The following is a 72,089-nucleotide window of genomic DNA, read 5'->3' on the forward strand; positions in this document are numbered from 1 at the left end:
ACAAGAAAGCACTAGTGCACATAGGAGATTGACGAGGCGCATAGTGAGCGACATATGCAAAGAAGAAGAGTAAGTAAAGCATAGAGGCAATTCTTAGAGAGTAGCAAGGCACATGCCATGACCAAAGAGAAGCTATCGCAATGCATGATAATGAGCAAAGCACAAGGCAAAGAGCATAAGACGTGAAGAAAGGAAAAGCGCAAAGAAAAAGAGAAGGAGAGGAAACAGAAACAGAAAAGAAAGATGTGAGATAAGGAAAGGGAATAAGAAGAAGAGGAGAGAAGGAGAAAGAAAAAGAAAGAGAGGGGAGGGAAGAAGCGAAGGATAAGAAGAAGGAGAGGAAACAGAGAAGAAAGATGTGAGATAAGGAAAGGGAATAATAAGAAGAGGAGAGAAGGAGAAAGAAAAAGAAAGAGAGGGGAGGGAAGAAGCGAAGGATAAGAAGAAGGAAGGAGTGCAATGAAAGAGACATGAGGAAATCAGAGAAAGAGAAGTGAAGGAGGAAAAAGTGCAATGTTCTCATATGCCTACCCTTGTTGGATTCTTCACTTGAATGATCACAATCACCATTGGGCAAGAACAAGGGAATTTCAGGTTCAGGATGGAAAGAGAGAGAGAGAGAGAGTGTATAAAAAAAAGAGAAGGAGAAGAGGGAAAAGGACAAGGGAAAAAAAGGAGAAGGAGAAAGAGAAAGGAGAATACAATCAAAATTAACAAGATCAAACAGTGAAGCCTTATCTTAAAACCACTCCACCACAAACATACACAATATCGTAACAAGAAGGAGAGGGGGAAGAAGAAGAAGAAGAAGAAGGGGAAAGAGGGGGGGGGGAAGAAGAATAAGAAGAAGGAGAAAGAGAAGGGGGGGGGGAAAGAAAAAGAAAGAAACACCTGAGATGATGATGACAACAACAAAGATGAAAACACCACAAAGAAAAAGAAAAAGTGTGTAAGCAAAAGAAAGGCACACAAACAAACACAGAAGATAAAAACATGAAAGGCGCAAAAAAAAGGAAAGAGAGAAGGGTGGGAACCATAAATAAAGAAAGAAGCCAAAGCATGGTCATCACACTGACATTGGGCGCCCATCCCCAAAGCAAAAGAAGAAGAACCATGTCGTTGCCAACTAGGCAACCATCAAGAGCACGATGTCAAACTCCTACATTTTTGCGTGAGGAGACCTACCTTGCATCTCACCACCTAAAAACAAAAGAAGAGTTTTTGGCTAGTGTGTGACATTGTCATCATCTCTCCCCAAGCAATCAAAATCAAGAAGAAACCAAGCAAGAAACCATTTTAAAGCACATCAAAATGCAGGTTTGTATGCATGTTCTTTATGCCTGCCAACTCCTACATATTCTTGCCAACAACAACACCAAGCCCAAAATAAATGATGAACCCAATGTTTTATTCTTCCTTGCATCATCATCATTTGGTTTTTTGTTCTTAAAACATAATCCACTCTCACGTGCCCTCCACAATTGGTTCTAAAGCGACAAAAAGCTTCTAACTCCAAAAGCTTGCTTCTCTTCACTTTGTTTTAACTTGCGTCGCTTCATACAATCCTTGTTTTTGCTTAAGTTAGCAACAATTGAGAACTTCACATAAAACATATATGCATATGTGCACTTGCCTAAACCTAAGGACAAACCCCCCCGCACAAGGAACGCAGGTATATCGAAGATGTTAAAAGCAAATCAGCCAACACGCTTCAAAGAATGGCTCAAGGGGTTGGCTCATGGTTCTTCTCAAACATGGTCAGTTGTTACATGCTAAAGTATGACAAGGTGTGCATGCACTATACCCTTGCCACATATCTTTGGATCGGGGGGCCATGGTGGGCAAAATCTTGGTCAATGGTATGACTCATCAACTAGATTAATGTTATTATTTCCATTCTATGCAATAACCCATGCTCACTGGAAAAACAAACCCCTTAACATCAGCCTCCTCTCATGAGTAGACCCCTTAATCTTCTCTCAAGAAAAGTTATCTAATGCCAAAGAAAGCTAGGCCCATGGTATGACCCACCATCACTTGGATTCCCTTGATAGGTGCATGCATAAGCATTGTTTCAATGACGTGATTTCTTTTCTATGTGACATCTCATCTTTGACGACAACTAACCCCTTTTTTTAATTTCAAATAACATCATTATTTCAATGATGTTATTTCCATTCTATATGTGAAAACTCATCCTTTGACAATAATCAACCCCTTTAACATCAACCTCCTCACAAATAGACCCCTCGATCTTCTCAAAAGAAAAGTGAACAAATGTTGACATAGGCGTATGCCCATGACTTGTAATGTCCTTCATCTTTTTGGAATTCTTTGATATTATATGTCTATTGTGCTTATGCTCCCAAGTGTTAATGCTACCAACCTACATTAGCAATCATCACTGATGAAGCAAGGTGTGGTCTTGACAAGGATGATGCTTTCAAGATGACCACTCCTCCTTTTTTCATTGTGGCATTCACCTAAGAAATGGAAAGCATATATTCTTCATGTTCTATACAAAAAATCTACACTTCATCCTTTTTTTAGAAACTTGAGCTCGTCTCTCTCCCTTTGCATTGGTAATAGTTAGTGCATTGTTGCTTGTATGTAATAGTAGTGGCAATGATTTTAACACCTAGATTAATATATAATCCCACGTTGTATAATATCATGTGAGCTAAATGGTAGGATATTATAAAATCATGTAATATACAATGTACACAAAGGGTGTATTTATAGGCCTCTTTTAGAGTATATATACAAGGGCTATGTGCATAGGCCTCATTTAGAGTACATATACAAGGGGTGTATTTATATGCTTTCGTTAAGAGTACATATACAAGGGGTGTATTTATAGTCATCCTTTTGGAGTACATATACAAAAATGGGGTATCAATAACATAAAAGATGATGTATAGATACATTAAACCCTCTAGTAAATGATATTTTTTTATACATTAGTGGTTTCTAAAATGTATAAAAGGGGTTTATATATAAAGGCTTAAATGTATGTGATAAGATCATTTCTTAAAGAGCTACCACCTGGGTATAAAATGCACTTGGCTAGAAATACAAAAACACTTATAAAAAATATGAAACCAAAAGGTCAAAATATTAAGTCTTTTGTAGTAGAAGAAAAGATATGAAGATTAAAAATATATAGTGCTTGACCATTATGTTGGCCCATCATGACATCTAGACTATTTGTTGCATCTTGACACCTTAAGCACCATGGTAAAGTACGTATGAAATTATGGAACAAAATGGTTAAAATTATGGCAAAAGTGATTCATGTTGTGAACTCTTTGACGTTCTTAGGGCATATCTCGAGTTCCATCCCAACAAGAAAAAATATTAAGCTTTCCCATGCACGTGCTTGAGTGTGTTTTCTATTCGACGGCCTCTTAAAAAATTTATAGCTAAGGATTGTGGTCCCTACCTTTCCAACACTTTGTTCCCTAGAGAAGAATAGGAAAAGCACACATCTTTGTTGATACAAACTCTTAAACATTTCTATAGTAGATGGATTTGTTGACAAAAATTGTAGAGTTAATCTTTGAAGTTTACACATCATGCGTTAGCTTGTTTAAAGAGTAGATTAGAGACTTGAGAAAAATAATAAAGTTCATATTCAATGCTAAGTTATAAACCACTTGATTATTAAGATAACCACCAAAAAGTTATATAGCCACAAAAAATCACTTAGGCACATATAAAGTTTCAAAGAAGCTATTTTTTTCAACACTAAAGAGAACCATCTTTGCAGCTTTATGGCACTACATACACATACTCTTGTCAATAAATAGACGTCACTAGTGACGTAAGTAGTGAAGGAAACGATGACTAATGTGAAGAATCCTTATGTTGATGGAACATTAAGGGGAAAGTCTTGTATGTGAAAAGGAAATCACATTAATCTATGAACATGGAATAATGTGACACTTGTGAAAACAAAGATTCAATTAAAACTTAAAGATTGTAATATGTCTAGCATAACTCAAACTGTTTTCTTAAATATTAAATAAAGTCGAACGTATTTTCCTACAAATTTTCAGACAGTTCTAGCTAAGGTTATGATCACAGTAACATATTCCATTTACACTTAAAATAAAACAAAGGCTTAATTAGGCCAACTAGATATGCTACCTCTTTTGTTAGAAGGTAGAAGGATGCTTGATTTTCTACATGAGAGTTAAGAAGTAATGGGGATATCCTACCATTTTTTCTACTTGGATGGCTAATCAAATTTCTTTAGTGTTATAAATAATTAAGGAAACTAGATAGAGTGCCTTTAAAAAGGGGGGGGTGGTGTGCAGAAGATGTGTAAAAGCTTTAGTAGTTCATAAGTAGACAATGTTAGACAATTATATGAAAAATAGAACGTAATAGTTCAAATTCTAGGCCTACCATGTGTGATATGTTGCAAAGATAGTAGACTTAGAGAAGACCCAAGTAATGTCTATTTGAATTAGGTTCCTTCATTATGCAGTCATTATTTAGTCATGATCCAAGTTTGAATTACTATGTAAGTTAGATCATGCATTTGAGAACGAGTAAGGAAACTCTTACATGAAGCACAAGAGTTAGCATAATACCCTCCCCAAACAGAGGGTGGTGTGATGGTTGCATAAGTAGACTTAGAGAAGACCCAGGCAATGTCTATTTGAATTAGGTTCCTTCGTTATGTAGTTGTTAATTTAGTCATGATCCAAGTTTTAATCACTATGTAAATTAGACATTAAGTCCACCATGCATCCTAGGAGAGCACAAGCGTAAGGAAACTCTTACATGAAGCACAAGAGTTAGCATAATACCCTCCCCAAACATAGGGTGGTGTGATGGTTGCATAAGTGTAATGTCAAAGCTATTTAATTGGGCAAGTATATGTAAGGTATTGTAAGTAGCCTCAAGGAAAGCCAGAGGAGGAGGAGGGGGGGGGTGATTTTACCACATTAAAAGTAAGGTAAGGGAAGAACTAGACTTAAGATGCGTGCATTATATATAAGGGTACTGGCACCTAAGATATTGAATGCTTGTCCATAATCACACTTTGATTTTTGAGCTAGTGGGTAAGAACAACATAAATAATATTAGGGTGCATGCTAGAATCAGCTCATTCACATATACATTGAAATGCTTGGGGGGATGCCAAGATGGTTCCCTTCACAAGGTCACATGGAAGAAGAAACATTTGCATGCTAAAATAGGCACCCAGCATCGTTTTTTGGGATTAATTTTACTGGGATATGCCTTGTTTGAGTAAGGTCTGATGTTGTCTAAGGTCTACAATATGCTCCAAAGGCTATATGCTTGTTGGTGGAGGTATGCACAAATGAACTATATATATAGGTATATATGAAGACTGACATTATTAATTAGGATGTTTTGGGCATGTTCCAAGGTTGGGGGGAGGAGGAGATTTTATAAAAATCTATAATAAAATGGTATCCGATCTGGCAGTCATGGTAGCGAGGCAGACGTCTTAGCAGCAGTCATGGGGGAATTTCAATGGGTTGGAGAGAGAGAGAGAGAGAGTTTTCACTGACAAAGGGTCGAATTGTTGTAAGCTACTAGCATGGCGGAGCTCCTTGAGAGGCGAGTGACCAGGAGCCTCTCAAGCGAGCTTCAGAGCAGAGCCCAACAAGCCCAACAAGCTCAACCCCCTCACAGTAAGCCCCTCTTGGCCCCTGTTGCCAGCAGTGGCCACCCCATCAACAGAGCTGACTCGGATGGCTTCACCTTCGACCCCCTGCCCTACTGCCGTACAACCAGCGAGGAGATCTTCATCCATAATGGCGCCGCGGCTGCGGCCATTCCACAGACCCCTGGCATGGACTGCCTAGGGCTCCCCTCCTTCCCCTTGGCCTCCAGAAGGAATAGTGAGGAGCTCTTCAGCACTTGGCTCTCCAATCAAGAAGTAAGCTGTGCTTTGCTTCCCTTTGCCTTTCCAAAAGTTTTCAAGTTCACAAAAGTAAAATAAAATTTTGTAGGCCTGCATTCTTCTAAGAAACCTATCAATTTCAGTCTCTTGCATGATACAAAGCAGCCTTTTGTAAGGACCCTCACACACCATTGCTGATTTCCGTGAACCTTGTCTGCTGTTATGATTCAAGCAGTTAGAAGTAAAAGTCCCATTGTGCACATTCGATTGCTTTCGCTCACGAAGAGTGGCCTTATGCTATGAAATCTGTCATATCTAAATGTTTGAGAGAAGCTAGAAGTAATGCATAGAGCTACTTGCTAACAGCCAGAAGTTTCCTTGTGCACGTTCAATTGCTTTGGGCTCATGTTACACCACGTGGCACAAAGTCTGCCATATGTAAGCATTTTAGAGTATATGTAAGCGTTTTAGAGTAACTGGAAGTAATGCATAGAGCTACAGTCTACTTGCTGATCAACTGGTGGGTAGTGCTCCTCGTTGATCATTATGACTGAAAATGATTCATAATGGTTGGAAGAGACTCCTTACACATATTGGACAGCTTTGTAATGCTGTGGCTAGCCAGCCGCTACTTACATGTGGGTCATTGCTCATTGGTCATGTGTGTAAGACTAACTGTAAATAGATGTAAGGTGATCTATTAGTATTGCATCCAGTGGCTGTAGCCAACGAGGGGACACATACCTAGACATTCAGAGCCCTTACTAACTGGGGCAGAACAACCTATCTAGTACATGTAGGATTCAAAGTAGTTCAAAGGTCTCTCAGTCAGAAGGACTTGCTTTCAAGATTCTCGTCTTGTGTGTTATGGTCCATTGATCACATATGTTATGGTACTTCAAAGTAATTTGAAGTAAGGTCCTGAACCACTTATAGCACATGGACTGTTTAGTTTGTTTCCTACATTAGTTAAGCCATCAAAAGGCCTATGGCTGCTCAATTTGGCAAAGTGGGTGGCATGACGTCAAATGCAAGGCAGTGCAGAGATGTTGCAACCTGCAATGACAATGTCCACCCTGGACATGCCAATGCATCTCAGGAATGCATGTACCAATGATAAATCCAACAAAAGAAGTGGTAGAGGTTGATGAGCAAGAATTATCACACCACTGTTTGGTGAGTTTCTTTGATCCTAATCCAGCATGACCCCCTCACAGATCGAGCCATTCGAGAAGTGGTAGAAGTTGATGAGCAAGAATTATCACACCACTGTTTGGTGAGTTTCTTTGATCCTAATCCAGCATGACCCCCTCACAGATCTAGCCATTCAAGAAGCCCAATATGCATATTTATGAATGAGAGTATCATTGATAAATTCAGCACAAGAAGCAGTCATTCTGAGCAAGGGTTTATTATGCCTCTTATTGTGAACCTTGTAGAACTCAACACAGCATGCCCCTCAGAGGCCTATTCATTTTAAAAAGCTCAAATGAGGCTGTTTTAGATACACCTTATGAATTTTGAGACATTTGGAACATCCCACACCCAATCTCTTCCTCATCCATGGTACTTTTGAAATATCAGCCCTCTATACTCTTAAAAATGGTAAGGCCAAGGATCAGTAGGAGGATTCTGTGGTCCATTGAAGAGCATTGACTGAGGCAATTTTGTGGAAGTGGATCTTCGTAAGCAAAAATAGAGCTATGATGCTGTGATGCCTTATCTGTTGTAACCTTCTATCCTTTATTTTATATTATATCTGGCCTCTAGAAATCAGCAATTCAAAATAGCTTTCTTTGAAGCTGTGCTATGCAACAGGCTCCACATGTTCAGTGCTGGTAGAGCCCCATTTTGTAGAGTATGTCGCAATTTCCCGGTTACAGAGTGCATGATTAGTAACCTCATGCACTATTTAATCAGAACATCTTATACTTTCATTCACTTTCACTCTCATTGAGCAAAGAAAATACCTCGAAATGAGGGGTGGGAGGGGGAGGCATGGGGGTACAACTGGTCTTCAGGACCCAAGGCGGGTGTCTTACGTATGAATCTCTCTTATCCTACACTCTTCTATTTGATTTATTGCCTAGGAAATGACAATTACAACTTCACAGAAACCAAATGTAAGTTGCACATGGGATACTTAATATAGGAGTTTTCTGTTGTGTGTCCAAAGTATTGGTCTAAATATGCACACTTTAATATTGTTGGTCAGATTTTTGGTCATCCTTTAAAGACATGCTTTGATTGATGCAGGAACACGATGCAACCACCTCTCCACATCAGACGCGGGAAGCTTCTGGCAGGTGATGGATGCTCTTCTCAGGCATAGGTGATAATAATAGCTCTTGTCAGGCATATGTGATAATAATAGCTCTAATCCTCTCTAAGATAAAGACATGGAAGCAAGAAACCGTTTGCATGTCTGCAAAAAGTTCAAAAAGCTGTGACCCAAAATCATGGCTTTTTTTGTCTCAGGTTTTGAAAGATTTTAATGCATTGCTTTTATACATGTTAAAATATGCACTATGCTTATTTAGGGTTCTCCAAGCCCCTGCCTGTCTGTTCCTACTATATGGTCTCCTAATCAACATTTCTACTCGTAACACATCAGATGCACATCAACATCAAAGACCATAGCTAGAAGAGCCGTCTAGCTCACAACCCAGCCATGGCTTGTCCTGGAGCTCCTGGAGCCTGAGGCTAGACCAACACTAGGCCAAACAGTTTATCCAAACTTAGATTTTCCATACAAAGAGAGCCCACTAGCCGCATATATGGCTAGAGCTTGACCAAGCCATGATCTGGATCCTTGTCCCTTGGATATCCACCTGGTGGAAACCTTGATTATTAGCAGTCTTCCCACTTATAGAAGTGTTGAGTTGTTTCCAATTAGGAACTTATTTTGGTCAGAGGGTGTAATTAGAACTGTCTTTCATGAACCAAAAGTAGCGTTGGCCTTTCTTGAAAGACCTTTCAGGAACAAGAATGGTCAAGTGGAGAGTGCAGAAGGTTTTGAGAAATTTTGATTAAGAACTTCTCTGTTTGATGGGGGCTCTAGTTTGTTTGTTGGGAGGGAATATGTTTTGTGCCCAACAATAATTGGGCTGGCGTTAATGTTGAGGCTAGGCTATCACTCAATAATTATGGGACCGGTGTGAAGTGACCTTAGGATTAAGGACATGTTTTCAGTAATAACTATGAGAAAACTGAAAGGTGATGGGAAGATTGTCAGCCAAGGTCATCAAAGAGTTGGGGTTTCTCTTTTCTCACACGCATATATATGTAGGCTGACAAAAACAGGAAAAAGAACTGGTTCCTAGCAGACAAACTGAGTGTACTGTTAAAATGCAAGATGAGGCATCCTAACCAATGAGAGTCCACTGTGATTGAATGATAACTGGATTGTCTAAGTAATTATGTCAATAATGTTAAAATATTGCATCTCTCCTTATGCTGTCGTGGAGTCCTGTCGGCCTGTTTTCTACAGCCGATTGCATCATGCGCAAGTATATAAGAGTTGCTCTCTTTTATTCATTCTATCATCAGTCATTGCCCTATTTGCTGGCTCTTGTACTCTGTAACCTCAAGCTGATAAAGCTCTAGTTCTTGCTTGCAATCTTTCTCTCTCTCGTGTTTATTTGCTTCCGCTTGTGCACATTCTTTCATGGTATCATACGCCTAGGCTCTGGCTGCTGCACAATCTACTTCTCTCCGTTTTCTGCTTCCCTAGATTCTCCAGGCTATAGATCCTTCATATATTGGCTGCGTTTCTTCTTCTTAGCTGCGTTTTTTGCTCTACAAGCTCTCCAACTGCTGTCGGCCAGCCCCCAGGCTGCACTTTCTTCTATAGAGGCAAGTGGAGGAGTTCTAGCTGCAGATTCAGTAAGTGCATCAGACAAATGGCACATCAGCTCTTCTCCCCTCCAAGATCCCCTCCCTCTTCCGGTAGAAGGTTCCCGGTGGTGTGCTTTTTGGGTTTCTTTTGCTGCTGTCCAGCCTGCATCTTCAGAGGGGGCTATTAGTCCCTAGTTGGATCCTGTGGACAGGTGCTTGAGAGAGCACGTGGATTGCTTAGCTACTGAGGAACAAGGAGGAAAAGCTGAGTGGTTCAAACTATGATCACTGGAAGCTACAGATGAAGGTCTAGTTCACACACAAGGGACTCTGTGAGATTGTTCAAGGCCACAAACGAAAGCCCGAACGCCCTACCAACTCTAGGAAGCGGACTCAGGACCAAGAGGATGCCTTTCTCACAGAACTTTCAGCTTGGGAGAATCAAAACTCAAAAGCTCACTCTGCACTAGTATGAGCCATCTCACCAGAGGTCTCCCCCGCCGTGCAAACATTGGATTGTGCTACCTCTGTTTGGAGAAAGCTGACAGATCTATAAGCACGGGACTCTACAATGCGGTCTATAACCTATTGGGTCAGCTCTTTTCCCTGAGTTTTCAGCAGGGACTTCCATGCAGTCATTTGTGATGAAGGTTAAGGTAATTCGTGACCAATTAGTGGGTTTTCAGCAAGGACTTCCAATTAGTGGCAATGGGTATTGCCCTGACCTCTTCTCAGTTAGCTGCTCTCCTCCTCATCAGGCTTCCTGCAGATTATGACATGGTTTCCCGAGCTTTGTGGGTTCAGATCACAACACGTTCCCTCGAGTTTGATGATCTGTGTACTCTCCTCTTGGAAGAGGAATCCATCCTAGTTTCACAGGGAAAATTGAAAGTTTCATCATCTATTGGACCTGATCAGGCACTCGATGGTGCAGAAGAAAGTTCAGAGTTGGTGTTACAAGTGTGGGAAGAAAGGCCACCTGTCAAAGGATTGTCAATCCAAGGACAAAGGCAAAGCCAGGGACAAGGGCAAGTCTTCAAAGTAGGGCAAAGACAAGTCACATGACACTGACACAGACTCGTCTAGTGATAACCCCAGCTCTCCCAAGGCCTTATAGTCTAGAGAGAACATGATTGGTGTCCTGCTCTGATCCTAAGGGCATCCCCTCGCGTGCTGTCTTCCAGAAACGGCTTGTGGACGGGAGAGGGGGCTTTCAAAAAGCTCGCTTATATTAAATCCGGAGCATGGGACCCGTGTGTCGGAGTTCCAAGTATGAAGATAGGCAAGTTTACTTGATGGTCCGGATGAGTTCCAGGATCAACCAAGTTTCCTTCATGGTTCGGATGAGTTCCAGAACTATTGGTCAGCACAGACTATGGACAGGATGTGTTCCATGTTCATTTGTTCGAGGTTATTGGATGTGATGTGTTCATAGTTCTACTTTGAGTTTGGAGCCAAGCAGATTTTCTTTTGCTCTTTATAGTGGCATTATGTTTTCTGAAGACAACAAGCTGACATGTGCATTTTCCGAGGTGTACTCAGTACTGGCCATGGTGTCCATGGTCGCACCTTCGTCATCAGTTTTCTTCGGACTTTTTTTGCACACTTCAAGATGTAGAGGGGGTGTTAAAATATTGCATCTCTCCTTATGCTGTCGTGGAGTCTTGTCGGCCTGTTTTCTACAATCGACTGCTTCATGCACAAGTATATAAGAGTTGCTCTCTTTTATTCATTCTATCATCATTCATTGCCCTATTTGCTGGCTCTTTTACTCTGTAACCTCAAGCTAATAAAGCTCTAGTTCTTGCTTGCAATCTTTCTCTCTCTCTCATGTTTATTTGCTTCCGCTTGTGCACATTCTTTCAAATAATTGTAAGAAATTATAGATTGCTCCAATTTGATGCATAAGGCTTAATTTTGGAAAGGCCCCAAAATTTTGTGGTTGCAAGAGCTTCAATTTGATGTTTTTCACCATATTTCAAAAGAGCCCCTTTTTTTATAACATTGCAAGAGCTCCAATTGAAGCAAAGGGCTGAATTGTTGCAAAAGCCCCAAAAATCTGGCATGCATAACCTCTAATTTGGTGAATTTTCCCAAATTTTGTCCCCAAATTTTTATGATTGCAGACTCTACAATTTGGCCAATCTTGAATTTTGTCCCCAAATTTTTATGGCTGTCACACAGCCTGTAAAACATTGGCAGCATGTCACCCACAATCTCACCAACCATGCCAGTGGCATAAGTGCGGAGTTGTTATCTTGGTGTGTAACCTATAATAGTGCAGGTAGATTAGTGATTAATGAGGGGTTACTCATGAAGTCATTCTAAGCCGTGTCGCATCCCTAGCCATCTGGCTTCCGCAACACACACCCGGACTGCCCTTGCTTCCGCAGTACTGGTGTCCCCACCATCGCCAACCTGGAGAACTATCCCTCCCACCTCCCAACAAGTGAGAGTAGTTGGCTTCCCTAGATCGAAAATGGTGCACTAATCCCTTCTACCAAGGAGAAGCATCCCCTTGCCCGTCTCCAGTGGAACCCAAGGAGGTGGTATAGGCATGACCGCACCATCTAGTTGGAGGCTCCCAGCATTCCCTTCCTTCAGTGTTTGGCCAAGTTGGGCCACCGCATTTTGTTATAGAGATAGATGGCATCCCAATGACCTTCAAAGATTACTCTCTTCCTTTGGTTGCTTGCACATTGCAGGCTTGCAGTGGGCATACAGCTAGCTGTTGCAAGATATCGAGCTTCATGCAGTCGTTGTGGCGGCCATGAGGAGTCACAACAACATTACCATTGGAATTGCTTGAAGGCATAGCAGGTTTGGTGGAGGATTCTATGCTTGTTCACTTCCAATCCTAGTACACTCAGCTTCATCACCCGAGGCACGATTGCTTGGGCCATGAAGGTGGGTGCAGTTCTACCATACAAGGTGGATGGCATAGGCCTCGCCCTTCCAACTCACAATTTTGGATTTCGGATTATCACATAATCATGAATGTATGTGTTGTGTGAGTCGTGACACAAGATAAGGCACATAGAAAGTGGGATCTTATCGTGCAATATGCTCTATTAGGGGTACTTGAAGCTAAAGGCAGTTTATTTCAAATGTGGTGAAAAAGAGTAAGCGCACAGTGCTACATTGCTTACTTCATGTCTTTGGACACAATTTAATAGAAAGTATGCAACTCATAGCCTATGCAAATATATTTGAAGTTGAAAACATATTTTGAATCTTGTTAGAGAATCCTAAGCTAGGATGACCTACATGCGGCCGTTCTCCAAGTGGTTTAAGTGACACATACCGACACGTATGGGGTCATGGCATACGACAAGAAAAGGTTCTATTGATGTACAAATGTAGCACTGATGAGCCAATGAGGTGATAGCCCAAGTGGTGAAGGTGTTTGCCTAGGACCAGGAGGTCATGGGTTCAAAACTCCACAAGGTGCGTCCTTGGCGGCATCATCTACGGGCAGATAAAATGCATCTATGGGTGGTGAAAAATGGTAACTACGGGAGGATCTTGGACCTAAGACTAGTTAGAAAAAAAATAAAAAATAAAAAATAAAAAATGTAGCATTGATGATGATGAGCTAGTGCCACATAGCACCTCTGTGCATGGGTGCATGTGACCATAGTTGTCAGGTATGAAAAGTTCGATTCGGTACGGAACGTTCAAATACTATCTCGAAACGAACCGCTAAATTTCGAAAATAAAAATATGTGGAGATACGGTCAATTTAAAAAATACTTAAAAATATAAACATATATTGTTGTACACACATACACATAGATGCAAAACTTAGAGAAGTTACAACTTACCCAAAACATTAGAAATTTAGAATGTTGCATAGAAATGAAAGTAGACAAATGTACATGTGAAAGAGTCATGAATATATATAAAGCTGCAAAAGTTGGCATGGGCAAGTACAAAAATGTGAGTAAAAAAATGCAAAAAGGCTAAAAGCCTAGCTACTAGATACTGGAGGTGAGAAGGACTCGTCTCCTATCAATCTCCTCTAGCTCTTTGTAGAGCTCCATATATATGGCCTCCTTCTCTGCATTACGCTCCTTGTGGACACTTTTAAGAGTGTCCACCATCAACTTGAATTCGTCAACGTTTACCTACAAGTTTTGTAATTGATTACAGGTCCCAGGCTTATTAGTCAAATCCACAAGTTACAATATATTTCAATTGTAAATAATAAAATATTAAAAGTTATGTATGTCTAACGTAACAATATACCTGTCTAGCTTGAGTCATATCGTGCATTGCACGCACCATGCGCAAGTTATTGTGGCAATAGACTAGCCGCTCTAATTGTTGTCTCGTGCTCAACCGATTGCGTAACCTCGTGTGTATAAGTGAGTAGGAACTCCAGTTGCTCTCACATGCACCCAAAGAGCAATCCTAATCCATAATAAAAATAAACAATGTTCAGGATTCTAGTATCTACACATAACTATAATTTTAGCTCAAGTCTTAAGAGTTAGAATCTCTTAACAAGTTAGTAACTTAGTGGTTAGTGGTTACCTATGTTAGAATCCTCAAAGATACTTTTTGTACGTTGTGTGGGAGAAGGAATTAGGGTTAGGTTATGTGGGAGACATACACAGAGAAGCAAGGGAGAGAGAGAGAGAGAGAGAGTTGTGGGGATAAGTCAACTCATGAGGCATGAGTGTGTGACTCCCCTATCACACATGTATATTGCACTAGTACACATAGTGCACTTAGTACATTAAAAGTACTAAGTGTACTATGTACTATAACTTATGGGCTTGTACACACTATAAGGGTGGGCATAACGCCTTTACCCCAACAACCTCCCACTTAAAGGCAAAGTGCCCTTAAGTAAAGGAAAAGAAAAAAAATCAGCATGTACATGATAATATACAAGGCCATATCAAGGCTGAAACTGGCCTCATCCAATGCCCATCAAGTGTCTGCAATGAGCAAACCGCTCCGGAGGCAAACTCTTTGTCAACAGATCAGCCGGGTTGTCATCCGTGTGAATCTTAACAAGCTGAATTTGCTTGTTCTCTATCACCTCTCTGATGAAGTGATACTTCACATCCACATGCTTCGTCTTTGCATGAAAGACAGGGTTCTTGGCCAACTGGATGGCACTCTGACTGTCACAATGCAACAATGGAATATCCCCTGTATAGCCCAAATCAACCACTAATCGAGATAGCCATAATGCCTCCTTGCAAGCCTCTGTGGCTGCAATGTACTCGGCCTCTGTAGTAGATAAGGCAGTGCACTTCTGCATCCTGGATATCCATGACACAGCACCTCCTGTGAATGTAAACACATAACCGGTAGTAGACTTCCGGTTATCTGGATGACCGGCATAATCCGAATCCGTGTAACCATGCACTAATGCATCCTGTTTGCCAAAGCAAATGCACATATCCTGTGTGCCCTTCAGGTATCTCATGACACCTTTCACTGCTTCCCAATGCTTCTTGCCAGGGTTGGCCATGTATCTAGAAACCACTCCCACTGCAAATGCAATGTCCGGCCTAGTAGCAACCTTGGCATACATGAGACTGCCACAAGCTGAAGCATACGGAATCTTGGCCATATCAGCCCTGTCTCTATCTGACTGTGGGCTGTCCATAGCACTGAGTTTCACATATGGAGGCAAAGGAGTACTAGTCTTCTTCCCCCCGTCCATATTGAACCTCTGCAAGACTTTGCCAATGTATTCCTTCTGAGACAAATACAACACACGCTGATTTCTGTCCCGAAGTATCCGCATACCCAAGATGTGATTTGCATCACCCAAATCCTTCATATCAAAGGTTTGATGCAGCCTCTGCTTCAAGGTATCCATCTCCTTACGAGATTTCCCGGCAATCAACATATCATCAACATACAAGATGAGGATCAATAGACTGCCATCCAAAGCTTTTTTGGTGTACAAGCAGTGATCTATGTCACTTCTCCTGAATTTCTGGGATTTCATGAATGTATCAAATTTGTGATACCATTCCCTTGGTGCCTGTTTGAGCCCATAAAGACTCTTTTTCAGCTTGCATACAAGCTTCTCCTTTCCACTCACTGCATAACCCTCTGGCTGCTGCATATATATCTCCTCATGGAGATCACCGTGAAGAAAAGCAGTCTTCACATCCATCTGAATCAAGTCCAGATCATCATGAGCAACCAAAGCCAATACAGCTCTAAGTGTGGTCATTTTGACCACTGGAGAGAAGATCTCATCAAAGTCCACACCATATTCCTGCTTGAAGCCCTTAGCCACTAACCTGGCTTTGTATCTTGGCTTTGCATCTGGTGCAACTTTGAGCCTGTATACCCACTTGCATGGCAAAACCTTCTTGCCTGCAGGTAAATGCACCAACTTCCATGTCCCATTTTTATGCAGAGAATCCATCTCTGACTTCATGGCACGCTCCCATAGAGCCTTGTCTGCCCTCTGTAAAGCCTCCTTGTAACATGAGGGCTCCCCACAGTCAGTGAGCATCAAGTAGTCAACCCCTGGAACAAACCTGTCAGGGGCTCTGGAGGGTCTTGTGGACCTCCGTACCCAATGACCATCATTTGCAGGTTGCTGTCCAGCCTGCATATCACCCATTGGTGGCTCCTGTTCCATGCCATAAGGCTGAAATATCATGCCCGGTATCTCCTCTAACTGTGGTATATCCATAGGGATATCTTCTGCCATCTCTGGCTGTCCATTTGGACCATTTTCAGCACCATTTAAGGGCTGGTTTTCCTGCTGTAATGGCTGATTTACAGCCCTTTGTTGTTGTCCATGATGTCCATCATCATCAAAGATGACTCTGCCAGGCTCCTGTTGCCTTGCAGGCTTCTTATACATGCATGTTTCATCAAAAATGACATCATTGCTGCGTATGATCTTTCTATTCATGGGATCCCAAAGTCTATACCCCATTTCACCTCTGTCACCATATCCTAGGAATATGCATTTGTGAGACTTAGGATCAAGTTTGGTGCGCATTTCCCTGCGTATGTGCACGTACGCAACGCAACCAAACACTCTCAAGTGCTTGTATGACGGAGGCTTCCCTGTCCATACTTCTTCTGGCACTTTCCCACCAAGCCTCGTGTTAGGTGACCTGTTTATAAGGTGAACGGCTGTCATAACAGCTTCAGCCCAAAAACCATGAGGTAATGCAGCATGTGACAACATAGAACGGACCTTCTCTTGAATGGTCCTGTTCATCCTCTCTGCTGTCCCGTTTTGTGGAGGATCATAAGGAGTAGAGAGCTCCCTCTTGATGCCTTTAGCATCACAAAAGTCCTGAAACTGTTTGGACATATACTCTCCACCATTGTCGGAACGCAAAGCCTTCAGTGTTTTGCCAGTTTGATTCTCAACATGAGCAACAAACTTTTGAAACACTGAGAATGTATCACTCTTCAAACGAAGAGGATAGACCCACACCTTGCGTGTGGCATCATCAATAAAAGACACAAAATATTTTGCCCCTCCCAAAGAAAGCTGAGGCATCTCACATACATCTGTATGCACAAGCTCTAACTGAGCATCTTTCTGTCCAAGAGCTTTCTTGTGGGGGCACTGTAGTTGCCTACCATATATACAATGCTCACAAAACTGAAAACTTGAAAACTTTCGAGAAGGCAAGTAACCCAAACGAGACAATTGCTCCATTCCTTTGACACTCATGTGTCCCAACCGGCTATGCCACATAGAGATTTCCGGCAGCTCGGTTGCATTTACATTAGCATGGTGACAAACACCTGCATGCATAAAGTAAAGAGTGTCCACCTTAGAGCCTCTGGCAACAACCAGTGAGCCCTTACTAATTTTCCACTTTCCACTACCAAATGTGGTAACATAATCAGCATCATCAAGCTGTCCAGTAGAAAGCAGATTCTTCTTGATCTCAGGCACATGCCTGACATCATGGAGCATAAGCTGTGAGCCATCTGAAAACACAAGCCTCACATCACCTCTGCCAAGAATCTTGCATGCATGGTTATCACCCAAATAAACCACTCCTTCATTGCCAGGCAGTATACCTGACAAACAAGTCTCTGCAACCTGTGACATGAAAGGAGGCACCTGAATCAATGATCCATGAGTGCATACCATGACCACCTGTAAGAAGTGAATGGGCATCAAGTGAAGACGTAAATAGGACCTCATCCTCACTGCCACCTGCATGTGACACATTGATTTCTTCAATCTTGACTCCACTTTTGCCCTTTGGCTTTACATCTTTGGCTTCATCTTTCTCTTTGTCTTTGCCTTTTCCCTTTTCCTTTTGATCATTTTTCCATTTGTAGCATTGCTTTTTAATGTGTCCCTTCTTGCCACAATAATGGCATTCCAAATCCTTTTTGGAGCGAGACTTGCTCCTTCCCCTTTCTTGGCTTTTCCCCCTTTGCTGGGATCTCCCACGTGCATTCATTGCATTGGACTTTCCAACAGAGTTGTTTTTCCTGTTCATCTCTTCTTGAAGAAGAGCACCCTCAACATCTGCATATGACAGCATAGCATGCGAATTGCTAGTGGCTGTCCTGAATGTGTCCCAACTCTCTGGCAAAGTGCATAACAGAAAAGTGGCTTTGAACTCATCGTCCATTGCCAACTTTTGATTAATGACCTGGCTGACAATACCATTAAACTTATTGAGATGGGCTGTCATAGATGCCCCTTCCTTCATCTGAAGACCTATGAGTTTCTTCAACCAATACACTTTGCTTGAGGCACTTTGCTGGGCATACAAGTCCTGCAATCTCTGCCACATTCCCCAAGCTGTCTTCTCTTCACGAATGCTGAAAAGTAATGAGTCTGACACAGACAACATGATAGTAGATCTTGCCAGCTCATCCATATCTTCCCACTCTTCAACAGTAAGAGAAGCGGGCATCACACCCCTTTCTTTGATAGGCTTGTGCTGCTTTTTCTGGAGCAACACATTGTAGCACTGGGTTTGCCAAATATCATAATTATGCGAGCCTTCAAGCTTCTTGATATGAAGCAATGAAGAGCTCTCACCTGTGGTTGCCATAGCAAAATGCAACCTGTCAATGCCTGACTCCCTGCAAAAATGTGCAAACACTGCACCAAAAGCACACAAAGTGCTCACAGTTGTTCTCCCAAGCTTTATCTCCCACTGCGGAAGCACAAATGCAACTTTTCTCCCACTTTATGTGATGAAAACACCAAAATCTGGTTGCTGCAGATTTTGGACAGCACCTCAAATGTGCTCTGTTGCCCTTCCAAAGTACTGTACAGCAGTACCAAGTGCTCACCAATGATGTACCAAAGCTGTACCGGCAAGTACAGTAGCTGAAATTGAACCTTTTGGTCACTCAAAACAGTGTGCAGCCATGCCAAAACTTGCACAAAGCTGTGCCAAATCTGTACCAGCAGGTACAATAGCAATAAATGCTCTCCTGGCTGTCCAAATGAGTGAAAATCAGACTTTTACAGTCCTGTATACTGCATACAACAGTCCCGAACAGAAATTGGGCAAAAGCCCCTTGACTGCAAGCTGATTTTTGAGGATTCAAGGCATAAATGTCTTGCCTGCTGCTTTGCCAAGCTCAACAAGCATACGAACTTGAAAAGCCCCTTGATTTAAGATCAATTTCTGATCATACATGGTACATTGACGCACATGAAGGCATCCAGAGTGTTCACGATGCTTCCCCCTGGCAACATATACATCAAATACATGAAAGCCCCTTGATTTACAGGCACATTGAGTGCTTGTAAGGCATCAACACATTATCCACAGCATCAAATGCGATTGCCTGCATGCAAATCAACCAAATCGGCACAAAAGTGTCAGAATATGCAGCGGAAATGATATCCAAACTTGGGTAGACAAGAGCAAGTAGACTGCAGAAAATAATCAGCACAAGAAACACAGAGAGATGTGTGTACTCCCCAATCTGAGTCACTCCAACCTTGGAGCTTGACTCCATTCCCTCCTGTGTAAAAGAGTCCCAGATCCTTCGTACTCTGCAGATACCGCAAGATCCGCAATCCTGCGTCCCAATGAGTCTTCAATGGCGTCTGCATAAAAGAGCTCAACAGCCCCACGGAGAAGCTCAAGTCCAATCTGGTGTTCAGCAACCAGATCAATGAACCAACCAACTTCCGGTACTGCGAGGCATCAACTGGCTCACAAGGATCTGTAACGGTTGACTTTGTGTTCGGGTCCATCGGCGAAGTAATAGGCTTGCAGTTCTCCATCCCAAAGGCCTCAAGCAACTCATGAACATACCGCTGCTGAGAGATGAAAAACCCCCTCTGGGTCTGCCAGATCTCCAATCCCAAGAAGAAGTGGAGTAAGCCTAAGTCGGTCATCTCAAACTCCTTTGACAAGGCAGCCTTCGTCACTCCAATGTGCTCCACATGACCGCCGGTGAGAATGAGATCATCCACATAAAGGATGATGAGTGTGACCATGCCGCGTTCCCGAAAGAGATACAGGTTTGGATCTGCAACCGATCTCTGAAATCCAGTCCGAATAAAGAAGGAATCAATCTTCTGATTCCAAGCCCGCGGAGCCTGCTTAAGACCATACAAGGCCTTACGTAACCTGTAAACCATCCCTTCCGATCCTGGAACAATGAAGCCTGGAGGCTGCTCAACGTACACCTCCTCCTGCAGGTCACCATTAAGGAACGCCGATTTTACATCCATCTGGTACACGGGCCACCTCTGAGAAGAAGCAAGGGCAAGAACGGTCCGAATCGTGGTCATCCGCGCTGTCGGTGCAAAGGTATCCTCGTAGTCGATGCCTGGCCGCTGAGCATAACCCTTAGCCACGAGCCTGGCTTTGTGTTTGTCCACCGACCCATCAGCCGCGTACTTGGTCTTAAAGACCCATTTGACACCAATGACTGACCGCTTCGACGGCCTCGGTACCAACTCCCAAGTGTTGTTCTTCTCGATGGCGTCAAGTTCCACCTGCATGGCTTCCCTCCAAGTATCCTGTGAAAGGGCTTCCTTTACGGAAGTGGGCTCTTTATCTCGCATGATACGAGACATAAGAGCATAGTTCACCTGAAGAAGCTCCGCCATGTTGCTTTTATCTCGAACTCGATGTGATCTTCGAGGGCCGTCCTCTGTGGTCCACTCGGAGGGTAGCTCCGTGACACCTGACTCCCGAAGGGTGTCCATCAACCACCTAGGTACTCGAACAGATCGTGGAGCCTCCTGTGTTCGCGGGGGCTCAACTCCAGCTGCGGGCTCAACCTCCTGTGATGATGACTGAGGTGGATCAACTGGAGTGGTAGACTGGGAATCATCATCAGACTCTGGATCTCCAAGAAGTGGCGGCTCCTCGATAGTGGATGCTGGAACATGTTCGTCAAAGACCACATCCCGGCTGACAACAATCTCGTTCCTCTCTGGATCATACAACCTGTATCCTTTGGAAAGAGAGTTATACCCCACAAATACCAGCTTGCGGGACTTGGAGTCAAGCTTCCCCCTCTGCTTCTTCGGAATATGTACATACGCGTCACTCCCAAAGACACGGAAGTGCGAGACATCGGGTTTCCTGCCAAAATATGCCTCAAATGGAGTCATATGGGGTACAGAAGTCGTCGGAGAGCGGTTAATGGTATGGACAGCTGTCGCCACAGCCTCACCCCAAAGTGGACGAGGAAGATCTCGATGCTCCAGCATGGTCCTCGCCATCTCCACCACAGTCCTGTTCTTACGTTCAACAACTCCATTCTCCGAAGGCGATCCGGTATTGGCCAATTCCCTCTTGATGCCATGATCTGCACAAAACCGAAAGAATACAGTCGAGGAGAATTCCCCTCCTTTGTCAGCCCTGAGAGTCTTGACCTGAAATCCAGACTCTTTCTCCACCATCACGTGCCAATCCTTGAACCGAGCAAAAGCCTGGTCCTTCTGTGAAAGAAAGTAGACCCACGTGAATCTGGTACAATCATCAACAAGCAGCATGAAGTAGAGAGATCCTCCCAAGAATGGTATCTGCTGTGGTCCACACAAGTCAGTGTGAATCAACTCCAAAGGTTTCGAAGCCCGCCTGGAAGCCTGCTTCGGAAAGGATTCCCTGTGCTGCTTACCACGTATGCAAGAACTGCAGCGTCCTTGCCTACTACCAACATCTGGCAAGCCAACCACCATCTGGTCCCGGAAGGCGCGCCGCAAAGCATCCACATTTAAGTGGCCAAAACGAAAGTGCCACAAATCTCCGACCTGAGAGCCTGTCAGTGAGGAGAGTGCAGAGAGTTTGTAGATACCGTTCTCCACACCGCCTTCCCAAACAACTTGGCCTGTCTCACGGTCCCTTAGAGCAACTGAATGCTCCTCAAATTCCACCCGAAAGCCAGTCTTGCATACCTCATGCACTGACAAAAGATGAAAGCCCAGAGCAGGGACATACAGAACACGGGAAGCATGCTTGCCCCCCTTGCCGTCGGGAATGATCTCCATCCGGCCCTCACTATGAATCGGAATAGTGGAGTTATCACCAATAAAGATACGACCTGACTGCCGCTTCAGATCCAGGAAGAAGTCACGGGATGGAGTCATGTGCTTGGAAGCACCACTGTCGAGAATCCATTCCCGAGTATCCTTTGCGGTGAAGCCAACTGCCTCCTCGCTCGAAGACGATGAATCATCGGAGTCCACCATCTCCAAGTGCACAAATGCCGGAGTCTTCGCAGCTGAGGCTGAGGACTCAGCACTCTTCCCTGTCCGCTTAGGGCACTTCCTCCAGCAGTGGCCTTTCTCGCCACAATCATTACAAGATCTTTCGGCCTTCAGCTTCTCTCGTTCTGGATCAGGCTTCTTCTCGGAAGACTTATCTGGTGAAGCCTTCCCTTTGCTCTTGTTGGTATTACGGCCTTTCGACCGTTGGCCAGTTAAGGCCTCCGAACCTCCGCCGTGAGGAGGGTTCGTGAAACGTTCCTCCTGGTCCAAGACCATTGGCACAAGCTCCTCCCAAGTAATGGTGCTGAGCCTGCCACTCGTGATCAACGAGGAATAGAAAGCGGAATACTGACCAGGCAAGTGGGAAAGCAACGTGATGGCCATATCTTCGGACGATATCTCTTTCCCAGCTTGAAGGACTTCCTGCTGAAGGGCCTGCAGCTTGTTAATGTGTTCCCGCATCGTCGAAGACTTTGCAGGGTTCATAACCCGCATCTGCACTTCCAAGGATATCCGCTTCATGGGTGACACCCTGTTGTACAAAGAAGCCAAGTGCTCCCATATGCCTCTCGCCAGCGTCATGTGCTTCACATGGTTGATCACCTGTGGTGTGCAATTGAGGAATATAAATGACCGGACCCTGGCGTTGACACGGTCCCACATTTGTGCCTGTGCCTCTCGGTCCTTCCTCGCTGATAAGACCTCCCCTTCCTCAGCTTCCGGCCTTGGCACCCCTTTGATAATAAAATCAGCAAGATCATATGACTCCAGAACTGACTCCATCATGACCTTCCAGATGCCATAATTGGACCCGTCCAACTGCCGATCCACTGGGAACGTGGGGAGAGTCGGAATCTTCACGTGCTTCTCAGCCATCTCGAGTAAATCCGCCATCTCGGATAGTAACCTGAAAGGGTGGGTGGGTGGGAAAAATCTGAAAATCAGGAAATATGCAAGTGGCTGTCCAGCCCCTCTGCCCGCCTTCCTCTTGCACCTTCACTTCCCGTTCAGCCCGAAACAGTCCACCGATCAGCAACCTGTTGCTCCCCCTCTCGCTTAGAAAAACGCCCAAGATCTCCTAGAGCCTAGGGCTCTGATACCATGTCAGAATATGCAGCGGAAATGATATCCAAACTTGGGTAGACAAGAGCAAGTAGACTGCAGAAAATAATCAGCACAAGAAACACAGAGAGATGTGTGTAAACTCTTCTCTATACACAAGATCCCGGAGATAACTGAATGAGAAAGTGGAGGAGGATGGGGGGCAATATATACAAGCCCATGAGGGCAGTCGGCCAGCTCTAAAAGAGGTCCACGACTGAATAAATGTCCACGACTGCTGATGTTAGCAGTCGGCCAGCATCTGATGCCCCATGCCTGCACAGAACAAGTCGGCCAGCACTCAGACAGCCCACGACTGATACAGATGCAGTCGGCCAGCTTCAGAGTGCTCCTGGCATCACCTGGCAGCCCTCCAGCCACTAGAAAAAAATGGGAAAAATAGGGAAAAAATACGGGGAGTGTGGAAAAATGATATACGGGCGGGCACACCCACAACAGAGGCCCTGGTGTATACAAATAGACAGGAGATGACTTCTAACAAAAAGCCCCTTGATTTGCACTGCAATTTGCTGCAATTTTGCCCAAATGTGCGATTTTTCACATCATACAGCATGTATGAGTGCTTAATTGCACAATTACATCAAAAGCCCCAAATTTCGACATCCAATTTCCTGCAAATTGATCTTGATTGTGACCAATGTCCTGCAAATTGATCCTGATTGTGACCAATGTCACCCAATTTTGCCAATTTCGCTCAAAATTGAGCAATTCGGCACCTGTATCTGCTCAATTGCTCATTGTACTTGCTCAATTGCAAATCCCAAAAAAAAATTGAGGAAAATACCTTGTAATTTCTGATTTTTCTTCAATTTGCAGGCTGAATTTTGATTGCAGATGCTGTTGCAGGAGAGGGGGGCAATTCTTGCTGATGTTGCTGCAGAAAGAGTGCTGCTATTGATACTGATGCTGATGCTTCTGCAGCTGTAGCTGATGCACGGCACGGGCTTATGAATGAATGTGCTGTTGAGGTTGATGCTGCGCTGAGAGTCATAGATCCCTTCAGGCTACTGTGAGCTTCTTCAAGAAAGCGAGCTTGGCCTTCCTCAATCACAAGGGGTTGCTCGAGTCGTCATGCCCGCCTGTGCGCTTGACTCATAGACCCATTCACACGTAGACGCCTGGCTGCGAATGATTCAACGCCCGGTGGTTTTACACCGTCGACTTTGTTTCCGCTTGGTAGCAACACGTCGCCAGTCCATGCTCACCGCACCAAGGTTTGTGTTTTCGCCGCCTTCGCCCAACCTCCGTCTACGTGTGATTCAACGCCCGCCTTCGCTCATGTTTCGCCTAGCGCTTCTTCGCTCCACGCTGAAGGGCCAGCGCTGCCTTCGCCGTGTAGAGCTACCACACTCGCCTATCAATGGCCAGCGTTTTTGCACGCCTTGTCTGCCTGCGATTGCTGCGAGCAAGCTTCACTGTTCTATGCTGGCCGAAGGAGGTGTGAAACGAAAGCTATTTGTAAGCACCTGTTCCACAGCCTGAGATGCTATCAAGAGGGAGGGGAGAGAATGAAGAGGCTCTGATACCAGTTGTGTGGGAGAAGGAATTAGGGTTAGGTTATGTGGGAGACATACATAGAGAAGCAAGGGAGAGAGAGAGAGAGAGAGTTGTGGGGATAAGTCAACTCATGAGGCATGAGTGTGTGACTCCCCTATCACACATGTATATTGCACTAGTACACATAGTGCACTTAGTACATTAAAAGTACTAAGTGTACTATGTACTATAACTTATGGGCTTGTACACACTATAAGGGTGGGCATAACGCCTTTATCCCAACATACGTGAGGCTGTTGGTAAGCAAATGACACATATCAAAAGAGAGGCTTCACCACAAAATCCCTCCTCCAAAATATGACATTAGCGAATGCAGGGTTCCTCTGATCGTTATAGTTGATGAGCTCTTGTAAGAACTGAAATTGTCCATTCACATCATTGGGTAATGCTTTCGGTAAGAAAGTATTCTTAGCTGAAAGCAACTCTTGATCTGTGAAAAGTGAGAGTGCTTTGTAGGTAGGATGCAACAAAGTAGCAAGGCCATGGATAGGCCTCTTCATCCACTTCCATCTCTTCTTCGCGAGTACCAAGAGGGCATCGCGTCGAGGAGTAGCCTCAAGGGGATCATTGAATTTTAAAATAAAGAAGAATATATTATATGAGAAAAAAGAAAGAATAAGTATTTAGATTCATCATTCTATTTTACTTTATTGAAATATTCTTATTTACCTTCTTAGCATATACTCTAGATCAAGCTCATCTAGGATTGTGGTGCGATGAATCTCGCCAATGGCCTCTCTTATAAAGTGATTGAGCAGCCCCATAGTAGTAATCGCAATGACTGTGGTGCGGACCTGGCGCCAGAACTCCTCTCTCAAGCATAGCCGTTGAATGGCTCTTGCCTCATCGACATGTGAAGGTATCTCACTTTGTATCCATTTCTGCCACTTCATTGAAACCACTGTTACCCGGAGCTTAGGCATCACATCATAAAGGGGCTCTAGAAGAAGCCACATGTAGGTAAAGTGCGTCGAGAAGGGCTTCTTCATCTCCAGGTCACGGTGATGGCGGAAGATAGTGAGGGCCTTGACTTTCTGACTGAAAAAAGTGACAATATGATTGGCTTGTGCCACCACAGTCTTCACCTACTCTAACTTGCCTATGGCCTCCATAAGCAAGTCAAGGTAGTGAGAGGCACAAGGAGTCCACACTATGGACTTGAAATCTATCTCAAGCAAGTCGCCCATCTTGCGGCAATTGGATGCATTGTTTGTAATCACTTGAACCACATTTTCGGGGCCAATCTACAAGGATGATGGATGCATGAAATTTGAATGAGAATATGAAAAATAAACGAGACTTGAAGTTGAAACTTGAGTAAAAGGCACAGACGAAAGCTTCAAACTCAAAATTGTATCTCATCTCGATTATGGCTTGTCGAATGTGGCGATAGATGAAATCGTCTGAGGTTTTCTTCCCTACCTTTCCGGCATCCACGACCTGCAAGAAGTAAGTGCGAAGAGGGTAAAATACTAGAATCTTGAGGATGCCTCTCTTCTTTCTATTGGTCCATCCGTTAGAGAAGATGGAACACTCATACTTCACCCATCCCGCTGTAACATGCAGCGGAAGTATTCGTATTGGAGGATCATGTCACACAAATGCTCACACCGTCTTCTGTATCCTGAGTTTCGCGAGTTTAGCAATCCACTTTAAGACTTCAAACTTTTAAGAGAGATGAGAGAGAGAGAGATGAGAACTGTACACCGTATGGGGTCCCGAATTACCCACTGAAGGGCCCCCTATCCTGTTACCGAGATAGTATTTGCTTTATTATCTTTAAAGAGACTGAAGGTGTGTCTGACGATAAGCCAAACACAAGACCTCTGAAGACCAAGCGTGGGCTGAACTGTACACTGCTGAAGAAGCACCAAAGATGTCCAATCTCGAGCCTATGCACTCTTCCCAATGGAATGAGAAGGGGATGCAAAGCTGAGGCTGAGAGAGGGGCTGTTTGGGACTGTTCTAGACTGAGTATGAATGCTGTAAATGCTTATGAATGCTGCGTTTTACCTTCACCAAGTGGCTGGAGCAAAACGAGGAGATGATGAATGCTGAAAACTGTATGGATGCAGAAAACGCAAGGTGAACTGCTGGCTGAATGCTGAACTGATGCGTTTTGCTGATGTAGAAGTGCTGAATGCTCATGCGTTTGAGGCGCCTAGGGCTGTAGGAGACAAACGCTGAGGGATGGTGGTTGAAACTGCAATCGCTTATACTCCTTGTGTTGAAGATGCCAAGCGCTTGAATGCTTATGTTGAAATATGATTGAATGAATGGCTGAATATGCTAGGGCTTTATTTATATGGACCACAAGAGCCAGTCAGCTGGCTACAGAGCTGGCCAACTACTCATGTCCACATTAAATGCATAAAATATGTATAAAATGCTGAAAATGATGGGAAAATTACCAGAAAATTCCATCGCAAGAGATTTCTAGCATTGTTGGGGTGAAACAAGGCTGCCCTCTATCACCCACTCTTTTTGGCTCCTACATTGATGAGATCTCAAGCTTCATTGTCAGATTAGGCAGGGCAGGTCCCACACTGGCAGGCGTATTGATCCCCATACAACTTTATGCAGATGACATCGTCCTCTTCTTAGATTCAGCCAAGGGGCTTAAGAGATAGTTGGATACCTTATGGGACTTCTGCACTCAACGGGACCTCTCTGTTAACCTTGGCAAAACCAAGGTAATGGTCTTCAATACTTCCCACCCCTTCACATCCAGATTGAGCTTCACATACAAGGGGATCCTGTGGAGATGCCTCATCCTGTCTACCTTGGTGTCACTTTCAGTGGCCCACGCTTCACCATGATTCCTGAAGCACATGCCAAAGTGACACGGGGATACCCAGCCTTGAGCTTACTTGAGCGGAAGTGCTTCCAGGCACATTTCCAGGACCCTAGGATGAAGGGTTGGCTTTTTGACACCCTCGTCATACCAGCCTTGATGTATGGAGCAGCCTTCTGGGGACCAGATTTATCCAATGAGGATTGGTAGTGAGTTGAGAGGTCCTAGGTCATGATGTTCTCTTGTATGATCCGTAGCAAACCATCATTCCCACACCAGATTATCCAGACAGAGTTTGCTGCAGCCCTAATTAAAAGAATGTGCACAAGTGGAAGCAAATAAACATGAGAGAGCATGACTGCAAGCAAGAACTAGAGCTTTATTAGCTTGAGGTTACAGAGTACAAGAGCCAACAAATAGGGTTATGAATGATGATAGAATGAATAAAAGAGAGCAACTCTTATATACTTGTGCATGAAGCAGTCGGTTGTAGAAAACAGGCCGATAGGACTCCACGACAGCGTAAGGAGAGAGGCAATATTTTAACACCCCCTTTGCATCTTGAAGTGTGCAAAAAAAGTCAGAAGAAAACTGATGACGAAGGTGCGACCATGGACACCTCAGCATGGCCAGTACTGAGTACACCTCGGAAAATGCACATGTCAGCTTGTTGTCTTCAGAGAACATAATGCCACTATAAAGAGCAAAAGAAAATCTGCTTGGCTCCAAACTCAAAGTAGAACTGTGAACACATCACATCCAATAACCTTGAACAAATGAACATGGAGCACATCCTGTCCATAGTATGTGCTGACCAATAGTTCTGGAACTCATCCGAACCATGAAGGAAACTTGGTTGATCCTGGAACTCATCCGGACCATCAAGTGAACTTGCCTATCTTCATACTTGGAACTCCGACACACGGGTCCCATGCTCCGGATTTAATATAAGCGAGCTTTTTGAAAGCCCCCTCTCCCGCCCACAAGCCGTTTTTGGAAGACAGCACGCGGGGGGATGCCCTTAAAATCAAAGCAGGACACCAGTCATGTTCTCTCCAGACTGTAAGGCCTTGGGATAGCTAGGGTTATCACTACACGAGTCTGTGTCAGTGTCATGTGACTTGTCTTTGCCCTTCTTTGAAGACTTGCCCTTGTCCTTGGCTTTGCCTTTGTCCTTGGACTGACAATCCTTTGACAGGTGGCCTTTCTTCCCACACTTGTAACACTGACTCCGAACTTTCTTCTGCACCGTCGAGAGTGCTTGATCATTCCAATAGACGATGAAACTTTCAATTTCCCCTGTGAAACTAGGATGGATTCCTCTTCCAAGAGGAGAGTACATAGATCATCAAACTCGAGGGAACGTGTTGTGATCTGAACCCGCAAAGCTCGGGAAACCATGTCATAATCTGCAGGAAGCTTGATGAGGAGGAGAGCAGCTAACTGAGAAGAGGTTAGGGCAGTACCCATTGCCACTAATTGGTCACGAATTACCTTAACCTTCATCACAAATGACTGCATGGAAGTCCCTGTTGAAAACTCAGGGAAAAGAGCTGACCCAATAGGTTGATGGACCGCATTGTAGAGTCTAGTGCTTATAGATCTGTCAGCTTTCTCCAAACAAAGGCAACACAATCCAATGTTTGCACGGCGGGGGAGACCTCTGGTGAGATGGCTCGTACAAGTGCAGAGTGAGCTTTGGAGTCTTGATTCTCCCAAGCTGAAAGTTCTATGAGAAAGGCATCCTCGTGGTCCTGAGTCCGCTTCCTAGAGTTGGTAGGGTGTTCGGGCTTTCGTTTGTGGGCTTGAACAATCTCCCAGAGTCCCTTGTGTGCGAACTAGACCTTCATCTGTAGCTTCCAGTGATCATAGTTTGAACCATTGAGCTTTTCCTCCTTGTTCCTCAGTAGCTAACAATCCACGTGCTCTCTCAAGCACCTGTCCACAGGATCCAACTAGGGACTAATAGCCCCCTCTTAAGATGCAGGCTGGACAGCAGCAAAAGAAACCCAAAAAACACACCACCGGGAACCTTCTACCGGAAGAGGGAGGGGATCTTGGATGGAGAAGAGCTGATGTGCCACTTGTCTGATGCACTTATTGAATCTGTAGCTAGAACTCCTCCACTTGCCTCTGTAGAAGAAAGTGCAGCCAAGGGGCTGGCCGACAGCAGTTGGAGAGCTTGTAGAGCAAAAAAACGCAGCTAAGAAGAAGAAACGCAGCCAATATATGAAGGATCTATAGCCTGGAGAATCGAGGGAAGCAGAAAACGGAGAGAAGCAGATTGTGCAGCAACCAGAGCCTAGGCGTATGATACCATGAAAGAATGTGCACAAGCGGAAGCAAATAAACATGAGAGAGAAAGATTGCAAGCAAGAACTAGAGCTTTATTAGCTTGAGGTTACAGAGTACAAGAGCCAGCAAATAGGGCAATGAATGATGATAGAATGAATAAAAGAGAGCAACTCTTATATACTTGTGCATGAAGCAGTCAGCTGTAGAAAACAGGCCGACAGGACTCCACGACAGCATAAGGAGAGATGCAATATTTTAACACTAATGGTAGTGGATGCACTCTTCTAGACAGTCACATAGCTCCATCCCATCAGTCACATGGATCCCCACAAGTACTCGAGGCTTGCCATGTAGTCCTTGAGACAGCTAGCACTGGACGGCCACTTCGGAGTACGGTATGCCTTAGTTTCCACTTGGTTCTCAGTGTATGGGTTCCTCATGGACCGCCTACCACCCCTTTAGTGTAGTTTGGACTCCCCTTTTCTCCATCTCTCTCATGAGGATACCAACCGGGTTATCTAGTTAGATCTTTTCAGCCTCTACACCCATTGCACATGGATCACACCTCCGGAGCTCCCAACGAAGATGCACTTTTACAGAGATCACTTCCTCACGCTCGTTGAGGATGGATTCATCCAGCAGCAGCTGGGCTACCTGAGTGTTCACATGTCCCGTGCCATGCAGATTGTGATTGGACAGATATGGGTTTCACCCCACCGCCTCTGAGCTGAGAGTGTCTTCAGAGGTGGGAAACTCATACGAAGACCTAGAGAGGAGAGAATCTGCCGATTATGCCACACAGTTTGAGACGGAGGAGCATTACATATGCTGTTGCCCAGTATACTATGAGATCTATGGGAGGTTTCATTGTCTGTTTCGTGAGGGATTTGGTCCACTCTCCAGGATCATTGACTTCTCGGACCAGCATTGCCTAGGCCTCTTCCTGCTTGAGCTCCGCAGACATAGGGACACCTTCTTGAGAGAGCTTCGGCCCCAACCACTTTGCCCCCTTCCTCACCAGCCAACCATCACCAGTTTCTTTCGGAACCAAGAGGTGGAGGACACCGATACAGTGGATCTTGTGGACCCACCTCGAGCTGCTCCGGATCCACCTCGCCCAAGAGGAGTTACCTAGGACCATGCCTCCCGTGCCCAATGCCCCCGGCCCCCCGGATGTCGGCCACGATCCCCTCATCAGCTCCATATCTAGGACATGCTTCACCGCCATCAAGCTACCTTTCCATGTGACGTAAATGAGGGAGACCTCTTGGCCATACTCATTAGTCCCATGCTTGATATTTTGGAGAGTGGTATACCATCTACTGGGAGCTGATGCTCCTCTCCGTTCCTAGTATTCCATGATGAGTTTTCATGGACAGTTTTGTATCACCGCAATGAGATAGCTATGTTCATGTTTTGTTCCTGTTTTATTTTCCATTCCATGGTGAGATATGTCATGGACATTATTGTATTACTTTGGTCTAATAGGTCCATTGGGTCGTTAGTAGACGCTTAATTTATCTTTCTTTCTTTCTTCTTTCTCTCTCTCTCCCCTGTTTTTTTTTCATAGAATAGCCTTGATTTAGATTATGACTTTGTAATTCTTTTGTTTTAGTATTTCTATCACTTGGACTTCAAACTTTCAGAAATTTGTAATTTTCTTAATGTCCTCGTATTCTTTGAAAAAAACTGCTAGTGTTTTCCTTTCTTGTGTTTGTTAAAAAAAAATAAAAATCAGTGCAATTATTTTCTCAATTTGCCATTTTTTGACAGTTTTTCTGAATTATGCATTTACCTTTAAAAACTACAGGATATCAAAGGATACAGGCATTGCTATATCTCAACAAGTCCAGGGATCTCAACATTCTGTGAGCGATCATAAGCAACACAGCTTGCATCCAAATTCATTGTCTTCCAATAAAATATTTGGAGATTATTTAAGACCAAGGTTGTGTGCCTGCCATTATTATGCAAATACAAATATATAGGAATTGTTCCAAAAGTTAAAAACCTAATTTTTCCATCTTTACACATCAAGTCAAGTTAACATCTGAACGGTAACATATGATGTGGGTTTTAACCTCTTTTTTCAGGTTTGAAGGTGGAGAAAATGTTTCAACAGCTTCGGACCTAAACACTTTACAGGTCCTCTCTCTCTCTCTCTCTCTCTCTCTCTCTCTCTCTGTCTGTCTTTTCAGATTATCATGCTTACATTATACTACCTTTTTGGTCTCATAGATCCTACGTTAATATATCTGCACGCATGCTCGTGTGCATCCATCCATCCCCCTCCCTTGTATATTATGTCTGTTTTGGGAGGAGTGTGAATGTGTAAACTGTGAGTGACTTCTTCCTGAACTCGTCAGCATTTTATGCTTTCTTTGGATACTGCATGTTTTTGAACACTTCATTAGGCTCTTCCATGGTTCCAACACACTCAACGAATGACACGGAGCCGGTCGGCGGAATTGAGGTAATAAAAACCTTAGATATTGGAGTTTTTGTGGACTGAACATATTTTCCTTATGTTATTAGTGCATTCCTGCCTTTCTTGGAATGGAGGTGCTTCACATGCTAATTGATCATTTTTAGTGGATGCAGACGAATACATGCAGCAATGCAGGGGCTGACATCCCTCCCATCACCTGACAGACTTCAGCAGCTTGCTACGCAGGATACTCATGGGCTGAACCTGGCAGTAGCATCTGTAGGCTCTTTTGCTCAACGACTAGCAAATGAAGGGGTTTCAGCCAATCCGGAAGCTGTGATTAACCCACAGTCGTTTGATGTAGTTCCAGCTGTTAGATCTGGAAATGCTATCTCAAACATGGTGAGCTTGCTTAAAGGCAGCTTAGAAAGCAAGAAATTCAATGAGATAGTGGATCAGCAAAATCATCACCAAAGGTTTCTTGGGGTTTCCTCATGTAGGAAGGTTCCAGGACCAGTATATCCTGCCATGTCAGGGCACAATTCTATTGATGCGGGGACTCAAAATGGAGGTCAAGTAAACATGGAGGCAATTACTACCAGTGGACATTTGCATTCAGTTGCCTTTACAAGAGCAGTATCTCCATGTGAATCTTCTGGTGGGGCTCCAGGTCTTTCTACAGGAGTGGCATTGAGTGATGGACCATCAAAATCCAGGACCATCTCAGCCCATCATAATACACTGAAACACGCCATGCTTTTAGGAGGGGCAGTCGATCAGGCTTCCCAGCCTTTCAAAAAGTTGAACAATGGAGGGAGTTTCCGTAGTTCAAGCTCACAGAGATCTGGTATGTTTACATGCACATGCACCCATTCATGCACAATTTTGATTTGTGTTCAGGTGTTTGATGCAGTTGAAAGTGTAGTATTTTTTTTTTGGATATGCTGAATGCTTTCCTTTATTTTTAAGGTGATGGTTCCTACGAGAATATTTCAAAGGCTTCTTTAGGCAAGGTATTTTTACATAGATTAATAGGTTACAGAAATAAAGCTTTATTTCAAGTTTTAGTCCCATAGTAGTTGCCCAGAGGTACTTGTATTTAAAGCATGTCGCTTGGTTATAATTTAAAGGGATGAAGTTTACGTATGTCTTTTCTACTTCTCTTCAAGATTCAGAGCTAAGATGCGTAATAATGTTTTTGTCATGCAGAAGCCAGAACAACTTACACGTACGGGATCTCTCATCTCGTCGGGAGGCTCAGGTCCGCTTTTTTGGCATGTTTCTCGATTGCATGAATGTTTAGGTTTGTCTTGATATGTAGAGAAGTTTATTGTGATATTTTGGATTGATATATGTGCACGCTTGTGCGCAGTGTGTGCATGTGCGGGTGCGTGCGTACATGCGAGCATGTGTGTGTGTGTGTGTGCGCGCGCGTGTAGAAGTGTCATAGATGTTGTAGTTGTCATGGCAATGGATGAAGAAGCATTGAGAGTGTGAAAAACCTATGCAGGACTTGGATTGAGGACTAATCCAACTAGGATGCGGAGAGTGGAACGGCGTGAGAAGTGAGTGTGCTATGATGATATGTTTTGTGCTAGCAGGGTCTCTTTCATCCAAGTTATATTGCTTCTTCCCTTATTATTTAGGCATAGGGCTTTTCTCTCCAGGTAGTTTTGAGAATTCTTTCTTGTGAGTTGCAGAATGCTAGAAGCAAAAGGAAGGTCGGTCTTACCATCAGATATGCAAGTTGCAATCAAACGCTGTGATGCTCTTGAGAAGGAAGTTCGATCCCTGAAACTTACATTGTCTTTCATGAATAGGTAAGCCATTTTTCCAAAGACCTTCCATGGGGTGGGGAGTTGAATGGCAAGGTTGCCTGCCCATCCTTGATGGGAGGCCCCATCCAAGGCGCCTGCTGATCTAGCCTTAGTTTTCTTCCAAGTAGCTAGAGAATTCCATGGATGCTTTTGTTGCTTTGTTGATTGATGCTCTTTTCTTTTGAATTGTAACAGGAAAGACTCTGAACAAACCAAGCAAATAGAAGAGTTGGAAAAAGAAAACCGGGAGTTGCAACATGAGAAGCATAGGCTATTGCAAGAGGTTGAGCGCCTTGCATCTGCCCTCAATTATTGACAGAAGAAGCTATTCTTGTCAAGAAAAGTCCAGTTGCAATCTTCCAGAATCTTTATGTACCAATCGTTATTAGTTTGACCAATTATTTTTCATGTACATATATTTTTGTCCCAGGATGTGTATAATGTGAGATATCTATCTTTACCTTAGTTTGTCACCATGTCCATCACCCCGGGCCATTTCCATCACCTTGCTCAGCAGCTCATTGGTCAGTGCAGCTCATCACCTTTCTCCATACTACCTGTCCTGAAGCAAAAACTGTCACCTGCTCTGCCCTGAATTGTCTGGGTCTGCTGCCCTGTCTTCCAGTGCTACCCTTACACACCACCTGCAACAAGGTGCCCATCTGAGACGTCTCTTTCCCATTGCTAAGAGTGACCCTTGCAAGCGAATGTAGCTTGGCTCTAGCTTGGCCCTAGGACCAAGCTACCATGAACAAATCTACACCATGTTTGTTGGTATATTGGTCAAGCTATCATCAACAAAGAACCACCATGTTTGCTGGTAGATTGGCCCTAGGGCCAAGCCACTTTGCATGTGTTGGTATCTGTCTCCTTGCTTTCAGCCTTGGCTTCAGTTCCTCCTTTGTATGCAGCTTGTTGGCCGCTGGTTATAGTACCGGTGGTTGCTTTGGAGGGTGTAGATTCTCAATACAACAGCCTCAGGACCTTTTAAATGATGCAGCTTTTCTAAGGTGCATTCCATGGAGGGTTTGAGCATGGCTTTATCACAGACAGCTTGCATGCTGGCTGAATTGTCAAGCAGGGGCACAGTACTAGGAAACTGCTGAATTGAGTTAGATTTACAGAAAGTCCAACATGCACTCCTAGGGACGATCCTTAATGCTATGAGGATCACTTGTTTATGTTTGGGGTTGGTTTCACTTGGAGCTTTTATTGATAAATTTTACAATTGTTTCCTGCTTTTCGGGCCTCCTGAAGGTGTGCCATGACCTCCTGAAGGTTATTATGGATTCCCCTCGCATGACAGCAGCAGCCTGAATGTGTGCTGTGGTTCCTCACTACTTTTCCTCATTGTTGGGCCAATGAACTGGCTTTGTCAAGCGTGGTTGGTTCAAAACCCGACATGACATTTAAGATCCGGCCTCAATCTAAAACGTCTCATGGTGATTTTCAGCCCATTGAACTGATGTGCAGCCCTTTTGGCACATGGTGTGATGTTCACACTTTGAGCTTGAATTTTGCTACATGGAGGTATTTGTAAACCTTTAATAGCTTTATTAACATGATTAAGACTTAATTAATAAACATAAGACAAATGTTGCAGGAAAGACTGAGTTGTTTGCATTGAGATAGGGCCTTTCTTAAATAGAGGCCGACAGAGTACAAGTGAAGAGACACATCCCTGGGAAGGGGTGTGGCTCTTGAATCAACGGTTATGTCCTTTGGACTTAGGGGTGTGTCTTTTAATGAGGACTTAGGGGTGTGGCTCTTGAATCAACGGTTATGTCCTTTGGACTTAGTGGTTGTCTTTGAAAGAACTCCCGAAGAAGTTTTGGATATTCTTGTAAGTCTTCATCACTTTGCCAAGTAGAGTCAGAATCATCAAGATCTCTCCATTTAACCAAAAATTATGTAATAAGTTTATGTCGTGTTTCTTTTTGTCTGACATCAAGAATTGTCTTTGAAATTAAGAGTATGTGTTCATCTTCGATTTCTGGAACATAATCCAAAATATCTAAAACTGAAAAATCACCGTCCACAAACTTGAGCCAAGAAATATGAAAAGTTGGATGAATTCTACCCCAAGAAGTTGGTAACTATAACTGAGAGATGAGTTTCTCTTAATAATACGAAAGGGTCCATAATATCTTGGGCGAAGCTTTGGAAAAACTGATTTCATTGTCTTGTATCGATGAGGGACAATATATAATAATACCATGTCTCCTTGAAATTCAATGTGACGACGACGCTTATTAGCTGTGCGTTGATATTGCTCTTGGATGTTGACCATCTTATCCTTAATCTGTAATAGAATATCTTGCATTTCTTGAATGAGGTGGTTTGCTAAAGCCACTTTATGTTGAAGAACAAAGTTGGCATTAATAAGGAGAGTATGGTCATAAGTTACTTATAAAGGTGTCATTCCAATAGTTGAATGATAAGAATTATTATAAGTAAATTTCACCAAAGGTAAATATTCTTCCCATGAAGCTAATCGAGACTGAACACGATGTCGCAGCATTTCTTCCAGAATATGATTAACTCGTTCTGTTTGTCCATCTGTCTGTGGATGATAAGCAGAGCTAAAGAATAAATTTGTACCAAGAGACTTGAATATCGAAGTCCAAAAATGTCTTGTAAACTTTGGATCTCGATCAGAAACTATAGATTTTGGTAATCCATGAAGTTGGAAGATATACTGCATGAACAGTACTGCAATATCTGAAGCTTAGGCTGCTTTCTTGCACGGAATGAAATGTGCCATTTTAAACAACCACCACAAGAATCTGTGTATTGCCTTTAGAAGAACGTGGCAATGAAGTGATAAAATCCACGTTGGCACGAGAGACATGCTGTAACAAACTTAATAACATCTTGCTTCATTAGAGACCAATAGTATGTAGCTATCAAAAGACAATATGTCTTGTTGATGCCTGGGTGTGCAGCATAAGTGACCTCGTGATGTGCTTTCACCAATACTCTTCGAACATGAGTATCATGAGGTACACAAATACGGTCCTGATAATATAATAAACCATCCACTATTGTATATGCTCCATAAATCTTCAAGTCGGAAGAAGTCGCATTCTGAGAATTGAGAATTCGAAATGCATTTCCAAAATCATGATCTTTTGAATAACGGTCCTTGAAACTTTGAGGTATATCCATTTCAACTGTAGAAATAGCCAAGACCGAAGCTGGCAGTATACGACTGGGGGCATCCGCAACCACATTGGTAACACCAGGAACATACTCAATTGTCATATGAAAATTGACTAAGAATTCGACCCAACGCGCTTGCCTAGCATTCATAACTGGCTGCGTGAAGATATATTTCAAAGAATGATGATCTGTTTCCACCACTGAATCCGCACCAAGGAGATAATGTTTCCATGCACGATAGGCATGAACAATAGCCAAAAATTCCTTGTTATATATCGGGTATCTTCCTTGAATTGTAGAGTGCTTATATGACTATTAAACACGATAGCACGTCCTTGTTGCATTAAGACGGCACCAGTGGCAATATCAGAAGCATCCGTGTAAACATCAAAGGGGAGAGTAGGGTCTAGAATAGCCATGACAGGAGTTGTTGTCAAAGCTGTCTTTAAATTTCCAAAAGCTTATGTTACGGCTTCAGTCCATTGGAATGCAGGAGTGGACTTTAGAAGTTCTGTGAGAGGAGCAGCTATTTCGGAAAATCGATGAACCTTTGTGTGATAGAAGTTGGCAAGTCCCAAAAAAGAACGAACATCATGGATGTTTGTGGGAGTTGGCCAATTAATAATAACCTGTATTTTCTTTGGATCCACGAAAATACCGTTTATTGAAACAGCATGTCCAAGGTATTCCAAGGATGTCTTGAAGAATTCACTTTTGGCTGGATTAATATAAAGAGCATTGTCTCCCTTTTCTTCCATATTACGACTGAACACCAGGATGTCATTAAGAAAAATAATGACGAACTGTCCAAAAAAGGACGAAAAAGATCATTCATCAGACTCATAAATGTTGCAGGGGCATTGGTTAACCCGAATGGCATGACCATGTACTCGTAATGACCATATTTTGTGCGAAAAGCTGTCTTATATTCATCACCTTCGCGAATGCAAATTTGATGATATCCAGACTTAAGATCAATTTTGGAGAAGATCTTTGCATGGAGCAATTGATCAAACAATTCATCAATGCATGGAAGAGGATACTTATTCTTGATAGTCAACTTATTAAGGGCATGATAGTTTATGCAAAGGTGCATAGACTTATCCTTCTTTTTCACCAAAAGCATTGGAGCTCCAAAAGGGCTTTTACTTGGTCGAATATGTCCTTTCTCCAAAAGTTCAGTAAGTTGTCGCTGTATCTCCTGAGATTCCGTAAAAGAAACTCGATATGGAGCACGAGTAGATGGAGCACTACCAGGAAGGATATCAATAGCATGGTCGATTGCTCGACGAGGTGGGAGAACCGCAGGAAGCTCCTGAGGAAAAAGATCCAAGTATGGAGCAAAGAAAGGTTGCCTGAGGTACATCACCTTTGTATCTATGTCCTCGGGAAGATCGTTGGCTGAATAGACCATTAAAAGTGCTGAAACAACCACTCTTGCGGACCCACCGTTTCACTTGAAGAGCTGAAAGGGTTGGTGTAGAAGGTTGGTCTATACTCCTTCGAGTGCCACAAGCATATCATTTTGAGCAAATTGTATAGAATGGTTCCGAAAACTGATCAGGGGATCATATTGATAGAACCATTCTTGACCAAGGATCATATCATAATGTGCCAAGTTCATGACTTGGAAATCCAATTTGTCACGATAGTGCTGAATTCGAAAGGAGAGGTGTTTGGCAATGGTGTTATACGAGGATGTGGAACCATTGGCAAGCTCTACTTCATAAACAACAGTACTTGGAGAAGTCCGAATCTTCAATCTCTGAGTCAAGGTGGTTCCCACAAAGTTATGAGAACACCCACTGTCAATGAGCACCTGAATAGGGTGACTGGAAATAGAGCCTTGAAGAACCAAAACCTGAGTAGACCGCTGGGGCAACAGTGAAGAGGCAGCTTGTGATGTAGTAGTAGCGGTAATCACTGAAGCATGTGCAATAGCATGGTGATTAACTGCACGCTTTCCTTTGTCAGCAACTAGGGGTTTCTCCTCAGAAGTGGAGGGTTCAACATTGGAATTCTGTCGATGGGTTGGTCTTTTGGGGGCACTCAAACCAACGATGAGGTCCATTACAAATTGTGCACAATCCCATCTTTGGTTGATCCCATCCAGAAGGAACAGTAGAAGGACGAGGATTGCGAGATTGGTCACGTCTTTGGTCCCGTCCACGATCCGAACTGCGTGGTTGGAAGGATTGAGAACGTCGGAACCGAAAAGAGGACGATCCTTCTGATCGGCGAGGGTGTTGATAATTATTCCATTGGGGATTAGGCCGGGAGGTAGAAGTGCCAGATGACTCTTTGCGACTATCTCGGCTCATACGAGATCCATTGGCTTTCTGAAAGTCATTAGCTTGACCGGAAGAGGTCGAATTTCAAGAATTAATGTCTGCAACGCGTTCGGCGTATCGTATGGCATCGGCAAGATCGACAGGGTTATATTTCTGAACATCGGCACGTAGTGTGGGGTTAATAAGCCCTTCAACGAAGGCATGAAGTTCGTCCGCTCGGGACAAAGAGTCAATCTCCAGTATCAAGTTGGTGAACTGGGAGATATAAGAGGCCAACGAACCAGTTTGGTCTAAATGGTGTAAATGATTACGGGCTTGGAAATCCGCATTGGCAAGTATGAACTGCTTACGGAGGACCCGCTCAAATTTTTCCCACGTTGTAACCATTTTTCCGACGTGCTGTCGTCGTTGCCACCACAATAAAGCAGTGTCTTTGAGGAGGGATACTGCAAAAATCACCTTTTTGGAGTCAAAAAGGGTCATGGTTTCAAAGTATAACCGCAGTTTATAGAGCCATTGGTCTAAGATGCGCTTATTGCACTGACCACCATAAGAGTCACGGGGTTTAATTTCCAATTTCTTTGTTTTACTGGCTTGTAAAAGACGATAAAGAGTTTTAAGGTTGTCGCCTTCTACCTCGGAAGGAATGACGTCTCCGTCTACTGGTACTAGTGCTATAACATCTGCTACTGGTATGGAACTCATGTAGGAGTGGCGATCCGTGTGGAGCTGCTGGATCTGAGAAGCCAAGGATGCCATAGACTCCTAGAGTTGCTGTTGGAATTGTTGTTGAAGTTGCTTCAAAGCTGGTTGCCATTCCGGAGGGGTTGGTATTGTTAAAACCCTAAGATCTCTCTAGATAATTGTTATGCATAAAACATGCATAAATCAGGCATAAACTCAACAACCCAACCACCCCCGAGCCCAAGGGATGCACACATGAATAATGAATGAAATACATCATACCTCTACCTTGATGTCCCATACCATCAAGAGGTATAACACAATCCAATAGCATATAGCTATAGTGTGAAATGGTAGGTGAGTAGATATGAACCTCTACAAAGAGAGCATAACATAGCCTTGGCCTCATGGAGCCCAAACCTCCAAGCCCCCAAGCTCCCTTGAGTGTGCCCCATGCCCCTATTATATAGGAGGGCCCTCAAGTGACTCTTGACTTTCCATTCCTCATGTGTGACCCTTGGATGCCTGACCCTAACCTTAAACCTTAAGGTTAGTCCTAACCCATGCTCCACTAAAGCTTGTTCCCATGCTCCCATGCTCACAAGCCTAATGTGGGTTAGCCTCCTAGTATATGCACACATAATGTGTATATAATATAGCACACATAATGTACATATAACATACTTCCCCTCTCTCACAACATTGCACTCTTGCAATGAAAAGAAGGAGAACTGCGCTGAACAATCTCAACCGACTCCCAAGTCGAATTCTTAATTTCCCTATCTTTCCACCTTATTTTAACCTCAGGGATTAGTCAACTACAAAGTTTCCTTTCCCTGAATTCAAGTACCTTATCAAGTTCATGTGGAACATAGGATAATTCATCGACTTCAACGAGTTCTTGAGGAGTAACTGTGTCATCCTCACCTCCCAGTTTCCCTTTCAATCTATCGATATGAAAGACTGGATGAACTCTAACAATTGGAGGTAGTTTTAGTTCATATGCAACCGTGCCAATCCGATATATAACTCGAAATGGACCACAATATCTAGGAGATAAATTCGAGCATTTTCCCATTGACAAAGTCTGAAAATCTTTAGGAATATTAAAAAAAACCAACGCTCCTGGTTCAAAAGACCGAGATGAGCATCCCCTATCAGCATAAAACCGTGCCCTATCATGAGCACTCCTGATAGAATCCCGAGCTTCGGTCAAAATTTCCTACATATCTCGAAAGAAATCCCTCGATGCATCAAGCTCGATGTCCTTAAAACTGACATCAAATAGGTGCCCTGAGTTGATACCCATAAGTATGCACGAACTAAAATAATAGCCGTAAATTTAGAACTGTTATAGGCAAATTCCATCATTGGAAGATATTTCCCAATATGATGATTTTCTAGAGACATGCACGAAGCATATCCTCTACAATCTGATTCATACACTCTGTTTGCCCATCAGACTACTGCGGATGATCAGAACAATTCACATTCAAAGTAACTTTTTCGTTGTAAACCTTTCGGAATAAAGTAGGAAAGCATGGCATTATAACAGCAGAAACCAGGGATTCATCGGCGCCCCGACATACCCACATCTGCATATGGAATAATCGACGTCTCGAGTTACCCATATCAACATAGAGTCATCAACGTCTCGATGAGTCACATATGTCCATCCGTAAACCTATCAGGTTGATTGTGTAAATCACCTAAAGTACGGAACTAGAGAAAGAAATGCCAACAAAGGAAGAATCCAAATTTCCTTATCCGAACACAACAAGATAAACTTGTTTGAACTCTAAAGAAAGAGATTTCAACAAGTGAAAATGCCGATGAGATTACACTCATCTCACAACATGCAGGCTATAGATAAAAGAAATTTATCTAGAGAATGCCCACAATATAACTTCTAGTGAATTTAGAAAATAAGATTGTCTATGAATGTTAAGGTCAACATGCTAAGTGATGTAAGCAAAGCAACAATCTTGAGCCCAAATTATCCCATAAGATAATATATGTGAGGGATCCCTAGCGTCCCATACCACCATGATACCACCCATACATACCTTAACAATTTGAAACTCCCTAGTATGCCGTCTAGGAAAATATGAATAAAATTCTGTATAAAAGGAATAAGATGACCTTATCTAGACTTTCACATACTAAACCTGTCTCTATATACCTGAGACTACATCAAGGAATAAATCCTTCAGAGTACATCAAGGAATAAATCCTTCTGAGTACATCATTAGAAAAGAAATTGAATTATTGGCGCCTTTCTAATGATAACTACCCAAAACACAATAAAGTTAGGGTGGAAAAATAACTCACCTAGATATGTAAGTAACTAGGTATCTGAGTTGAAATATGCACAAGAGTACAAGAAATATACTCCAAAAATATGTGCAAAAAACGAAGGCAAATGCTACCTTCAAAGCACATGTAATTATTCAAAAGATCAAAAGATCCTTATAAAACCATGGATAAAAGCATAGAAGCTCCTTAAATCCATAAAAACCATAGTTGATCATAAAAATCAATGCATACCATCTAATGGACATAAATTATGCCAAAAGAAGCATTAAAATTGGTGGCCAACTCATCAATCTGGAGTATATGAACATTGTGTTGTTCAAATAAAACTCCAAAGTAAGAAAGTGAAACACATGTGTGTAGCACTCAATAATAAACCCCTAGACACAGGTGATCTAGGTAGAACCTGATGAGTCCATATAAAACTTGGAAAATATCCAAAAAAAAAATCCACCAAAACAAACCGATCAACTGACCCATGATAGAGGCTTAAGAAATTAAGCACAAAGCACACTTTAATAAGTGCAAAATAAATTATCATGGAAAAGTGTCAAAGGTGAAACACACTTTGAACGTAAATTATAGCCATCAAAAGAAATTAAGGAACATGTCCAAAAAGAATGGCTAAAAATGGTAAAAAAATCATGAATACATCGTTTAGAATTAATCCAAACATAAATATCCATTAATACGAGGTATAATCGTATTAATAATATGCGAATAACATGCATCTATCTAATGTCAGCACGAGAAAACGTACTTCAACATTAAATAACCCTCGAAAATATTAAATTCTCGAGAAAAAGAATTATCATGATTTTTTCTCAAATTTTTCCAAATTTATAGGGCCTCAAAATATAATAATTTTGAATTCCACCAAACCTATCTCATGGCATTCCAAACCTATATTTTTCCAGAAAATTTTTAGCAATTAAATTTGCCAAAATACCATTGATATTTTAAAAATATCAATTTTTAGGATTTCCAAATATAATATCTAGAATATTCCTAATTTGTCCTGAGAATCCCATCGTTCACGAAATTTCCAATTTCGCCCGACAATTCTCAAATCCAATGAAAATTTTTAATTTTAATGGATTTTTCTAAATTTTTGGTTCAAAAAATATATTTTTAAAGGAATTTGAATGGTCATGGGCGCCCGAATGGACACACCACATGCCAAACACCAACCCCACATTTTTCCAAAATTTAAAATAACCTTTGTCTAATTTTCCACTAATTTTCAAGAATTTTTTGAAATTTTTAATCAACCCCGAACGCATTTAGAATACGAACGGTCAAAAAATTTCAGAATTCCAACGGTTTTCCCGGAATACGGAAAGCCAAAAGTTTTGGGAAAATGAAAAGACAAAAAAAAAAAAATCGGAATGTGAAAGGTCAAAGGTTTCCGGAATACGGAAGGTCAAAAGTTTTTCCGGAATTCGGAAAGCCAAAAGGTTTCGGGACAACGGAAAGCCAAAGGTTTTCCGGAAGATGAAAAGCCAAAAAATTTTCAATAAGAAATTTCCAGAAAATTTTCAGAGTTTTTTTTACTCAAATCCAATAATTTTCAGAAATTTCTAGGCTTTTTTCCCAAGCTTTTTTCTTGAAAAATATCAAAAAGCTTTTTTTTAATAAAAAACACATTTTTTTAAAAAAATGAAAAAAATGGCTTTATTGGCTTATAGCCAATTTGATTTTTCTTAGGGGGGGGCGTTTTTTTCCGCCCGGCTGCAGCGCAGCCCCCCCCCTCCCGTCGCATCGCCTGCGCGCCTGAGAGAGAGAGAGAGATGGAAAGAGTCACAACCTTCTTCTCCCCTCTTTCCTCTCCTTCACCTCCTTTCCATTCTCTTTCTCCACCCTTCTCTCTGTTAATCAGAGATTAGCTTAATCTTTAATTAAGCTTTTTCAATTAAATCCTTAATCATAATTAGCATTAATTATGATTAATGCTAAAAAAATTCATTTTTAAGAGAATTTTCACCCGGAAAAGAGAAAGAAAAATCAGATTTGAGAGGCGGAGAGGACCCCACGCACACGGGAGAGCAATTTATGCATCAACACGCTGTCCCCTACTGAATTTCAGTAGCAAATTGACAGAAATTTGATCGCATTCTCGCGGAAAAAACCCGTAAAATGTATAAAAATACATTTTTAATCATAAAAATGCTCAAAAAATTCCTAAAAAATTAGGAAAAAAATTTCTAAAAATTCTAGAAATTCAGGGAATCCATCCTACAAAAATATCCACCATAAACTTTATGGTATTTTTGTAAAAAATTCCATTAATGCTCAATTTTAACCATAAAAAATAAGGAAAAATAGCATTAACTCACGGTATTCCCCCGCAACGTCGATTCGTCCATTGAATTGAATTACCACACGTTCCAATCACCATAACGATGATCCATGTGCATTTCATCAACACAAATAAACAAAAGATAACATTTTATTAGTAAATATTAAAATTTACTAAAAAAAATCAACAATTAAATAGAGATTGCTCTGATACCACTGTTAAAACCCTAAGATCTCTCTAGATAATTGTTATGCATAAAACATGCATAAATCAGGCATAAACTCAACCACCCAACCACCCCCGAGCCCAAGGAATGCACACATGAATAATGAATGAAATACATCATACCTCTACCTTGATGTCCCATACCATCAAGAGGTATAACACAATCCAATAGCATATAGCTATAGTGTGAAATGGTAGGTGAGTAGATATGAACCTCTACAAAGAGAGCATAACATAGCCTTGGCCTCATGGAGCCCAAACCTCCAAGCCCCCAAGCTCCCTTGAGTGTGCCCCATGCCCCTATTATATAGGAGGGCCCTCAAGTGACTCTTAACATATAACCGTTTCAAAATACAACAGGGCGTGAGGTGTAGTTTTGGTCCCTCCAAAAAAACACCTAAAATCACCTAAAAATGTGAAAAAAAACTCATAATTTATGTGGAAAAAAATTAGTAACCTTATTTTAGACAGTTTTAGTGACATTTTTGTTTCAAATGGCTTAGACACTTTTTTAAGTTCCAAACTCCACTCAAAATTGGTCACTTTCATGACAAATATTAATTTTCATCTTAAAAAAGCTTACAAATTTGGTCTAAAACAATCATTTGTTATTACCAATCAATGGAGAGTTCAATTTAAATCAAAATTTTAGGAATTAAAATCATTGTTATTTTTTAAAAATTAAAAAACAAAGATGTTCACATCTTCTTAAGATATAAATACTACAAAAACATTGTTATAACAAAAAAATATCTTTAGATAATGTGGGACAGGGGGTGAACGTCATCAATTATACTTTTCACCATGTGTTTTTTTATTTATGACCGCTTTTGACAAGATCTATGATAATTTTATATTAGAGAAGAGATTTTCATCACAAAAACAATCGCGCTTTCCAAAAAGCAAAAAGTGCTTTTCAAAAAGCAAATGTGCTTTCTTTGCTTTTCTCTAAGAGGACGAGATCCTAATGAAGAATCTATTTTCAGATAAGAAATTTGACTTTGTTAAGTGATTGCTTTCCACAATTAAAGATTTGCATATTTTTTGGTTATTTATAGCATACCATGCCAAATTAAGCATGGTTGCTTTTCTGCATGTATGCTAAAAATAACTAAAAAGCATGCAAATCACTAATTATGGAAAGCAAGCACTGAACACAGTGATATTTCTTATTTGATCTCATCCTCTTCGAGTAAATCATGAAAAGCACATTTACTTTTTGGAAAGATCAGTTGCTTTTGTGATGAATATATCTTTTGTAATATAAATTTATGAACTCATTAAAAATCAAAGTCTTGCCTGCTCCCCACCACACCAACCCCCCCTGCGCTCCCTCCGCCCACCCCACATCACCCCCACCGCCCTACCCCCTCCTCCCACAATCCACACTGCACCTCCTCTCCCCCTGCGCCCCCCCAACTGCTCCTTGTACCCCACATCACCCCCACCGCCCTACCCCCTCCTCCCACAATCCACATTGCACCTCCTCTCCCCCTGCGCCCCCCTAACTGCTCCTTGTACCCCCCTCTGCTCCCGGCCTGCTCCCCTCTCACACGGCTCCCTCCCAGCACTACACTGCCTCCCCTCCCCTCCCCCCCACAAACTCGGCACCCTCGCATTCCCACCCTGCCCCGCCCCGCCCCGACCCTTCGCCCCCCCACTTGTCCCACCCTCTCCATTCCCCACCCCTCCCCCCAACTTAACCCACCTCCCTCCCTCCCCCCCCCCAAAAAAAGCTATGCAACCCCACCGTGCCCTGCCATCCCCCCCCCAACTTGCTCCACCCCCTCCATTCCCCGCCCCTTCCGCCCACACCCCCACCCCTCCCATTTATGGCATGTACCTCCATCCCCCCTGCCCCCCCAACAAAAAAAAGCATCCCCACACCTTCTCCCCCCTCCCCCTCCCCTTTTCCCTCTGAAATGTGCCATTAACCACCCATTTCCTCTCAAATGTGCCACCAACCACCCATCTCCTCCCAAACGTGCCACCAACCACCCATCTCCTCCTTGCTCCTCCTCTAAATTTTAGGAGGTGCAGGGCAGAGTTGTATTCCAGAATACAGCCCTCCCCTAGAGCTCGAAAAAATGTAAGATTTGGAGTCACTATCTCATTTTGAGTTCCGGAAGCCGCCTCCTTCCTGTATTCTGGAATACGAGCTCTAGAGGGCTGTATTCTGGAATACAGGAAGGAGGCGGCTTCTGGAACTCAAAATGAGATAGTGACTCCAAATCTTGCATTTTTTCGAGCTCAAGGGGAGGGCTGTATTCTAGAATACAACTCTGCCCTGCACCTCCTAAAATTTAGAGGAGGAGCAAGGTGGAGATGGGTGGTTGGTGGCACGTTTGGGAGGAGATGGGTGGTTGGTGGCACATTTGGGAGGAAATGGGTGGTTAATGGTACATTTTGGAGGGAAAAAGGGGGGGATGCAAGGCCGGGGGTTGGGCGAGGGTGGAGGGGCTCTATTCTGGAATACAACTCTTCCCTAGACCACCTCAATTTAGAGGAGGAGATGGGTGGTTGGTGACACATGTGGCACTTTTGGGAGGAAAGAGATGGTTAGTAACTTTTTTGGTAGGGGAAAAAGGGGTGCAGGGGGGGGACTATGATCATTTAATGATTGCTTTTGATGAGACACGTGATGAACTCTTTTTATAAAAGACATCTTCATCACAAAAGGAATCGCGCTTTTCAAAAAGCAAATGTGTTTTTTGTGCTTTTCTCAAAGAGGATGAGATCATAAAAGAAATCTCACTGCTTAAGTGCTTGTTTTTCACAATTAAAGATTTGTATTTTTTTTGTTATTTAAAGCATGTAAGAAAGCAACCATGCTTAATTTGGTCAAATTAAGCATTGTTGCTTTCCTTCATTCTTTAAATAACCAAAAAGCATGCAAATCACCAAATTGTGAAAAGCAAGCACTTAACAGTCAAATTTATTATTTGAAAAATAGAATTGTGATCAGGATCTTGTCCTCTTTGAGAAAATTACAAAAACCACATTTAGTTTTTGGAAAGCATGGTTATTTGTGTGATGGAAATGTCTTCATTACTATAAATTCATCATAAATCTCATTAAAAGCAATCAAGAATCATAAAAAGGACATGGTGAAAAGTATAATTAATGACATTTAGTCCCCCCGCATTATTTTAAGAGATTTTTTTGTTATAATATTTTTTTTTAGTATTCAATTCAAATTTAGAGAAGTTATCTTAAGAATTTGATTTAAAGATGTGAAAATCTTTGTTTTTAAAAAACAATCATTTTTATTTATGAAATTTTGATGTAAATTGAAGTCTCCATTGATTTGGTAGTAACAAATGATGGTTTTACAACAAATTTTTAAGATTTTTTAAGGTGAAATTTATTTTATGTCATGAAAGTGTAAAATTTTGAGTGGATTTTGAACTTGAAAAATGTGTCAGAGCAATTTGAAATAAAAATATTAGCAGCATTTCTTTGGCATGTGCATCACTGAGGTATCGAAGAAGAGAGAATAATCTCTAGAATTAATTGAAGAGCTAGAGAGACTTATGTATGGAGAGACTCAAGAAGCTTATATTGGTGTAAGAAAAACAAGCAAATGACTCCAATAAGAGAACAAAATGTGGAAAGAAAATGTTAATCAGCTCACAATGGCTCACAATGGGGATTATAATTATTGTCTTAGTAGAAAATGATGAGAGTGGATATCCCTTTTGATTCACAAAGATCATCAAAATTCAAGAAGAGAATCAAAGGGTATAGTCAATTGATGTGCACTAGTTCAAAACAAGCGGAGATGATGCACTAGCAAGAAAGTATACCTAGAGATAATTAAGGCAAGCCCAAAGGGAAAGAAAATAGAGGACAGTCACCATGACACATAATATCAATCAAGATGATGTGAAAATTCTTATTTATGGCTTCACTCGAAAGAAATCTAGTTACCTTCGACAACAAACCATACAAATTTTATGGGAGGAAGTGAAGGATCTTTTGAACAAGGAATGCTAGATCTTTAGATGTCACTTTTTGATAATGTATTTTATTTTCAATAAAAATGATGGTTTTATACGTCCAAATTTGCATGACTTTTTGAAGTTCAAAAAGTTAATTTTGAGTATTTAAGTATGAAATTTTAGTTTTTTTGGTATTTTTTAAGAGGTTCATTCTAAATTTTACCTTTTTTGGGCAAAAAACTAGCATTTTTGGAGTTTTTTGGTAGAATAAAAAATGAGTTGTAGTTTTGGCGGTTTAGGTGTACTTTCAAATGACCGACTGTTTCTTGACTTTCCATTCCTCTTGTGTGACCCTTGGATGCCTGACCCTAACCTTAAACCTTAAGGTTAGTCCTAACCCATGCTCCACTAAAGCTTGTTCCCATGCTCCCATGCTCACAAGCCTAATGTGGGTTAGCCTCCTAGTATATGCACACATAATGTGTATATAATATAGCACACATAATGTACATATAACAGGTATGTCAACAAGTTCTGCCATGAGAGAAGATGTTGATGTAGAGGCTTCAGGGTGATGAGGCTCTGGGGGTGTTTGCTATTGTTGATGCCGCTGGGCTCTAGTAAGAACCATCGACTGGAGGGTGCGGTATCTGAAAATCCCGAGAGGAGAGGCTACGTACTGGTGAAGCAGCTATAGACCATCCAGTATAGTAAGGGCGATCCTTTGGGACTTGGCTCGCACGAGAGTCTGCTGGAGAAGAAGGTACAGGGGTAGGGGTAGCTACTGTTTCAAGGGTGTATAATCCTGTGTAGAGGGGCGCAACGTGAATGAAGATGGATTAATGTCCTCAGAATAGGTGCAATATTCATGAAAAATGATGCTACACTCGGGGAGGATAGCGCCCAGATAAGGATGACGCCCGAGTATAAAACAATAATGATCCAAATCCTGTGCAGAAGTACGAACACACACGTCAAATTCTCGGAGGTGAGACGTCGGTGTGGCTATTTGAATGCGGTAATAAATGGGATGGGAAAAGGGGGGCACACTCACTGGAATAGGGGCTGAGAGACTGGTGGAGAAACATGGGTAGGAGAGGGCACTATGGATTGAGAGGGTGTATCCTGTAAATATCTGAAATCATAGGTTTCCTCTGCCATAAGCCGTCGGAGAAGAGGGCAGTGTGTGTCCACGTGATCTGAGAGGTGCTTTTGAACCCGTAAAAAGGGATGTTGGCACCGGAGGAGTGGAGAGTCCGCAAAAGAATGAAATGGCGGGTTGCTGATATGTTAATACTCCACATTATGTGAAATGTTTATACCCAAGAAAATGGAAAAATCACACCTGAAGGAGGTTTCCATGATTTATAGTGTTGCTGGAGAAGAAGCACAAGGGTAGTAGCCGTCAATCCACGGAAAACACCAACTACACGTGGCTGATCCAAACACAAGCGTAGACTGCAGGAGGCCAACAATGAAGAAGGTACGGGTGCTGAATTCCTAGAGGAGAAGGATGGCTGCATGCTAGCGCGAGGGAACCCGTATATGCAGGAAGGCGGCGGGTGCAGGCCGAAACTGCACGCAAGGTGGCGTCCCTAAAAAGGGAAATCCTTAAGATAGTCTACTAAGCCTTTGAAAGAATTTCCTAGTCATCGACACGTTGACTGTGTAGAGATACGAGGATAAGACTACTAGGTAGGACCTAGCTCTATCTCGCAGGAGGAGCGTGGTCTCCTAAATATAGTTCTAAAAATCGAATCATCCATAGAGTGATCGACCTATCTTGGGCAATCTCTATCCTTGATTCCCAGAAACATCGCCTTTTTTCCTATCTATGCGAGGCGCGGTCATTACGGTTGAGTGTGTGTGGCTCAGACGGCTTATGGCTGACTTGGGTATTGGACAGGAGTCTGCCACCTCTATCTTCACTGAAAGCCAGAGTGCATTGGCAGTTACGAGAAACCCAGTTTTTCATGCTCGCACAAAGCACATTGAGGTGCATTATCACTATGTCAGGGAGAGACTCTCAGCAGGAGAGATCAGCTTGACCTATGTGCCAACACAGGACAATCTCGCCGATCTTTTCACAAAGGCGCTTCCTCGTGAGAAGTTCGAAGCTTTCCGCAAAGCTTTGGGCTTGCTCCCCTTTGTGGATTGATCTACTTCGGGCATGGCACTCCCCTATACATGAGTGCCAGCTCTCGTTCATACCATCACTCCCAGGGAGGATTTGTTGCCATATATATAGGCAGTGATGTGTGTGAACACACTTAGGACCGCCGGGGCACTTTTTTCCTCTTAAGGAGGTTTTTTCCCCCGGCTTGTATATACGCCCATCATTCTAGGGCTAACTTATCTTTTGTACATTGACACAATCTAATACACTTTGTGTTGTGTGCATTCTTGCTTCTTCTTCTCCAAGCTTTGTGTGCTTTCCTACAACCCTAATTCCAACAAAGGGGATGTAGTAGAGGGTCTCTTGATGAAGATTTCATTGTAGTGCGGTAAACATATTTATTTGTGAATATTTAAGTGACTGGGTCATGATCTTATTTGTAGCAATTATTTATGATTGTGTCATGAGCTTATTTTTCATAGTAAAAAAGAGAGAAAGAGGGTGAGAGAAACGCATGTTGGGGTTTTGCAATAAGACATCATTCCCCTCTACAACGATGTTTATATACGTACAAACCAATAAAGAATCGGTATTTTCTGTATTGTGTGGTATTATGGAGAGAGAGGGTGGTGTGGGATGGGTGGTGGTGGGACAAGGAGAGAGAGACAGAGGGAAGAGGGTGGGAGAAGGAGAGAGAGAGAGGGTGGTGTGGGCTAGGGCGGTGGTGGGACAAGGAGAGAGAGAGAGAGAGAGAGAGAGAGAGAGAGAGAGAGAGAGAGAGAGAGAGAGAGGGGGGGGGGAAGAGGGTGGAGAGGAGAGAAAGGAAGGGTGGGAGAGTGAGAGAGAGGAGAGAGAGGAGAGAGAGGGAGAAGGAGAGAGAGGGAGGGTGGGAGAGTGAAAGGGAGAGAGAGAGGGATGGTGGAAGAAGGAGAGTGAAAGGGAGAGAGAGAGGGATGGTGGAAGAAGGAGAGAAGAATATAGAGATGGATATATAGCCCACACCACACTCTCTCTCCTAGAGAGAGAGAGTGAGAGGGAGAGAGAGAGGGATGGTGGAAGAAGGAGGGAAGAATATAGAGATGGATATATAGCCCACACCACACTCTCTCTCCTAGAGAGAGTGAGAGGGAAAGGGAGGGAAGAGAGAGAGGGGAAGGGAAGAGCGTGGGAGAAGGAGAGAGAGGGTGGTATGGGCTGGGCTAGGCGATGGTGGGCGGAGATGGTGGTGGCAATAGTTAGAGAAAGATTATTCAAGTAGAGAGAGAAGACAACCAAGAAAAGCTCCCTCCACCAAGCTTGCTCGCTGACTATCCCCCTCATTCTCCATGCAGTGCTGCTCATTGATGGCGTCCATTTCAAATTTAGTGCTCCTCTCAAGCTTTTGTTTATACTCCTCTGCCTGCTCTTTGGCCTTGTCTCTATCTTAGAGAGCCTCTCTCAATATATATGCATATTCTTTGGAGGGTGTGGCATCCTACAATTCCTGCTGCAATGCGTTATTTCTTTCAACTAACTTTTTTGCCTCCTTTTCCCAGTGTTCTGCTTTCCAAGTGGTATCCTTCAATGCTTGTGCTAGATTTTGGTCTTCATTTTCCACTTGTTTACCCTTTGCAGAAGTACCTTTTTTGGGAGACTCTTGGCCACTGGTTGTTGCTGTTGTTGCTGTTGCTATTGCTGATGCTCCTTGTCTGCATCATCATCTTTATCTAGGTCATGGATGACCTGTTGCGGCTTGCAAGACATCTATTCATGAATCTCTATCAAGACTTGCAGCGCCTGATCCCACACCTTGCTAAGTCTGGCCTTTGTTGTTTTTATCACTGTTGCTTTGGCATATCTAGTGGTAGGCACATAACTTCTTCTTCTTCTTGGTTTTTCAGGTCTTGGGCTTCTCATTGGGCAATTGCCAACGCCGTTATGTTGTCCAGCACTTCATCCTTTAGTCTTTGTATGGTGTCGGCCCATACCTTTGCTGGCTTCCTTGATTTAGCTAATTTTGCACGGAGCCCTTCCACCTGAGCTTGTTTTCCTGGTTCTCCTTTTGCTTTTGCACCCAATCTCAGATTTCCTGGATCTCTTCTTCTTGCTCTAGATTCCGAGCCCATTTAATTTCTTCCGAGGCTTTCTCCTACAAGGTTTTGCTTAGTTTTGAGCCCTCTGTCTTTCCAGAATCTGCTTCTTTTCTCTTTATTTGATTGTCTGCTACTTCTGCATTTTCACCCTTTGCTCCCGCATAATGCCTTATTACTTCATCCACATTTAACATGTATAAGGGTACCAGATCTAGGTGTTCATGGAGTATTATGTTCTCTTCATCATCATCAAAGCCTTTTGACATGTTGAATGTTTCAGCATGGACTGGTCTCTAAGCAGGTTCCACTGATCTCCTTGTATTGGAAAGATCAACATGCACTTTTCGCTTTCCCTTTTTAATAGTGATTATGTTCTTGTCCTAGTCCTACTTTACCTTGTCATGTGTCTCAACTAGGGCCTTCCCAATAACACTCAGTAAAACCCGATGTGGTTTTCTATGGTAATAACCAGTATGTTGACCTTGAACTCAACTTGTTTTACTTTCATTCGGACATTTTTTATGATTCCTTTAGGTACTACTACCCTGTTATCTACCATTCTTATGTTGAATGGAATGGGCTCCCACTTGAAACCCAATCCTAATGCAATTTCCTCAGTGATGACATTCACTCTGAATCCTCCATCTAGCACTGCATCATTGATGAGTATGTTGTTCAGTTGAATTGTGACTTTGGCCACTTCATTATCTTTGGATGTTGGGGGTTCGGGGTTCTTCGAGTTGCATATTGCTGCATTTTGGTGTTTCTTTCCTCTATTGAGTGCGTCAGTTCCTTGCTCAGTCCTTCAATGCCTGCCATTAGGATTTTGGCCTTGAATCTTGGACATAAGTCCAGCACTTGTCTGAGTTGGACCTGTCTATCCAGCAGCATTGACATTACATTGGTTTATAACTAGTCAATATTCTTTTGACTTTCTTCTTGGCATTCCTTATTGAGTTGCTCTGCATGCCTGCTTCCACTTGTTTCTGGGAGATCTGCAATGATTTCATGCGTGAGCCATCCTCCTTTTGCTTACCTTGCCTTCTCTCTATTTCCTTAGTAGTTTGAATCCTCACCTTTTCTTAATGTTCCCAGTCCACAACTGTCTTCTTGCGGCCCCAGGGTGAGTCTTGATTATCTAGCGAAATTATTACTACACCAGATTCATTAGCTTTAGCCCTTGTTACTACCAAGATGTCATGCACCTCCCTCTATATGTCATATGCTTGCATCATGTTAGCGCTTGGTGGATTTTCTTTGAGCTATTAATTCTGCTTGTCTTTCTTCATCATGCTTTTTCTTCATGGCACATTCCGCTTTGGTGTGTCTAGGTTGTTGGCAATAGTAGCATGTGAAGGTTGTAGAGCCACCGGCTCGTCCTTGGCCTCTCCTTCCTAAATAATTTATGCGGTCTCTATTTCTATACCTTTCCATTCCTGAGGGTCTTCTTTCTGCTCCTTCCATGCTATTCACCATGGGATCTTTTTTTTCGTGTTGTACCTGTAGTTCCATGTACTATGATTGTACATATTACAAATGGTACAAGTTGGTGGCACACTGCATTCCTCCTTGAGGTGACCTTCATATTTGCATTGGGAACATAATACATTCTTGGCAAAAATATGAGCCTTTTCTCTTTTTTATTTCTTGCATTAGTTGCTTTACCTGCAATATCAATTCTCCGGAGAGCTTGCTTGTGCCTTCTCGATTTTCTTCTTTTTCTTTATTGCCCACCACACTGGAGTGTCCTGCGAGGAGTCTCTTGAATCGTCCTCCTCAGTGGTGAAACTCTTCTTGGGCTTCCTATTTTGTCTCCTTTCTCAACTTCTTTTTTCTGCCATTTTGTCGGCCGGCTCAACCAGTTCCTCGAACTCCTCTTCAGTTTTCGCTTGCTTTGTGCTGACTGTTGCATGGATATCCAGCTTAAGTCCTTGGACAAACCCATCAGCAATAATTTGCATTGAGGGTCGGGTTTGTTCCGCCACTCTCTACCTCAAGCTTAGCAGCTTTGTTGCATAAGCTTCCACATCCATATCCTTTTGTCAGAGCTCTCTCATTTGATCACAGAGTTGAGTTGTAGACTTTATCTTTCAGAATCTTCCCAGAAAAAGCAGTCATGACCTCTTCATAGGTCTGGAAATGGTTGTCTTGATATCTTGACACCCACTCCGTGGCTCTATCTTTGAAGATATTCATGAAATCATCTCTCCGGATTTCACTCAGCTCTGGCTCTTCCACATCTCCAGGTCTGGCCACTTTTCAATATTGATCAAACCTCCTCACATACAGATCTACATCTTTCCCTTTTTCTCTTGAGAACACCAAGAAATTTTTGGCTGATGATGCCATGGCTTCCTTGAACCTTTTCTAGGGATTTTGTTGTGGTTGTTCTTCCTAGTTTTGTTGCTCCACCCTTTTTGGGCTTTTTGGACCTGGATTGTGCCCGGCTTCTTGTTCTTGGCACTCCTTTTCTTGGTCCAAATTGTGCCTGAATTCAGATACTTTCTCTTGCTCGTGTGGGGTTGCAAAAGTTTCCACACTAACTTCTTGATTGTAATGGTGCGAGGCACTCCTAGTGAGCTTCCTAGAGGGTCTCTTAGAAGGCATTATCTTTCACCATCCTTAGATTCAGGAACATGCAAAAATTGTGCCTGAATCTGGTTGTGGGCTGTGTGATGAAAGGCTCTCCACATTGTCTTTTCTAGAAAGTTCCTTTCATGCTATGGTTTCTCCTTAGACTTGTTCTAAGTGGACCCACCCTTTCCTTTGCCTGATGGAGCAGAATGTTACTCAATGGAGGTTTTCCCTAGCAGAATGTTTGTTGTCCCCCAGCAGGATTGCCAGGTGTTTCTCGTTGATTTTCCTCTCAGCGAAATGGCAAGACAGCAGTCTATGGTGATAGTCTACCAGTCATGCAATGTCATGGGAGACGTGCAATCATCCCACCAGAGTTTTCGAGTAAGAACACCAACTCCCAAATGGTACGGGGACACACAAATTACCATTCTATTGAACAAACCTTCACTCTCACTCTCTTTGTTCTCACTCTGCATTACACCAATAACTATCTCCCAAATGGTACGGGGACACACAAATTACCATTCTATTGAACAAACCTTCACTCTCTTTGTTCTCACTCTGCATTACACCAATAACTATCTCATAACTATCTCACTCACCCTCTCACACATGGACATCATGTTCAGTAAAACAGAGATACTAGATACTGTAGACTTCATCCACATAGTGCAGAGAGCAACACAGAACAATAATGAAATGGTAATCTTGCTCTTAGTTATATTTTGGAAGTATTAAAGATTAATATAGAGCAATTTCCCAACAAAGACCACCATTATCTAAGTGTCTATCACTATAACAAGCTTCAAGAAACAACTGATCAACTATCAGTTGAGAGCATACAATGACTTCACACTTCATACATTAGTTCTATCTGAGCATCTATGTCTATTCCTGTCTATTACTGTATCATCCCCTCGACACTATCTATAGTGACTAGTTTCCCTTTTACACTGAGGCTTTTTGTTCTTTTGGCAACAACGGCTCTCTGGTGGTTACAATTCGCCACCTCCACACGTGCGATACCAAGGTGGTCTTCACGACGTGTGTGGGGAGTGGGTTGCCTACGCTTTTTGCCACAACTAAGCTACTGGGCGCAACGGTTTGTTTTTGTGGATGAAAACTCTTGGATGGAGCTCGACCGATTGACAAGATCGCATGCTGGATGGGCAATATAAAAGTCCTTAAGGAGGTGGCAAGCACAAACACACCTAGGAGAACCTGGAAGGGAGCCAAAGAGGACTCCTCAACTGGATAAGCCTAATGTAGCCCTCACTACCACCAAGTCCTTAAGGAGGAGGCAAGCACAAACACACCTAGGAGAACCGGAAGGCAAGCACAAACACACCTAGGAGAACCCGAAAGGGAGCCAAAGAGGAGGACTCATTTTCCTTAGCTCAAAGAATTCAAAAGGCCTCCGTGTACAAGGGTGGGCCTAGAGAACTAGTGGAAGGAGAAGAGATAAGGAGCCAAAACAATAGTTCTATTATGATGATTCCATTGCTTTGGAATGCACAGAGCCTCATGTTTTGCTACCAAAATGGTTTGTCCCAAACAATAGAGAATATGAGCTCAGGTAGTATAGTACAAGAACAAAGATAGAATTTGTATGTGGCGGTGCGTCAATGCACCGGACTGACCCAAGTAAGAAAGGATGGGGCTGGACTTGATTGCTTCTACATCTAGAATGAATCTAGAAAATGTTTTCTCAAGTCTTTAAAGTCAATGGAAGGGTAGGATTGTAGGTGCAGTGTTCACCAGGCATGCCAAGTGTTGGCAGGTGAATAGTCCCGCAGTTCATCGCAACATGACCTCATTGGTAATAACTGATGCCCAACATTCTGGCATTGTAACAACCTTTTACAATAGGTAGTACCTAGATGAGGAAAGAGGGACAAAAAGCTTATTCATGGGATAAAAGACAAGACTTTACCACCCTAGTTCAGGATAGAGAGAAGAGAGTACTATGCTGAGTGGTGGCATGTTGCCAGTTTGTTGGAGAAGATGAGTCTTGTAAGAAATAGACTGTGTCTTTACTAAATACATTCAGATCATCTATGTGGCATCGAGAGTATAACCATGTATCTTGTGTAATGCACTTCAATGCTATGAGTTTTCACTCATGCACTGTTGTGCGCATGCAAATGAGTGTTGTAATTTGCGTATCTAAGTCTTTCCTGCACCATGAATAGCAATAGGCTCTCGTGACTCGTGTCCAAAATCCTATTTTGGATTGTTCTTGGCTCATTTAGACCTCCAAAATGTTCCCAATTCATGCAGATTGGTGTTGTGCATGTTTTTTCCACTTATAGGCATTAGGCATAGTCAAATACCTTGGCTAGATGATGCTGGCTAGGTGGTCCTCAACCACTCAAGTGTTGGGTCTTGACCATATAAACATACTCTAAACTCACTCACTATCACTAATCCTAGTTTATGATGAGAAAGCTGCATAGAAAAGAATACAGAGCTCTCTACATTGGAGCTCTATTGCATTAATGGATCATGGCATATCTCATCTTGGAATGGAAAATATAATAGCAATAAAACATAGCTATTTCATTGGGATGATATAAAACTGTCCATGGAAACTCATCATGGAATACTAGGAACATAGAACATCAGAGGAGCATCAACCCCCAATAGATGGTATACCACTCTCCAAAATATCAAGCATGGGGCTAATGAGTATGGCCGAGAGGTCTCCCTTCAGATACATCATGTGGAAAGGTAGCTTGATGGTGGTGGATCTGATGAGGGAATCATGGCCGCCGACATCCGGGGGGCCGAGCTAGATAACGTAGTTGGTGTCCTCATGAGAGAAACTAAGAACCCCTATACTAAAGGGTAGTAGGCGGTCCATGCAGAGCCCATATAGTGAGAACCAAGTGGAAACTAAGGCATACCATACTCTAGAATGGCCCTCGAGTGCTAGCTGTCTCGGGGACTCTAGGGCAAGCCTCAGGTATACCTATGGGGATCCATGTGATTGATGCGATGGAGGTATGTGACTATCTAGAAGAGTGCATCCACTACCATCGGGGCCGCAAAACAAACTTTGCCCTGATAATTTGGTGTGGGATTGATGGTTTGCTACGGATCATACGGGGTAACATCATGACCTGGGGCTCTCAATTCATTTGCCAATCCTCATCGAATAAATCTGGCCCCAAGAAGGTTGCTTCATGCATCAAGTATGGTGTGACGAGGGTGTCAAAAGGCCAACCCTTTGTCCTGGGCTTCTAGAAATGTGACTAGAAGCACTACTACTCAAGTAAGCTCAAGGTTACATATCCCCGTGTCACACTGGCATGTCTTGCGGGAAGCATGGTGAAGCATGGGCCACTGAAAGTGACACCAAGGTAGACATAGGATAATACAATCTCTACAGAAGCCCCTTTGTATGTGAAGCTCAATCTGGATGTGAAGGGGCCAAAAGTATTCAAGATCATTAACTTGGTTTTACCAAGGTTACCAGAGAGGTCCCGCACAGAGAGAGAGAGAGAGAGAGAGAGAGAGAGAGAGAGAGAGAGAGAGAGAGAGAGAGAGAGAGAGAGAGAATATGTCTACGAGTTTTGTTGACTAAGAATTTCTAGCTACTTTGTAATTTTACATGATAGGAGTGTTGTGTGTTATAAGCCTTGATTGGTGGAGAGTCTCAAATAAGGGGGGCATGATGGTAAGCTGATACAAGATGCATATGTTGATCAATGGCACAAGCAAGAGTAGGCATTTTATAGACATTTGTCTAGAAGAGGGTTGTTATGAGGTATTGGTGAGTATGTGGGCACATCCATGAGGGGTCTCAAGCATGTGGAGACTTTAACAATGGAGAAGCCATTAGAGGTCAAGGTGGATGATAATGTGGATGTAGATAAAGGAGTGCAATGGTATCATAGCCTCTTCACAAAATTTAACTTCTAGAGAGATTCTACTTGGTGGAGAACCTTGACCACCACCGGCCTTATGATAATGATCATAATCTTCATATCGATACAATAGCTTTTATTGCTCATGATAGGTTTAGCATACTAGTCACCCCTTGTTTTGGTTGTCCACCTCTAGTCATTCTTGAGTATAAGGGACTTGTCTTTTGCACAAGGGCATTTCTCAAAGGATCATGCAAATATGTGACATCACATCGTCTTTTACTTTCTTTTAGACCAAAAAAAATCAATTATAGGGGGAAGTTGTGTTTAGAAATTCTCACAATTAAATGAATGATTTGTCTTTAAAAAAACACATCCTTTCCTCTTGATATGAGTGTATACTCAACAAAACCTTCTTATAATGTGAAGTAGTTGATAAAGGTGGTAGCAAAATTTGTTTGTGTGCAAAGTAAAAGATAAGCCTATCAAAAGGTTAATGTGATCCCTTTGTCCTAGAAGCAAGACAAAAATCAAATTCTATCACCGACTGGGAGATAATGCTAAACACAATAACATATTCAAACTAAATAGAAAAATGCCATGTACAAGTAGTGAGATTACAACAAGGTGCAACCCATGTGCTTTTATTGATAATCATCTCAAACCAACATAATAGGGATTCGATTAAGATAAATGTTGCCATTCAAAGGTGTTTGAACATTGCTTCTTCATTAACAAGAAAAACACCACCACTACTATTGTTATGATGTGTCTATCTCTTGGTGATTCTCCTTTTGGGTTTTAATTAACTCTAGCCAATTTGAATCTCTTGCAATATACCCTAGGGCTCTTGAATCTCTACTTAAATAAATGTTTAGCCCTATTAATGTCAAAGATATTTGGATGATGGTGCCATCATAATAAGTTCACCAGAAAACAAGCAAAGCATGGTATGAAATGCATGCGTGTGCATGCACGTGCATGTATGTACATACGCCAAGAGGGATCTATATGAGATGTAAGAGGACAAGTAATACAATGTTGATGTTGGGCAACACACACCTCCTCACATGAGGCTATCACCAACAGCTTGCTCAAAAGCTCTACATTGCACATCCCAAGGACAGCTGCATAAGAAGAGTAGAGAGAGAGGGATGAAGGCAACCATGAACTAGAGCAGAAGGCAGCATTACAAAGAGACTTTCCCATCCCTAGAGACCGAGAGGCAGCCACGACTCTCTGCAAAACTGTAGCTCGCAAAAACTATGACGAAGAAGAGAAGTTTTCCTTTTTGAAATCTCCTTAAACAAGAGTGTTCACACGCATTTGGGTACTTCTTGCATTAAGGGGTGATTAGGCTATTGAGCTTGCTTAAGCAACATCATTAAGAAAATAGTCCTCTGTGTAAAGCATTACACTCCTTAGGAGAGTCTCCTAAGTAATACCTTGCTTCATGGCTTCATACCAAATAGAAAATCTCTCAAGAGAAGGTTTCCACACTTGGCAAATGAAGGTGAAGTTCATGCTCATGAAAGCGTTTCTGTGAGGTATGGTTAATGCAAGAGATCCATGTCCTATTGAGGGAGATAAGGTTTGGAGTGAGACATGAGAAAGGTCTTATTATCATTACATTGAGCCTAAAATATAACATGATTCATCACATAGCAGGTAAGAGCACTTCTAAAAAAGAGGCATGGGAGAAGTTAGAGAAAATGTTTGGGGCGAAAGGGAAAAATTCAAAGATTTCTTTAAAGATGAAATTATTTGGTTTGTCTTTGCACACTACATCAGAATCCTTGCAGACTGCACTCTGATCATCAACTTTGCACAATCTACATAACCCTATCTCATCATGCTTCAACCCTCATCCATTGGAGCACCTATTCAAGATGAGGATGCCATTGCTGTCCTCCTCAAAAGTGTTGACAAACAGTCCTACTCAACATTGGTCTCTACTCTCAAGAACCTTCCAAGTCCCGCATTTGAAGGCATAGCAACTACTGTACTTGAAGAGGAAAAGAAGATTGACATGACCCATGCATCAGATCAAGCTTTCTTCACCACCAAGAGCTTCAACAAAGGACACTAAAAGCAAAGGGCAAGATAAAATGTAACTTTTGTGGTAGGAATGCCCACATCGAGAAGGACTGCTACTTCAAGAAGAAGCCACAATCCCAAGCTAACTTTGCAAGCGACAACAAAGAAAAAGGCGACAAGGCCTCTTACTCAAAAGAGGCACACATGATCCAAGATGATTGGGTGTTGTAAACCATAAGGCCAATGGCCAACCCCTATAAAGGCAAAATATTGTAACCCTATGTGAAAATCCATAGAAATCTAGGCTACCTAGTAAAGATGGTGAGTCACCAAAATAGAGGTCAATCCACGTATGTTGTAATAGGTGCCTATTACTTGGAGAGAAAGTTTGTTGGAAGATGCTAAGCAATACCCACACATTGTGGGGGGGCCACAAAGCCAAAGATGTTAAGCCTATAAGCTTCGAGTAAAATGTCCAAGAGTCATGTAGAAAGGAGTTACTAGGAATCTCCACCAAATGCAAGTTGCCATATGCTCACATGGAGCCAAGGCCACAAGTCAAACCTAGATCTACAAATCTAGGGATGCCTTTTTGCACCTAATCACATCTCCTAAACATGCTTAGCATGGGATGATAGTTGTACTCAATAGTCTATTTTAGAGGCATCAAAATCAATGAATAAAGAGTGAAGCATTTCCATCATTTGAGCTCTTGCCAATATGTGAGTGTGATTATCACTATTCTTTTTATTGATTTTATCATTATGCTAATGCAATGGCTCTAATCAACTTTGAGCCTCCACGATGAGTTTCATCCATTACATTAATTTTTATAAGCTCTAATGTGTTGTTTCAACGAAATATCAATAGGGCCTAATGTTACCGACTAAATTAGTCATGTCGGTTCCATTAGCCCGTTTTTCAAGAATACAAGATGCTTTGTTGCAATTCAAGTTTGTGAAGTCATGGGAAGGATTGATGATCCCAGCAAGATCAAATTCATTTGGATGACCCAATAGAAGTCTTAAATGAAGCCATTTAAATAAGGCAAGTGCAAAAGGAATTTGGGATTGCATGGCATCTTAAACTTGGATATAATTATTGATTGCATGGCATCTTAAACTTGCATCTTAAACTCTCACTAGGTCCAAAAGGGATTTAAAAACAAGCACTTGACAACAGATAGGGGCCACAATTCAAAAGTGTGAGTCAAACGTCCTCAAAACATGGACCCGGATGGTAGCCCTCATATATCAACAAGGACTTACCAAACTATCTTCACAAATGTGGGATATACATGCAAGCCTAGAAGCTGAAAATAATAAGTTACAAAGTGATTCATAAAGATAAATAGCTTATGGAAAGTGCAGCCAATTGACCAACTGCAGAGCTTCTATTGCTTCATATGAATGACTGTAACCACCTATATGACTAATATACAAGGGCACTACCAGTCTCACTGGACAAGCCCATTATTGCGTTGTGTGACTCTTGCCTCCTAGCCTTGTATATTGAAGTACAAATATGGACTTGGGGACCCTACTTTAATAGAATAAATCATTCAATCTAATCCAATACATAATGTTCCATGCCATAACCGGTTTGCATCACTTAAGTGAAGTGCAAACACAAAGGCAAGATATATTAACCCGTGTTCCACAATGTCCTGTCAAAACCCATTTGTGAAGGTCAGTCAAGTTACATAACCCAATTATTCAACATCCCTTGGCATGAACTAACTATTGTAATGCACCCTTCCCTTACATTTTTCTTCGAACTCTGAGGATGAAATGCCCGTGTCTGCTGCTTCATTGCTAGCTTCCAGTATTCTTGCTTCAGCTTTCTCGTTGGAATACCTGAAAAACCTCAAAACGTTTCTTATGACAATGCCCACACACACGCACGCACACACACACGTGTGCACGGAGAACACCTTCCCCTCTTCCTCCCACCTCCACTCTTCCTTCCTCTTTCAACACCCCCTCCTCAAACCCCGTCAAGTTCCAAGATAACAGGGAAACGTTTCAGGCAGATGAAGATGATAGAAAATATGATCGTTGTAAAATCTAATGAGACTTTAAGCCCCAATTAGCTTAAAACTTACATTGACAATATAGTGACCCACACAAGCTCCACACAGTCAACCCACAACAGTCGCTGCTCCACTGGAACAACTCCATAAGTGATGACATGCGCAAAAGGCCATAGCTTCCAACCGGCCTGCATAACAAGGAGAAGTGGGCTGTCTACAAAATAGCAAATTTACTTTTCTCTAAAACTGAAGCTCCAAATTCTGCTACATACTGTCAAAAGGGGGAAAAACGTTGCTTTCAGCTCTGAAAGAATATCGGCAAGTGATTCAGACCGAAGAAGACCCACAACCATAAAGTAGATGCTATTCCAAAGTCCTGACCAGATTGTTTGATCAAAGGCAACTTTCAAAGGAACGACCCACCATTCTTTAAATGGAAAGAGATCCTGAGAACAAGCCCAGATAAACAATCAACAGAGAATACCTTTGCCCAAAAATAAACATCACCAAGCAAGAGCTTGTGGACCGCTACGAGAAGCAGTGAAAAATACCGGAAATTAGATCAATGCTTCAAAACTCTTACCTCACACAAGAGATAGTAGAAGTGTGATAAAGAGCCATGCAAGCAAAATCCAACGAACCCAGATCGAAGCATTCGGGAGCGGCTGAAGTCTAGAATCGGCTTTCCCTCGTAGCACTGCCATCATTAAAGAAATTATTGCCCCTGAGCCCCAAACACCAAGATAACAAAACACGAAAAGGGTGCACAATACACATGAAAAAAACAGACAGGATATGTCCACCAAATGGGAGAAGGCATTTCAATTTTAATGATAAAAAATGGGTTGCAGGAAAACTAAACCACCTCAATGATAGGCATATGATATTCCTCACCACTAAGATGATTATATAGCTAATAATGTATAGCAGTACTAGTCAGGTGCAAGTATTAATAGAGATTATTAATGCAACGGAAGCCTAACACAACATACCAATAATCTACAACTAATCTGTATAACAAAAATGGGGAAAATTACAAAAAAACTGTCTGGATATCTGATGCACAAGCACTTTCTTGGCCCTGTATGCTAAGACTTCCTTGGCCATGTAGGCTCAGTCCAACATTCACCAATTCCATGTCAGAATACCATGCTCGTTCCTCCCTATGGACACCTGCCTGTGGAATATACTCTATGATACACTGAAGCCAAAGCTCCGGTTGTTGTCTAATCAACATTGAAGACATCTACTTTTTTCCTCTCGTGAAGACACACATCTAGCTGGTTATGTGTATCGGCCAACCTTGCCATCTCCTCTGTCACCAACATGAATGACGAATGCAAACTTGCAATTTAAAAAAAGCACCCAAAACTAGCTTTTCCTGACTCTATGGGCTCCTCCCTAGTCAAGTAGACAACACATGCAGGATTCTGGAAAAGAAAAATTTCCAGATATTCTAGGCTCAACTGACACAGATCTGACTTTTCCCAAACCCTGGTGTGTTTCCTGAATCTACGGCCCGCTTCCCTAGCAAAACAACCAACAAAGGCAGAATGTTGGTGGGGAAAAAGAAAATTGCTAGTCCAGAGCTCTGATACCAAATGTAAGGCTACTAGTCAAGTGCAAATGTAATCAGAGATAAATAATGCAACAGAAGGCTTCACACACATACAAGAACACACATATAACCTACAACTAATCTATATTAAGAAGGGAATTTTACAAGAAAAATGCCTCTATATCTGATGCAAAATCATCCCCATAATGTGACCAATCTTTGAGTAACCCACAGCCCAAGCTCTCACTACTCCTGGATATCTTCTGCTTCCAATATTGCCCCATCTCACTGCTCAATTGCTGAAGATGAATCCCGCCAATTAATTGATTATATTGGTGGCCAAGGCTCTGTTTATACGAAAACACTGGTGGTCCGTTGGTCTGCTGGCCTCCAAGTCATGGTTTGGTCCACCAGCTAAATCGAATTAATAGTGTTGCCCTTTCATAAATGTGGGCACCTGACAATTATCAAGTCTGATGCCCAGATTTGTTGTTGGTGGCTGCCCAGAATTGTCTGCCCAAATGCTTGCCCATGCTCAAACCAATTTCTCCTGTGGGCTGTGCGCTCTGCTGCACTAGTGCTGCCAGCGCACTGCATCCTGCAGGTATGTCATCACCATATATCCTCCACACACAGGATTCCTCTATTTTTCCTTACAAACTTCATGTAGCAAACGAGGCACAAAACATTTCAGGTTTTGAATAAAACAGCTGCCGAAATGGGTGCAATAGACTCATTTCCAGTTTGACCAAACGAAACCACCTCCTAACTGGGTGGGACATGGAATTCAAAGGGTTTAAGACTCATTTCAAGTTTGACCAAACGAAACCACCTCCATAATGGGTGGGACATGCAATTCAAAGGGTTTAAGCAAGAGATAGGGAGAGAAACACAACACGATGTTTCATGATTGATAGCTCACATCACATATGGCATCATTTGTAAGTTTAGGAAGTATCGTATCAAACCTAGATCGTATAGAAGTTCACACCTCGATCCATCAAATTAATAGAACAATATCAAATGCTATCAAAAGTAGAGGGTAATTAACGAGAGACAATAAGCTTGTGTTATAGAAGAGACAAAGGCCATACCTTGAAAATTTGGTTTGATTTCTCTTATTTTCGTAGGGTCTTTAAAGCATTCAAAAATGTCTGCAGTAGACGTGCATCTTCCTTAAGTGAGCATCCATGAAGGATAACAAGTATGTGCATCCACAGAGAGAAGTTGTCTAAGATGGACCCCAAGTATCTGTATGCAACAAGTCTACACGTGCCTCGCATCTTGACCTAAACTAGTATGCTTGGCATATCTGCTGTGATGTGGCTCACGTAACCTTAAACGTTGGCAGCTCATCAACTAGCAAACTTTGAAAGTCCGCTTATGCCATCTGAAATCTGCCAGAGGGCGAGTGTCTCCCGAGGTTCTAGCATGTTGTATTATGATTTGTGGTTTTGAAGTTCCTTCAACCCATTATTTTATATCCCTCCACATAGAGGTGCTAAGATCGAGAGGGGACTGTGAGTCCTTGGTACAGATTCAAACAAATCTAACAGGGTCTTGTTTTATAATTTCTTCACTCGCAGGACGGGGATGCATACCGCTGGGAAGATGTGAGGTGGTAACGCCTCTGTTATTGGAGCGCCTAGAGGGGGACAACCTCACGTTGCTTTGCGGTTGTGCATGGACCGGTCACGAGTTGGCTTCCTAGACTGATCAAAACTAGTATGTCCTTGGTGGAAGTCCGCATGGTAATGGTATTGAGAGGACAAGAGTTGTTCACCATGACCTGGGTGGTTGGTCGGATGCAGATACGTCAAAGCTGGAGTTAGCATGGAAAACATACGACCCTCCTAGGGGGAAAAAAAACTTAGCGGTTTTATATTCAAACAACGTGAGGAGGGTGTAAATTTTAGGGTTTGCAAGATGTTATTGCTCTAACAAGTTCCAAGGTATTGATCAAGGTGCTGGAAGATCATACTTGAGAAGGACAATGGAGTTGGTCTCATTGACTAGAAAGTTGCAGCTCAAGCTAAAGCCCATTGCAAAGTGTGAGAAGATGAGGCTAAGCCATGATAGTGCTTCTACCAGGATATCACAGCACACCTTATGGCAAACAATGGGAGATCTAGAAGAAGACAAAGAGATCAAAGAGGCATAGGAGCTAGCTGATTTGGGCAGCAGATAGCTAGTCATAATGAGGTATGAATCCACGAACAAGCCCAAATTCACCTTATAAGAAAGTGCAATTTATAACCTCATGGTAGTCATAATGACGGTTGATCAAACCAGTCAGATGCTTTTAAATAAGGTCTAAATTTCAAAACATGGCTGGAATGCAAGCCAGCAGAGTAACCACCAGTGTGGACAGTAAGAGTTAGTGGAAGAGGAAGCCTCAAGGAATGCAGAGCGAAGGCCTGAAGCATGCAACTCTTGTGAGATAAGAGGCACCTGGTTAGAGAGTAGCAAGTGGACTTCTTGAGCTTGAGCTTTAGGCTTCCTATTTAAAATTTAAGCCCAAAACAAGGGTCATCAACTTTAAAGGCATGATTTGTTGATCGTACAATGAGGTGATGACATGGCACGATGGACTTGAGACACCACTGACATGTGGCATAATGGGTATCACATCGATTGACCCGTCTTCACTGCAATTCTTTTAGGTGTAGTTAATCTTGTTTCGTACACATGCATAGGTTGGTCATGCTTTATGGTGAATTTAGACCATGTGGATGATTGTTTGGACAGCGTGATGTTATACATTATGCCATGGGATTCATGACATATGTGGTTACCCATACAGATACACCCATCGACCTATCAAACTGACGTCCAATGATTTGCCATTGCACACATTGCATTCAATACAACCACACTTTTTGAAGGCAGTAGCATGAGTTTAGATGATGCAGCATGCTATAAAGTGCGCTACTTCTGTAGATTAGAATATTTATATTCTCATTGGTTGTGTGATTTGATGCATCAGCTACTAAACTGATTCGAATGTGAGGCATAGTTTCTTGGGGTGGTTTGTCATTCCTAATGTCAACTTGTTTTATTCTGCACTCCTTTGCCCAGTGAGGCAACCACCTGCTTCAAAACCACAAAGGAAACTCATTGCGTGGAGTTGGATACTGCATAATTTGATGATGCTTGAGATGAAGAGCATCCATTAACTTTTTTTTTCGCATAGCATTTCTTACTTTCATTGGAATTGGTTGTGAACGGGAAAACACTTGAAAGTAGGCTCATCTTACAAAGAAAGATATATATATATATATATATATATATATATATATATATATATATATATATATATATATATAATATATATAATATATATAATATATATATAATATATATATATATATATATATTATATATTAAATATTATATATATATATATATATATATATATAATATAAAGAGAGAGAGAGAGAGAGAGCAAAAAGACTGACGAGCAAGAGGAGGGCAGCCTGAAATTGATCTTTCAAGCTATGCATTTATGCCTTAAGCCACATCCATCTAGTCAGTACATAGTGGCAGACTTTCACTGAATGAAAAACCATTAACAATGTTTCCTTCAATTCATAGGTTTCCTACAAAAACTGCCCTGTGCACATGGCATGCATGCAAACATGGATGGGTGGCAGGTGCACGTGTATCTTGATCTGCATGAACACATGCTCAGAAATTCGCTGAATACTGTTTTAATGATTTTCAACTCATGAGAAGAAATGAGTACCTCAGCAATCCAATCTCCTAGGGAGTACACGATACCACTAATCATCATCTTGGCAAGCACAGGGTTATTTTTCAGTGCGTCTTCATATGCACTCCAGTTATGTATAGGTGCATATCTCAAAATCTCAAATACTGTCCAACCCTGCACCACAACAGGGCCTCCATATCAAAACCCAATAAGCAAGTGTCCACTTCAGATAAGCTACACAGAAATTTAGCCTTAAAAATATATGTGTGAGTACGTGTGCGTGCACGCATGTGCGTGTACACATAGACATATACCCATACACATACACATACACATACACTAGATGCATACATATACATGTACCCTGCAACACAAAAAGGCCCCTACATCAAAACCCAACGAGCATGTGTCACTTTAGATAAGCTGTGTAATGGCTTAGCCTTTATAGAGATATATGTGTGCGCGTGCTCGTGCATGTGCACATACACATGTAAATGTACAACTGCGAGGTTATTTTACTTACATGCCAGTAATTGTGATCCACAGTTACAATTTTCGCAAGGGCAAAGACACCTGCAGATCCTGCAATGGAGGCATTGATTGCCCTATCAATGTATTGAATCTCCTCCTGTGGAGACTTTGCAAACCAGACAAGTTTAGGCCGATAAAGTGCATCAGTATCAGAAGAGACCCTGGCATCACTTCCAGAAATGAATCCGCAGTTGCTATTGTCAATGCTGGGCTGCTCTGCTTTCTTCAAATCAGAAGTGAGAGAAAACCCTGACGAGGGCAGATCAAGTTCATCTATCTTTGATCTTACGTGAAGGGGCTTCCGTAAACCTATCCCTAACCCTAAATCTACCCCTAACCCTAACTGTGTGCGAGGCTTCCAGAAACTCTTCTTCCTAAGCCTGATTCCTGCAATTGGGTGATCAACGCTAGCTTTTCTGAGCTTCACATTAGCTGCAAAGCATGTGGGCGATACAGAGCTTGCAAATTTTGCTAGCTCAATGTTGTCTGGGTAGCATTCTTGCGAAGGACTTGTAGGCGTAAAACAACTGGTTGAGGGCCTGGCGATGGCATCCATCGCGTGAATTCTTGGTTCCCAATTGCAGGAGAGAGCTCGTCACTCGCTTCACGAGACAAAAGTCTGTCTTTTCTCCTCTTCTTCTTCTTCTTCTTTTTTGGAATAGGGCAAGAAGCCCACAGACAACTTGCCAGCTATATATCCAATATAATAATGGACTTGCAACATTTTTGTTTTTACCCCAAAATTTTATTCTCTCAAATTCCAAAAATTTTACAAACTTTCTTTAAGGCATTGTAGTTTCCAAACTTTTACAGCCCTTAGATTTGTGATTCGTTGAGAAAAATGGTTTACATTGGACCTGATATCATTCACGTGCCTCAATGTCGCAAGGAACAGCTCATATTTTGCACTCCGTTCCAAGAACATATCGACCAAGGAATATGGATCTGTATCATTCTGGTCGGGGAGAGCAGCTTAGATTCTGCAAACAACTGACAATGACCATTGCATAAACCACCTCAGTTGATGGCAATGGAACATGTGATCATCCTCTGACACCTCAATTTTTTAAGGAAAACACTAGTTGATGGTGGTGGGAGAAGTGATTATGGCCCGACAACTCAGTTTTCGACCAGAATAGCTTGGTTCATAGTGCCACATCAGCATTAATAAGCAATTTTTTTTCTAAAAACGAGGAATGAGTGGGATTTAGACTCGACCTTGATGCCTTTTCTTGGGCAAGACCTAGGGTGATCCATGTGGGAGGTTGATGCAAGTATTCATCACTCTAAAGCAACATTCATCCCATAGCCTCTTAGGCTATCGCCTAAAGATAATGCCCGTGCCTTCGAAAGTGGAGGTACTCAGTTCAAATCTACCTATATGGCATCTAGTTTCAGTACCCACTCTCACATAAATTTAAAAAAAACATCCCATGCATGGTTATGTGGATATTCACAACCTCAGGAGGAACATTCTTTTAGTGCAGGTTGATGTGGATGGTGACACAACCATGGATGTGAATATTCACACACTCAATAGGAATGCCACTCGATGTAGGTTGATGTGTGTCATTAGCTATGCCACTACTCTATGCTTCTCTATTTGTCACCTATAGGGTTTTTGTGTTCTTTGGGTTTTTGTATACTTGTTAGGATCCATTCACTCACCATACTCCTATATCCTATAGAACACATCTAGCTAAACTTCAGTCTCTTGTCAATTCACGTTGTGATGTTACAATTCATGGTGTGTCAAAGCCTAATAGCAAAATTGTAATGTAAAAATTAAGGTAACGAAAAGCTTAATCGACAAGAATAAACTCGAAGCATAAGCACTCAATGTCTTTGAATACATCAATAAAAAGGTCAAGAGAGCTTATCCATGAAAAAACTACAGCTTGGCACCTAGCCTACCCATGTGGCATCTCAACAAATGTCCACATCTACTCATCCTCATCTACACAACACATTTACTTTTTTGACTTTTATAGCCCTTTACATTCACCAAACAATTTAGCTTTTGTCCCAAATGAACCTTACGATAAATACATGTAAACAAAGGTCATGCTTCCCTTCAAACACATAATGTGCCATCACCACATATTTCTACACGTGACTTTGCATAATCCATGTTACGTGACTCACATGTTCACGTTGTGTGACTCAAGCCTTGTCATATTTCAAAATGAAACTTTATCTATGCATACTTATTATTTCTTCAATCCTACCAATATCTAAGGTTATGTCAAGTCATGTGTCAGTGATGTAG

The 72,089-nt window shown here is 42.3% G+C and overlaps 3 protein-coding genes across 5 annotated transcripts; 1 reads left to right on the forward strand and 2 right to left on the reverse strand.

Moving 5' to 3' along the window:
• The first annotated feature begins 5,122 nt into the window (after nt 1–5,122).
• Nucleotides 5,123–34,866, forward strand: LOC147604620 (protein CYCLOPS-like). Of its 3 annotated transcripts, none has more exons than XM_086794570.1 (11): nt 5,123–5,920; nt 8,141–8,190; nt 31,967–32,104; nt 32,250–32,301; nt 32,571–32,629; nt 32,749–33,431; nt 33,554–33,597; nt 33,794–33,845; nt 34,095–34,149; nt 34,285–34,404; nt 34,597–34,866. In XM_086794570.1, exons 1-11 carry the CDS (start codon nt 5,579–5,581, stop codon nt 34,715–34,717), a joined length of 1,716 nt encoding a protein of 571 aa, XP_086650696.1. In that variant the 5' UTR covers nt 5,123–5,578; the 3' UTR covers nt 34,718–34,866. The 3 variants fall into 3 exon arrangements, with proteins under 3 accessions (XP_086650696.1, XP_086650697.1, XP_086650698.1); XM_086794571.1 differs by having other exon boundaries at nt 32,758–33,431; XM_086794572.1 differs by having other exon boundaries at nt 5,511–5,920; nt 8,141–8,216.
• A 5,072-nt stretch (nt 34,867–39,938) lies between these two features.
• On the reverse strand, nt 39,939–40,337 carry LOC147604621 (uncharacterized). Its single transcript, XM_086794989.1, has one exon. It carries the CDS (start codon nt 40,335–40,337, stop codon nt 39,939–39,941), a length of 399 nt encoding a protein of 132 aa, XP_086651115.1.
• A 22,804-nt stretch (nt 40,338–63,141) lies between these two features.
• Nucleotides 63,142–70,526, reverse strand: LOC147604622 (uncharacterized). Its single transcript, XM_086794640.1, has 7 exons — nt 69,813–70,526; nt 69,323–69,463; nt 64,603–64,716; nt 64,292–64,465; nt 64,092–64,207; nt 63,752–63,843; nt 63,142–63,653 (listed from the first exon to the last, which is right to left on the reverse strand). Coding segments are annotated over exons 1-7 (1,203 nt in total). The 5' UTR covers nt 70,377–70,526; the 3' UTR covers nt 63,142–63,651.
• Nucleotides 70,527–72,089: the final 1,563 nt, after the last annotated feature.

The sequence above is a fragment of the Cibotium barometz genome, chromosome 61 (assembly GCF_041138505.1).
Source record: "Cibotium barometz isolate CiBa-2024 chromosome 61, ASM4113850v1, whole genome shotgun sequence".
Taxonomy (NCBI): Eukaryota; Viridiplantae; Streptophyta; class Polypodiopsida; order Cyatheales; family Cibotiaceae; genus Cibotium; species Cibotium barometz.

Excerpts from the sequence above, each read along its gene's own strand:
- LOC147604622 (XM_086794640.1), bottom strand. The coding sequence starts at position 70,376 with ATGGATGCCATCGCCAGGCCCTCAACCAGTTGTTTTACGCCTACAAGT. Across the intron at positions 64,717-69,322 it reads TAGGAGATTGGATTGCTGAG|TGCTACGAGGGAAAGCCGAT; the intron begins GTACTCATTTCT and ends TAATGATGGCAG. Across the intron at positions 63,844-64,091 it reads TGGGTCACTATATTGTCAAT|GTATTCCAACGAGAAAGCTG; the intron begins GTAAGTTTTAAG and ends GAGGTTTTTCAG.
- LOC147604620 (XM_086794570.1), top strand. The coding sequence starts at position 5,579 with ATGGCGGAGCTCCTTGAGAGGCGAGTGACCAGGAGCCTCTCAAGCGAG. Across the intron at positions 5,921-8,140 it reads CTTGGCTCTCCAATCAAGAA|GAACACGATGCAACCACCTC; the intron begins GTAAGCTGTGCT and ends TGATTGATGCAG. Across the intron at positions 33,432-33,553 it reads TTCAAGCTCACAGAGATCTG|GTGATGGTTCCTACGAGAAT; the intron begins GTATGTTTACAT and ends TTTATTTTTAAG.
- LOC147604621 (XM_086794989.1), bottom strand. The coding sequence starts at position 40,337 with ATGACCCTTTTTGACTCCAAAAAGGTGATTTTTGCAGTATCCCTCCTC.